The sequence below is a fragment of the Manihot esculenta genome, chromosome 4 (assembly GCF_001659605.2).
Source record: "Manihot esculenta cultivar AM560-2 chromosome 4, M.esculenta_v8, whole genome shotgun sequence".
Taxonomy (NCBI): domain Eukaryota; kingdom Viridiplantae; phylum Streptophyta; class Magnoliopsida; order Malpighiales; family Euphorbiaceae; genus Manihot; species Manihot esculenta.
Window position 1 is genome coordinate 5,548,456 of NC_035164.2, and position 72,046 is coordinate 5,620,501.

Sequence of the window (72,046 nt, forward strand, 5' to 3'; positions counted from 1 at the left end):
TTTCTTTCTTCCAAGGCTTAACCTGTGCATGCACTCTCTCTGTGCTCTACCAATCCCTACTAGAGCTCCTCATGGCTCTAGGCGGATCAATCTCATAATGTTAAGCCTGGTTTTGCTCATAAACATACAACAATAAAGAAACATACATAAACTGATCATGTGACTCCACAAAGGGATTACAACTCTTATAGTCAAGCACCATTCTATACACTATACATATACACAATCTCTATACATTTACATGTCCACACTAGCTATGACAAAACTCTGTACTCTTCCTGTACCCTGCTGAGTTCTCTCTGATCTCTGAACCTGCACAACTGAAGTTAGGGGAGAGGGATGAGCTACGATAGCCCAGTGAGTAGAATAGGCAAATACAGGTGATAAAACATGCTCTCATGGAATGCAACACATAATCACATAACCTCGGCCGGACGGATCAAAACTCCCTCTATCTCATCTGGGGTACCTAAGTACCATGTGCCTGGTCCCCGTAGGGCTGTTCCAGGTCTTTATGCCTGGTCCTCGTAAGGCTGTTCCAGGTCTTTCCTCTGAGGGCTAATGAATCCTCACGAAGTCCGTGCCGTCTCACAGAAGCAATGTACAAGGAGCAGTGCCAAGTACAAGGATAAATGCAATGCATCATCTTTGTGTACACTAATGCACTCACCCTATAGCATATTCATGATGCATGAAGCATGATAAAATATTCAGTTCTCATATTAAAACATTAAGTTAAATTCCACTCACCTGGTTATCTCTGAACTGACTCTGCAGGTTCTGACACTGGACTCACTGCTGACTTCCCTGATTCCTCTGGTCCGTACCTACACAGGTGGACTCAAATGAGGGACTAAACTCACTCAAGAACATCTCTACGAAACTCCCCAAAACCCCTCTAAACAAACCTCAAACCATCACACAAAACATGCAAAGGAAAACTGGACAGGGCACTTTCGGTGGCAGGTTCGGCGGCCGAAACCCCACTCCAGAGACGAAACTCATGCATGTTCGGCGGCACCTTCGGCGGCCGAAGGTCTCGTCCAGAGACGAAACTCACACACTTTCGGCGGCCGAACTCCCTCTTTCGGCGGCCGAAAGTCCCTTTCTAAACCGAAAGCCTAGCTTTCGGGGGCAACCTTTGGCAGCCGAACTGCCTCCACAAGGGGTTCGGCGGCCGAACCTTCCTTCGGCGGCCGAACCTGGTTTTGCCCGAAGGGCAGAACCCTGCTCTGTTTCATGCAAACTTTGCCCAAAAACCTACAAACATGCATATCAACTACTCCCAACTAGCATATACACATATATATGCACAAAGGGATCTAAAACTACCCTAAAACCCCAAACAAACATAGCACATAACACTTAAACATGCTGGAACACCACAAAGCACCAAAAACCTCACCTAAACCTAAACATGCAAACTACCCATACAAACTTCATAAAACCTTTCAAAATCATCAAAGAAGCTCAGGATCTTCACTTACCTCTTACACAACTTGAGGATGAAGGATCCTAACGTGGAGATATGAAGAAAAGCTCTTCCAAAGCTCCAAGCTTCAAAACTTGCTTCTTTGCTCAAAACCTTCATAAGTCACCAAAACTCTTAAAACTCTTGAAAGATTTGATGAAAATCATGGAAAACATGAAAGTCAACGTAGGAGAGGCTGAAACTCACCTCTGGCTGCAAGTGGAGGAGAACTAACCTCCTTCCACCGACCCTTGGCCCTTTTATAGGTGGTTGGCCAGACCACCTTCGGCAGCCGAACGTGAAGCCGCAACCATGCAATGTTCGGCGGCCGAAAGTGACCTTCGGCGGCCGAACCTTTGCATTTCTCCCTTGTTGCTTTTCTTTCAAAACTCAAGTCTTTTAACACTTCAAAACATGAAAACAAGTGAAAATACCTTGAAAAACATATGTATTACCCTTCTCGAGGGTTCCGACACCCGAGATTCCACCGGACTACAGGAATTCCGATGCCGGACTCGAGCCGGGTATTACAGGGTTAAAGTAATCACAGATGAGATTGGGGCTGATGACAGTAGAGCCATTCAGATGGCCGGGTTCACGCTTAAGTGCAAGAAGGCACGGGAGTGGTTCAAGAATTATGTGAACCCGAGAGTGGACAGCATGTCTTGGGGGGAGTTTGCAAACGAGTTTGCAGGATGGGCTTTTCCCGATAGTTCAAGGGAGCTGAAGATGATAGAGTTCGAACAGTTGAGGCAGACGGACGAAATGAGTGTAGAGGAGTACACCGACAGATTTTTGGAGCTGTTGCCTTTTGCTGGGCAGAGTCTGGATACAGATTCGAAGAGGTCAAGGAGGTATGTCATGAAACTCCATTCCAGGTATTCCTCCTTGATCCAGTCAGTGGACAGGGAGAGCTTCCATGCCATAGTAGATATGGCCAGGAAAATGGAGGCCAGTGCCATCGTTCAGGGGACAGTTAAGCAGTCAGTGGCACAGTCTTCCGGTTCTAAAACTCCGGGTGGGGGAAGGTTAGATCCCTCTACCCTTAGTGCAGCAGCTTCAGGCAGCAAGAGATGGGGTAAGCCCAAGGGTAAGAAGAACAAGTTCTGGAATAAAGTCAAGTCCAGTCTGGGATTTGGAAGTGGCTCAAGCTCTGGTGCGGATAATGCGGTTTGTGCGAGGTGTGGTAGGCCACACAAGGGAGTATGTCGTTTTGGGACGAACGCCTGTTTCAGATGTGGTCAGGAGGGGCATATGGCTCGAGATTGTCCAAGAGCAGTCCCGATGGCTCAGTCCCAGCAGACAGCTTCAGGCAGTGTAGCGCAGCCAGCAGCTCCAGCCATGACTCAGGCCAGTGGCAGAGGCAGAGGGAGAGGGGCAGCCTCTTCTTCAGCGGGTTTCAGAGGTGAAGGTCCATCAGCTCCGGCGCGGATCTTCACAATGACACAGCAGGAGGCAGATGCATCTAACACCGTGGTGACAGGTAACTTAATCATTGGTTGTTCAGATGTGTATGCCTTGATGGACCCTGGTGCATCTCATTCTTTTATTGCTCCGAGAGCCGTGGGGAGGTTGGGTCTGATGACTTCTGGGTTAGAGTGTCCTCTCTGGGTCAGTGGACCCAAGTGTGATCCATCTGTGGCAGAGTCAGTCTGCCAGTGTAGTCCTGTGTTTGTTGAGGGAAGATGCTTGTCCGCCGACCTAGTGGTTCTAGATTTGACAGATTTTGACGTCATTCTAGGGATGGACTGGTTATCTACCCATGGTGCTACCTTGGACTACAGGGACAAGGTAGTCAGGTTCAGAGGTCAGGATGGGTCTGAGGTTGTCTTCAGAGGAGACAGGAGGGGTACACTTAGAGGTCTGATATCAGCTCTTCAGGCTCGTAGGTTGCTCAGGAGGGGATGTCAGGGGTATTTGGCTCATGTGAGAGAGCTTAGCAGTCAGGTTAGAGAGCCCGCCTCGGTGCCAGTGGTTAGAGAGTTCTTAGATGTGTTCCCAGACGAGTTGCCAGGTTTACCACCTGCTAGGGAGATAGAGTTCGAGATAGAACTGATGCCTGGAACCCGACCGATCTCTATCCCTCCCTACAGGATGGCGCCAGCAGAATTGAAAGAGTTGAAGGAGCAGTTACAGGAGCTGGTAGACAAGGGCTTCATCCGACCGAGTAACTCACCCTGGGGTGCTCCAGTTTTGTTTGTGAGAAAGAAGGATGGATCCCTTAGACTTTGTATCGACTACAGGCAGTTGAACAAAGTCACTACCAAGAACAAGTACCCTTTGCCAAGGATCGACGATCTATTCGACCAGCTAGCAGGAGCGGGTTGTTTCTCCAAAATAGATCTGAGGTCCGGGTATCATCAGTTGAGGATCAGGGAAGAGGACGTGCCAAAGACAGCTTTCAGGACCAGATATGGGCATTTTGAGTTCCTTGTGATGCCGTTCGGGTTAACTAACGCCCCTGCAGCATTCATGGACCTCATGAACAGAGTGTTTAGCCAGTACCTGGATCACTTTGTTATTGTCTTCATAGATGATATCTTAGTGTATTCCAGGAATGCAGAGGAGCATGCCCATCATCTACGGTTGGTTTTGCAGACCTTGAGGGAGCATGGCTTGTATGCCAAGTTCTCCAAGTGTGAGTTCTGGCTGAGGAGCATTTCCTTCTTGGGGCATGTGGTGTCAGAAAATGGTATAGAGGTAGACCCCAAGAAGGTAGAAGCTGTGGCTAACTGGCCTAGACCCACTTCAGTGACAGAGATTAGAAGTTTCTTGGGTTTGGCAGGTTACTACAGGAGGTTCGTTCAGGACTTCTCGAAAATAGCAGCTCCTCTGACCAGACTAACCAGGAAGAATCAGAAGTTCATGTGGACTGACCAGTGCGAAGAGAGTTTTGAAGAGCTTAAGAAGAGGTTGACTTCAGCACCAGTGTTAGCTCTGCCAGCTAGTGATGCAGACTTTACAGTCTTTTGTGATGCGTCCCGTGTGGGACTGGGTTGTGTGCTTATGCAGAATGAGAGGGTGATTGCTTATGCTTCTAGGCAGCTAAAGAAGCATGAGTTGAATTACCCCACACATGACCTTGAGATGGCAGCAGTAATCTTTGCACTCAAGATGTGGAGGCACTACCTCTATGGGGTAAAATGTGAGATCTTCACCGATCATAAAAGCCTGCAGTACATCCTGAGTCAAAGAGATTTGAACTTGAGACAGAGGAGATGGGTAGAGCTGCTGAGTGACTATGATTGCAAGATTCAGTATCATCCGGGTAAGGCGAATGTCGTGGCAGACGCCCTAAGTCGGAAGTCACTAGGCAGTCTATCCCACATCACGGCAGAGAGGAGACCAGTGGTGAAGGAGTTTTATAAGCTCATTGATGAAGGTCTACAGTTGGAGTTATCTGGTACAGGTGCCTTGGTTGCTCAGATGAAAGTGACACCCGTGTTTCTGGAGCAGGTGGCTCAGAAACAGCATGAGGACCCAGAGTTAGTGAAGATTGCCAGGACTGTTCAGTCAGGCAAGGACAGTGAGTTCAGATTTGACAATAGGGGGATCCTCCGCTATGGGAGTCGATTGTGTGTACCAGATGACATAGGGCTAAAAGGAGACATCATGAGAGAGGCTCATAATGCAAGATACAGCATTCACCCCGGAGCCACCAAGATGTATCAAGATCTGAAGAAAGTTTATTGGTGGCCAGCTATGAAGAGAGAAGTGGCACAGTTTGTGTCAGCCTGCGAAGTATGTCAGAGGGTGAAGCTGGAACATCAGAAGCCGGTTGGAATGCTTAACCCGCTACCTATTCCAGAGTGGAAATGGGAGAATATAGCTATGGACTTCGTAGTGGGGTTACCGGCGACGTCCAACAGATTGGACTCCATATGGGTGATTGTGGACAGACTCACCAAATCTGCTCACTTCATCCCTGTCAGGAGTGGCTATTCTGTGGACAAGTTGGCGCAGGTGTACGTTGATGAGATAGTCAGACTGCATGGGGTTCCTGTTTCTATAGTGTCAGATAGAGGGCCCCAGTTCAACTCCAGGTTTTGGCGGAGTCTGCAGGATGCCATGGGTACCAGGTTGGATTTCAGTACTGCCTTCCATCCACAGACAGACGGACAGTCAGAGAGGACCATCCAGACCATAGAAGATATGCTAAGAATGTGTGTGCTGGACTTTGGCGGTTCTTGGAGGCAGCATCTACCTTTGGTGGAGTTTGCCTACAATAACAGCCATCATGCTAGCATCGGGATGGCTCCATATGAAGCTTTATATGGAAGGAAGTGCAGGTCACCTGTTTGCTGGGAGGAAGTTGGAGAAAAGGCCTTGGCAGGGCCTGAGCTAGTAGAGATCACCAGCAGGGTGGTACCCTTAATCAGAGAGAGAATCAAGACGGCTGCAAGCAGATAGAAGAGTTATGCAGACATTCGCAGAAGGCAAGTAGAGTTTCAGGAGGGGGATCTGGTATTGCTCAAGGTGTCTCCAATGAAAGGAGTGGTTCGGTTTGGGAAGAAAGGTAAGCTAGCTCCGCGGTACATCGGACCCTTTGAAGTCTTGCAAAAGATTGGGAATGTATCGTACAAGCTGGATTTACCTGCTTCAATGGAGAGAATCCATCCGGGCAAGGTTCTTAGTGAGCCTGATGTGGAGATCCAAGAGGATCTCACCTATGTTGAGCAGCCGGTACGGATTCTGGACACTCAAATCATGAAGCTGAGAAACAAGGAAATCCCGATGGTGAAAGTCCTGTGGAACCACCACAATATGGAAGAATGCACTTGGGAGACACGGGAGTCTATGCTCCGGCAATATCCTCATCTCTTTTAAGGTTAGTCTCTATGTGTTTTATGTGTATGATATGTTGTATACCTTGCATGTGCTAGTTGAGGAACATTCGGGGATGAATGTTCTTAAGGGTGGGAGAATGTAATACCCGACTAGACTCCGGTATCGGAATTCCTACCGTCCGGTGGAATCTCGGATGTCGGAAGCCTCTAGTAGGGTAAAATCATGTTTTTATGAAAGGTTTTAATGTGTTTTATATTTTAAGCATGAAAGAAAATGAGTTTTTGGCATGAAAATAGCATTTGAGGAAAACTCAGTGTAACGACCCGAAAATCGAACCGCTACCGGCGCTAGGATCCGGGTCGACTTAAGGCCGCCGGGACCCGTAGCAAGCCTGACATGTAACCTGTAAACCTGTTTAATCCCATACATGATCAACAATCATACATAAAATTTTAAACTTTTCCTCATACGTACTATCATCAACTAACTCAACCTGTGTATACCCTGAACATATACATAACATAGTCCCTCTGTGGGATCTCATCATGCCTTAAAGGCAAAACAGCCTGTGTTGAGTTAGTTTACATAAACATCATAACATAAGATCATGTATAGACAAAAGGGATTAACAATACATTATGGTCAAGCACAACTCTATCCTCAATAACCTCATTACATAACATTCTGAATATTTTTACATTTCATCAATTGTCATGTCCACATACTAACTATTACATACATAAGACATACTTCAAACTCTGGCTAACCTTCTGATCTACCCTGTACCTGCACATCTGGGGTTAGGGGAGAGGAGTGAGCTACAAGGCCCAGTGAGCAGAATAGTATAAAACATTATATTAAAATTTTATGCTTTCATGGAATGCAACACATCACAACAAATCACATCTCGGATGGTATTGTCACCTATAGTCCTCTACATAGGTCCAACTGTGCCGGGACGTAGAATGGGTCAACCGGTCTTTCCCTTATCATAACATATCATATGGACCAACTGTGCCAGGGACGTAGAATGGGTACAACCTGGTCTTTCTCTTACATCGTGCCAGGGACGTAGAATGGGTACAACCTGGACTTCCATACCATAACATGCCATAACATCAATCATATCATATGAGGACTAAAGGATCATCCAATAACCAATCCACATCAACATTAACATCATAAATGCAATGCAACATATTCGTGAATACTAATGCAAGCAACCTATTATATCTCATGGCATTCATGATGCATGGATCATGCTCAAAATTCATATTTCATTTATTTAAAACTTAAGGTTTATTCCACTCACCTCTGGCTAGCTCTGACAAACTCTGTAGCAGCTGGCTCACTGCTGGGGTCCTCGGTTCCTCGGGTCCGAACCTACACAGGTGGACTCCAATGAGGGACCAAACATACATAAACATAACTCTAATATACTCCCCAAAAACCCCCTAAACCATCATGAAACAATCACATAACAACATGCAAGAAATGGCTGGACAGGGCACTTTCGGCGGCAGGTTCGGCGGCCGAAAGTCCCTCCAGAGCCGAAAGTCAGGCAGGTTCGGCGGCACCTTCGGCGGCCGAAACTCCCAGACAGAGACGAAACTCATGCATGTTCGGCGGCACCTTCGGCGGCCGAAAGTCCCAGACAGAGACGAAAGTCTCCCTTCGGGGGCAACTTCGGCAGCCGAAAGGCCTGCCTCACCAGCCATGTTCGGCGGCCGAAAGTGCCTTCGGCTGCCGAACCTAGTTTCTGCCGAAGGGTAGAAACTTGGCTCCCAAATGCATTTTCGCCTCCAAACTCACCAATCATGCATATACCTCAGTTAAAACATGCATACAAGTTCCTAGGGGCCTCAAAACATCAAATACCCCAACTACAACACTTCAAACACACAAAAACAACATACATTGTCCAAGACATCAAGGTTAACCCATAACTCCACATATAACCTAACATGCATTTCTACCCATCGATCTAGCATAAAACTTATTGAAAACACATAAGGAGCTTAAGATCGGCTCTTACCTCTTGAAGATCGAGAGGGAGACGACCTAAACTTGGAGATCCAAGAAGATGAGCTCCTGAGTTCCCAAAGCTCCAAAACTTGTTTCAAAAGTTCAAAACCTTCAATGCAAACTTAAAACTCAAGAAAAATGGTGGGGATTTGGAGGAAGAACACTAGGTTTGCAAAGGGAAAGTCGGAAACTTGCTGTGGCCGAAAATGGAAGAAAGCTCGCCCATTTCGGCTAAGTGCCCCTTATATAGTGGCTGGCCAGGCCACGTTCGGGGGCCGAATGTGCCTCCGCATCCATGCAAATGTTCGGCGGCCGAACTTGACTTTCGGCGGCCGAACCTGAACTTCCCTAACTCATGCTTTCGGGGGCCTAACGTGCCTCCAAAACGCATGCATGTTCGGCGGCCGAACTTGACTTTCGGCGGCCGAACCTGGGTTTTCCTCCAATGCTATTTTCATGCAAAAACTCATTTAGTTTCATACTTTAAAACATTAAAATTCATGAAAACATTTTATAAAACATGCCTTTACCCTTCTAGAAGTTCCCGACATCCGAAATTCCACCGGACGGTAGGAATTTCGATACCGGAGTCTAGCTGGGTGTTACACTCAGGTTCGGCCGTCGAACATGCATGCGTTTCGGGTGTGCTTTAGGCCCCCGACAGCATAAGTGAGGGAAGTCCAGATTCGGCCGCCGAACCTCAAGTTCGGCCACCGAACATGGCATGCATGCGGAGGCACATTCGGCCCCCGAACGTGGTCTGGCCAGCCACTATAAAAGGGTCCCTTAGCCGAAAACGGGCGAGCTTTCCCCATTTTCGGCCAAGGTGAGCTCTCCGCTGTCCCTCACCCATTTTTGATGTTCTTCCTCTAAATCTTTCAAGATTTTCACTTGTTTTAACTTGGTTTTGAAGATTTAAGCTTTTGAGCAAAGTTTTGGAGCTTGGAGGTTCAAGAACCAAATCTCTCCCAACTCCGAGTTTTTGGTCGTCTCTCTCGATCTTCAAGAGGTAAGAGCCGATCTTAAGCTCGTTTTATGTTTTAAATAAGTTTTATGCAAGATCTATGGGTTAGAATGCATGTTTAGGTTATGGTTATGTTTATGGGTATAAATGTGTGTTCTTGAACAATGTGGTTGCTTGATGTGTTGTAGATGGGGTTTATGATGGTTTGAGGCCCCTAGGAACATGTATGCTTGTGTTTGTGTGTTGTAGAATAGGTTTGATGCATGTTTGGAAGGTTTGGAGGCGAGATGTGCAAATGGAGCCAAGTTTCTGCCCTTTGGCAGAAACCAGGTTCAGCAGCCGAAGGACTTTCGGCCGCCGAACATGGCTGGGGAGGCAGCCTTTCGGCTGTCGAAGCTTGCCCCCGAAAGGAGACTTTCGTCTCTGTCTGGCAGTTTCGGCCGCCGAAAGTGCCGCCGAACATGCATGAGTTTCGTCTCTGTCTGGGAGTTTCGGCCGCCGAAGGTGCCGCCGAACCTGCCTGACTTTCGGCTCTGGAGGGACTTTCGGCCGCCGAACCTGCCGCCGAAAGTGCCCTGTCCAGGCCTTCTTTGCATATTTTTCCATAGTTGTTTCATAATGTTTTAGAGGGTTTTTGGGGAGTAGTTTATAGTTATGTTCAGGTATGTTTGGTCCCTCATTTGAGTCCACCTGTGTAGGTTCAGGCCCGAGGAACCGAGGACCCCAGCAGTGAGTTCAGCTGCTTCGGTGTTGTCAGAGTCAGCCAGAGGTGAGTGGAACTAAACTTAATCTTTTAAATTGAGAAATTAAATGTTTTATCATGTTTCATGCATTATGATTATGCAATAGGATGATTGCATTAGTATTCACGAATATGCCGCATTGCATCGATTGTTGTTGATGTGGGTGAATGTTGGATGACCCAATTAGTCCATGACAGGAAGACCAGGACCCCATTCTACGGCCTGGTACGGTTATGGGACACGAAGACCAGGAGCCCAGAGGAGGCCCTGGGACAATGGTAAGTAATGTATGTTATGACAGGAAGACCAGGACCCCATGCTACGGCCTGGCACAGAGTTAGCTTGGACTAATTGGTGACAAGTTCACCCAACCCTTATGTGAATTGTCTGTGTTATGATGCATTTCATAGGAGCATGTTTGATAATATGTTTTATGGTTCTACTCACTGGGCTTTTAGCTCACCCCTCTCCCTTTACCCCCAGGCTTGCAGGTACAGGATAGAGCAGGAGTCCGGTTAGAGTAAGGGAGTTCTGTTTATGTAATAGCTAGCAATGGACATGATCAAATTGTAAATGTAAAGTCTTAATCAATATAGTCATGTAATGAGATGATGTATATGGATGTTAGAAGTGTGCTTGACCATAGATTGTGCTATCCCTTTAATACATGATCTTAGAGATTTTTACGATGTTTATGTAAACCAACTCAACGTATGTTATGTCACCCCTTGGGGGCATTGATGAGATCCCACAGAGGGATCAATGTTATGACAATGTTTATGCTCAAGTTGAGTTTGGTTGATGTTTATGGAAAGAAAAGTTTTAATTTTTATGCATGTTGTTGATCATGTATGGGATTATACAGGTTTACAGGTTTTATGTCAGGCTTGCTACGGGTCTCGGCGGCCTTAAGCCGATCTGGATCCTAGCGTCGGTAGCGGTCCGATTTTCAGGTCGTTACAAATCAACCGGGTATTAATTTCGCTTTACGAGAAGTCTTTAAGGCATTTGATGCCCAGGCCATAAGGGGCCACGCGACCATGACCATTGGTCCCATTTCGTGAAAAGAGAATCACAAGTATGTGTCACTACTCTTACAATCACTCCCAAAAATCTAAAACTTTTTGTGAAGGAGGAAGGTCCATTGCAGGCAGATGAGACTTTTTTATGATCGACGAAGGGAAGATGGGCTGCCAAGTGAGCAAATGAAGTTTGTAAGAAGTTCGTTAGGGCTAGAAAATGCTCGGAAGCTTCTCAGGACTGGAAAATGTACGAAAGCTTGATAAGCCTGGAAAATGCCAAGGAGTTCATAAAGGCTAGAAAAATGTCCGGAAACTTGTCAGGGCTAGAGAATGTCTAAAACCTCGTCAGGGCTAGAGAAAGCCTGGAAGCACGCTAGGGCTAGGAAATGCCTGTAAGCTCGATAAGCCTAGAGAAAGCTCGGAATCATGTCAAGGCTAGGAAATGCCCGTAAGCTCGTCAAGACATTACTACATCACTCGAATCAATTTTTATCAGACAAGATTTTAGACCTGATTGGCCGACAGGGTAAGTAAGAAGAAAGTAAGGACATCATGCACTCAGCCCGAACAAACAAGCCACATGCCCAAGAACATGAAGACAATTGTTACTTTCAAATCTAAAGAATTGAAGATCAGCGGGGGATCTCTAATGTTACATAACAATCGCCCAAAATAGGCAGTAAACTGTCACCATAAAATAAAGTCACGTTGCAAGAATCTGGTAAACTAATATGCGGTCCTACCCGGAGAAAAGAAGACCCAGGTGCTTCAGGTCGGCCTTAGGACAAATCAGCCTCAGGTTGGACAAACTCGCCCTCTCAGCTTCTGAGCGAGGCTCCATAAGGAAGTTATCGTTAACAGCTACAATTCAGCAGATTCTCTTTTACGCCTGCGATCACAAAATTTTCAACCAATTAGTCGGTGAAGATCCCTTACCAACGAGCTGACCACATTATTGTTGGATTATTAGGAAAGGCTATATTTATCCCTATTTTCTTACAATATAAAGAAAGAACAATCACGGAGGCAAAAATATACAATTCTCTTATACAAATACACTCAAATTCTTCGTTCACTCTATTTTTTAGTTTACTAGTTTGAACATCGAAATGACTGTCGTGGGCACCCACCACCTCACTTTCTCTGTTTTGTAAGATTAGCCAATTGCAGTACTACTCTATTCCGAATAATAATAATAATAATAATAATAATAATAATAATAATAATAATAATAATAAAAATCTTCGATAGTCATAAAATTATATTTAAATTTTAAAAATATTTTTTTTGAAATGGGGATCGGGAATTAGGGAGTAGAACCTGAAACCTTTCAGATTTACTCAGATGCACTTACCACCAGGTTAAGCTTATGAGTATAAATTTTAAAAATATTTAAAAAATAAAATATAGTATTTACATGTAACTAAAAATCTTTTGAAATATACACTCATTTTTATAATATTATTAACTATAATTATAGTTTTAGATGATTTATACTTATGATACATGAACTTCAAATCTGTTATAATATATTATATAAATTTAAATTGTAACATAAAATCTCAAAAACTTTAGTTTAGATAATATAAAAATGTACGTGACTTGTAGTCATCAATTTACAAGTTCGTTACTAATATAGCTTCAAATTAAATAAATAATAATAATAAAAGAGCCTAAATACCCTCACCCTCAATCTCCCTTTACCTCACCACAAACCTTTCTCTCTATTTTAGTTGTCAATCTATTTTTTTTATGAACACAATAAAAAAAAAAATATAACAGAAAATGAGCCAATTTTATGAAAGTTAAAGAATCAGAAGAAGAAAAAAAAAAAAAAGGTGAAATCATAACTAAATTTATGATAAATCAATATCATTTTTAATTTAAGTTTTCACATTATTATAAATAAACGTTTAAGATAAAAAAAAAAAAAAAAAAAAAAAAAAAAAAAGGGGAAGATAGGGGAGGGAAGAGTGAAAAAATACTAGGATTGGAATACGTAAAAAGGAATGTTTTGAAATTTAAGAAAAAAGAACTTGGTTGAAATGTATGAGAAAAATAAGAAAAAGAATAAAATGGTTGGAGATTTTGGGAAGAAAATTTTATGTTGAGATGGGTAGAAAAAGAGAGAAAAAATATATATATATTTAGATTTTATGGTATTTAAGATAATTTATTTTTTTTATTATTTTAAATAGAAATTAGGGAATTCACAGGTATAGTCTCGTGGTAAGTGCATGTGAGTAAATCTGAGAGATTTCAGGTTCTACTCTCCCAGTCTTTAATTCCTATTTCAAAAAAAAAAAAATTAGGGATTAGAATTATGGGAATTGGACTTGTATTTCAATGATAGTAATATACTTTCACTCACTTAATCAAATCAGACATTTAATATGTGATATTTATGTTATAATTGGAAAAACAGTGATTATAGATTATAGAATTTTTATGTTATTTAAATTAAAATCAAAAAGATTTTATATAACAATTTAAAATGTATATGTTGGTTATTTACTATATGAAATATAGTAAAATTTATTAGTTGGACTATCAATTTTAAAAGATATTAGAATATTTCTGAGGCGGTAAAAGATTTACCAATTAGTCTTTTTTTAATTAATTTTAGCCGTTAAGTTTTACTATTTAATCTCTATATTATAGAAAAAATTTTTAATTGGTATTCTAATTTTGTAAAAATATTTACTAATTAGTCTTTCTATACTAAGAGTATTTTAAAATTATTTTTCAATATTTATCACCTAAAATTGATGGAGTGATTAATTAGTACAGTTTTTAAAACTTTAGAAATGTTTAATATATTTTTCAAAATTAAAAGATTAACTAATGAATTTTCATATATCACATACTAAATTTTTCTATATTATATTAATACATATATTTAAGTTAATACACTGCTATCATAATTTATCCATTATAGTTTCATAGATTTCGATTTTTTACCTAGAAAAGTAAAAAAATAAAAATCTTAACCACTGGTTTCAAAATTTTCTTTTTCGGACTAGGGTAGAAGTGAGCATTCGATTAGTTCGGTTCAAAATCAAACCGAACCGAATAAATTGAAAATTAAAATTTTAGCATTTATGAAAACCGAACCGAATTGATTTTGATCAGAAACTGAATCGAACTGAATCGATCTAATTCGGTTCGATTCGATTTGATTTGATCGATTTCAATTTTTAATAAATTTTTTATTTTTTTACACTTTATTTTTAGTATTTTAAAATTTAATTAAAATATTTTAATTTTAATATGGTTTAATTTCTTTATATTATTGAAAAATACATATTATTATCACTATCAGTTCGGTTCGATTTTTTTTATTTTTTTTATCAAAATCGAACCGAACTGAAATAATCGAAATTTCTAAAATTAAAAACTGAACTGAACCGAACCGAAATTAATAATAAATCAATCTAAATTTTTAAATTAATTCAATTCGATTAATTTTTTCGATTTGAATCAAAAACCGATGACTCTGATTTACCATGCAACTATCCCTATAGGACATGGTAAGATTTAATACGTTTCATAAACATGATTAGACTTACCGCATCCCATAAACATTATTGACTTAGAATTAAAAGAAAAATGCTTAATTAACCTTATCAAGTTCATTGAACTTGATAAGAGATGGAAAAATCTCTCCTCTACCACAATGGAACAACTTTAATGAGTTGTATCATCACGGAATATTGCAGGAGGCATACGTTGATATTTCCTACAAGTTTGATTGCACCTTAAAAGTGTGGTAAAAAAAATTATTTTCAATCGTAACGCCGTAATAAACTAAAAAAAATAATTAAAATTGTGTCGCAAAAACCGTTATTAAATGCTACTATATCATTGTGATACGATTTTATATGTGGTTTCTATATAAACCAACCCGGCACCCTCCCACACAAACACAATATTTCTCATCTCTACCTCTAACGCAATTTCCTCTAAATTAGTTAACTTCAACTAGGGCTGTGCAATTGGTCGGTTTGGTTTCAAACCGAACCGAACCGAAAAAATCGAAAATCAAAGTATAAAAATATTAAAAACCGAAAAAATTGATTATAAAAATATAATTGAACCAAATCGAACTGATAAAAATCAGTTCGGTTTGGTTCGGTTCGATTCAAACCAAAATCTGTAATTTTTTTTAATTTTCTGCTTTTAATTTCAGTAGAATAATTTAATAAATATTTCACATAAATTTATCAATAAATATTATTTGAATACATAATAATAATACTTAAAAAATCTATAAAAATCCATATAAAATTTAAAAATATATATAAAATCAGTATTTCTATGTATAAAATCGATTTTTCGGTTATTTAACACGTCTAAACTGAACCAAACCGAAAATCGAATAAATTAAAAAATACTAATCGAACCGAACCAAATCTTCCGATTAACCGAACCATTAAACCGAAATTGATCGGTTCAATTTAGTTTTTCGGTTCAGACCGATTTATGCTCTCCCCTAACTTCAACTTCACTTTTATTTATTAACTTAAATTAAAATACATAAATAGTTGTTATTGATATAAAATTAGTATATAATATGTGTTTATTTTATAAATTTTAATATAATATTTATTAGTAATATAATATAAATTTTATATGATATATTTATATAAATTGTTGAGTTTTGATTTTTCATAAAATATTCTATATATATAATTAGATTGTACGTTAGAAGATAATATAAATATGTTTAATAAGTTAAGTAACTTTTTTAAAAAAATAAGTTAAGTAAATTAAAGTTAAACATTTAAATTAATTTTAAAAAATTAAATCACCCATAATTTAGCAATTTATTGTCAATAATTCATAATTGATATAGTAACTAGAAATAATAATAAAAATAAATCGTAATTGTCATAGAAAAGTAGAAAATTTTGAGGAACATATTGTTAATATATATCATAAGTATTATTAATATAAAAGTAAAAAAATTATAAAATGTGTTTTAATTTTTTTTGGATTGGACATAAATTATGAAATTATGTAAATAATTTAATTTAAAAATTCAATAAATTTTGCTAATATATTTTAGGGAAAAATATAAATAAGTACCATATAGGTTTATCCATTTTTTATTTCAAGGTCTAGAGTTTTGTATTAAAATAGTACCCGTGGTTTCGCGTTATTAGCAAATAGTGATAATTTTTAGATGGCATATGATGTTTTGAGATTCAGAGAATAGGATTTTTAGTACGTGTGTGTAAAGATTGTCCCCAGGAGGGTATCCTTCCTCCTTTTATTCCTATTCTTCCTTACGAGAGACGCCTCCCGATTTTTTCTCTACAGTGACCCATGTCTTTGTCAGGCAAGTCCGTACATACTGTATTGTTAGTTCCCTCACCTATATCAGGCGGACATTTAATTTTATCTAGTGGGCATGCGAATAGGCTGCGAAAAGACTGGACCTGCCGTTCTTTTTCAGGTCCCATCATTGGGTTGGTTCTTCTCCTTACTAGGCTTAGGCTTACGGGCGGCCCAGTTTGCTACACGCTCCTGAGCCCAAACCCGAGCTGTAGAGTAGGCTAGCCAAGGGGTACGCCGGACCCTAGGCCTATTCTATTTTCACGGACCAGATCTTTGCCCTAGGGGGGAGATGAAGCCCAATAGTTATTAATTGTCCCTTTACCTCCTCAGCAGTTATTGCATGAGTGATGAGGGGGTAAATATCGAGAATCCATTATGACTGCATGACTCGAGAATAGTTCCCATCAAAACATCTCTTCTTCAATTTACTGTTTTCAAAATTCAAATTCTCCCAATCTTCACAGAACCCTTACTTTCCTTCTGCTTTCTGCGTTCTCCGCTCGTCTTGTTCTTCTGCCCCAATCGCTTCTAAGGTACATTTTTCCTACTGCCATGGATAACTCAAAGCTTCCTGATGTCATGAATCTAGAATATAATATTACTCCCTCCACCTTGAAAATTTTCTTTTCTCAAGAATACCTGGATACACCTCTCTTTCGCATTTGGACTCCCTTTCGTAATGAGAGGATTGTTCTTCTCGATCCTCCTCCCTCTGGTCTAATCGACCCTTAAAAAGACTGTAGTTTAGTTTTCTTTGTCAAACAGCGCGAGTATGGCTTAACTTTCCCCTTCTCACCCTTCTTTGTTGAGGTCTTCTAGTATTTCGGAATAACCCCTCGGATGCTGGCTCCTAATTCGGTTCTTTTTTTGTGTTCCTTTGAGTCCATTAGTCTGAGCTGGGGTATCACGCCCACAGCTCGTTTGTTTGTTACCTTTTTCTAGCTGGTTCGGGTGGTTCAAAGTTTTTACTATTTTGCCCCCCGAGGAGGGCTGTCCATTTTCTCGGATCATAAAGACTCAATCAAGGGCTGGGAAGAGGGGTTTGCTGTGGTGGAGTTGAAAGGGGGCCCTGAAGTGTCTTGGCAGGTGGACCTCCCTTGGAGGGATGTTCCTCTGGGCTGCAATGATCTCCCCCAGCTGAGCCTCTCTAAATAGATCGGCTTTCTCCGGCTGACTTCCGTTGAGCAGAAGTATGATGTCGAGAAATGCATGTTTGTGTCTAGTCTTCAATACTGTAAAGATGCGGGTATTTTACTCTGTTTAGCCATCTTGTTTTTGGTTTTCTTTTTCAATTTTTGTTGAATGCCTTTCTTACTATTTTTGTTGTTTGTAGCTTTCGAGGTTCCCATGGATAAGATCAAGCCCCCAAAGAACTTTGCTATGTCTCAGGAGAGCATGAGGGCTGCTCTAGATGCCTTTTGGGCCGGGCAATTGGTGGCTGATGCAACTCGGGAGGTCGCCCAGATCATTTCTTCCAGGTCGTTGGATCGTACCATTCCTCCTGCCCCAATTTCCTCTCATGCTCCTAAACCGAGCTCCAAGGATTCTAGGGCCTCCAGGGATTCCTGCCGCAGCAGGTCCCGCTCCTCTCCCCAATCTCCCAAGGTCTCTAGGTCCGAACAGGCCCCCATCCTAACTTCCCAGGGGCTCATGGTGATTGAGTAGTCAACTGAGGTCGTGCCGCTTGTGAGAATTAAGGCTGCTCCTACTCCCAGGGGCGCTCCCGAAGAGAGAATTGAGGTCGCTCCAATCGAAGGGGGGATTCCTGAGGGTGGATGTGAGGTTGCCCTAGTAAGCGGAGACGCCTCAGAAATTGGAGCTGAGATCGCGCCTGTTGGCAAGGGCACCTCTAAGGAGGGGGCTAAGTCCAAGTCTGTTGTCGCTGCTCCTCGCCAGAAGAAGACCTCGGACGGTAGTGATATCATTGTAAAAGGGGGCCACTGGCAAGCGAGCTCCCCCCTCAGAAGCTCCTACGGCGGCTCCAGCTCCAAAAAGGGTCTGTGCTTCCAAGCAACCGGGTCCAGCTCTGCCTCCCTTTGAGAAAGTGAAAACTTCTGTGGAGCCGTTGTTTTCTGCCCCCGACAATGAGGTTCTGAACGCAGAAGACATTACCCACCAATCTCCTGCGAGCATTGTTGCAGAGTTATTGCAGGAGAGGATGTTCGGCAGGATCACTGAGGCTTCGGACCCGCGCCTGCTTGCTCTTACTGGCCTTTTAGCCAGCTATACCTGAGAATAGATGGCGTTCCATTCCTGTACTCGAGGGGAGCTTGGGGACACAGTCAGGGAGATGCTCCTCATGGTGAGTTATTTTCTTCAGTTTTGGGATTGTACCTTGTTCCTATTGTTTTCTATTTTAACAGTTTTTCCTTCTTTGTTAGGTGATGGGTCTCTTTATGGAGATTGATGCCCGCGACCAGTCTCTTTGGAGCTCGGTAAACCGTCATATTAAGGAGGACCAGTCTCTTCGGAGCTCGGTAGACCGTCAGATTAAGGAGGCCCATCATGAGGAGAACCTTACAGCGACGAGTGACGCCCGGGGTCATCTCGCTGCAGCTTAGGAGCACCTGAAATTCCTCCAAGAGGAGCTAGCCTGGACTCGGGAGGCTGTCAAGAGGGCTAATGAGAGGGCAGCTACCGCAGAGACTCGTCGTGATGAAGTTTTGGAGCAGCTGTCCTCCTTGGAGAATTCCCATCGCGAGAGAGATGAGGCCCTGGCCCAGCGCAAGGAGGCCTGGCGTCAATATGAGACAGCCAAGGTGGACCATGATAACATCCAAATCCGTTGTGAAACGGTCATGGCCCAAAGGGACGAGGCCCTGCCTTAGATTATTGTCCTCGAGCAGGAGCTTGGCAAGCGCACTGAGAGTCTGAAAGACCTGACCTTGGCAGCAGAGGAGTCAAAGCTTCAATAACAACAGCTCTGCCAAGAAGTTAAAGCCTTGGAAAGAAGATGTTCCGCCTGCTTGAGGACGCCAAACTTGCTGAGGACAGGGTCCGATTAATGTGTGAGGAGCGCCTGCGGGAGTACAAAGAGTCCGCTGAGATGAAAGCAGAGATCGATCAGCCCTGCTAGAAGTGCTTACTGGAATATAAGGGCTCTTCGGAGCTGAAGACTGAAATCGAGCAGGCTTGTAAAGATCGTCTCCAACGCTACAAGGACTCCCCTAAGCTGAAGGCCAAGATTATAGAGGCCTGTGAGGCACGACTTGCGGATTTCAAGGCTAATCCTTTGAAGGCCAATCTACTAATCCTGTATCACTGCCACATGATGTTCCGATGCTACTTCCAAGGCAACCATTAGCCATTCTAGGCAGTTGCGTGAAAGCAGGTCATTTAGAAGTCCTTGTTCATCGTCAACACTCTTCACCAGCCGATGCTTTAGGAAAATGCCTCTTAGTTACAACAATAATTCTTTAATCTTGTGCTTGAGGACAAGCACGTGGAGCAGGGAGAAGTAAAGTTAGCAGGCCCTTGATTATATACAAACGGTTCACTCATGGGAAGAAAAAAGGAAAGCAAGACAGCTGGGTCAGTAAGATCAACGACAGTTGAGATGTTACTAGTACAAACTTAGTGCCGAAACAATAATGTTACTGCCATGTTTTCCATGATTTTTAATTGTTAGTCATGATGTAAATAGTGGTATTAATGATGTCTTTCGATTATTTAAATTCGTCGATTGTAGGATGGTGATCCTCCATGTTTTCCCCTTTTATTGAAGATGGTTATTCTCCCTTGTGTATTTAAGTTTAGCAAATCAATAAAGGAGACATGAACAAAATTTTCCAAAAAAGTATATGGATACTCAACTCATGAGATTCTTAAGTTCTCTCGAACGAGCTTATCTTTCTTTCAACATAGAAAGAAAAAAAACTCTTAGTCCACCTTCCTCCATTGATTCCATACCTCCATCCCAAAGATCCATAACTCGATCCATTGCATAGGACCTCCATAACTCGATCCATTGCATGGGACCCTATTATAATACACGCATTCTTTTTTTTTTTTTTTAAATAAATAATACACGTATTCTTATTCTTTATCTTTATTTTATAATTTTTTTGTAATAATAAATATAACATATTTATTTCATTACGCTATATATTTTGAGATTTTTGAGTGTAATTTTTATATTTTTTCTTTGTAAGTCTTATAAGAAAAAGGAAATCACATTTATAGATAAAACATGAGAAATAGATAAAAAAATATTATCTTTTAGTAGTGAAAAAAAAGTTAATATTGAATGGGAATAGAAACAATGAGAATTATAATGTTTTAGTTAATATTATTTTTTATTTTAAAAACTAATAATTTAAAAGAAAAATCAAAATATTCTTATTATAAAGTAAAGCACATGTTGTATTAAATATTTTTTAATACTATAAATTATTATTTATCTCTAAAAAAATTATAAACTAAAAGGCAAAATTAATACACATATGAAATAGAACATTTTAAATAATATACCTATAAAGTTTTAACAATTAAGTATTTTGTTATTTAATATTTATAATATAAAAAAAATTTATTAGTTGATTTTATAATTTTATAAAAATATTTATTAATTTTTATTCATATTAAAAATATTTTAAACTTACAATAATTAATAATTAAAATTAATAAAAAAATTAATTAATAATTTTTTAATTTTTATTTTTAAAATTAATAAACTAATTAATGATTTTTCTATATAATAGAAACTAAATAATAACATTTTCATTTTTTAATATTTAACAATTAAATTAATAAAAATAATAATTAATATATTTTTAAAATCTAAAAAATATTTTAATATATTTTTAAAATAAAAAATTAATTAATAAATTTTCTATTGAAAAAATTAATAAATTTTAATACCATATTAATCAAATAATAATTTTTTTCTTATTATAGTATGAAATATTTATAAAATATTTATATTCTTATTTTATTATTAATATCATTATTTTAAAAAGTATTTTATTATTTATTTTTATATAAAAATTTATAAAATTATATTTATTCAAATAAAATTCTGAAAACAATTATTAACAAGTAAAAAACTAATTTTAATTTTTTAAAAAATAAAAAAAATAGAAATCATGCTACCAAATAAAAAGGTACATAATAAACCTAATCAAACACTATATCCGTTATTAAAAAGACCCTTAAATCGCCATCCCTAAAACACCTCTCAACTCTCAAGTTTCAGCACTGCTGCCCTCCCCCTTACCACCTTCGGCCTCTCCGCCTCTTCTCTGGTACAGCCGTGTGCCTCCCGCCGATCGTCCCTCCGCTCTTCACGCTGTCAACGTCGTTGCGGCGTCCGCTGGTCCTGGTTGCTTCTTCGCTCTCCTCCTCCGCTTCCTCTGGTCCTCGTCGCTGCATCCGCTGGTCCAGTCCTGCCGCCCGGTTCTGCTCCTTGCTGAAGGCAGATTCTGGCGAGGTTCATTCTGCCACGGCTTGAGTGATAGGTTCATTTTTGCCTGTTTACATGGACGGTAAATTTGGGTTCTATCGAGCGGATTGCGAATCGATTCTCTCACATCTTAAGCACCGGGAGAAACAACTCAAACTCAAGAGAAGGTCGCTTATTTCTTCCCTTTTTTATTTTTCCTGCAGTTCTTAGTTTTTTTGTTTAATTGATTTACAGACTTAGCTTCCAATTTAACGAAGCAATTCGAGTTTATTTGAGTATGATTGCAAGGCATCAAGCACTGCTTTGCATTTTTTTCCCCCTACTTTGGCCTATGTGGTGTCTGTGGTTTATATATGTATTTTTTTTCCTTGGAATTGGTTTGTTTATATAAGATTTTTCTGCCATTTTTTCTTTATTCACTTATATACATTCTTTTGTTCTGTAGAGTTTAATTATTTTTTTCTATGAATAAATGTTGTCTTTTGTGCAGGTGGTTGATGGGACTGCCAATGTCTAAATCTGAAAAGCAGCAGATTTTACAGTATAGGTTAGTTGTTGCTTCTTGCTTCCATATCGTGGAATCCTGTTCACTTGATAAGTATAGTAATTGCTGTTGATGTCATTTCTCCAGGTCATTGCCTGAATCTTTGCTTAGGGATGATGATGTAAGTTAGTTTCTCTCATGAATTCCTGCTGAAGTTCAATTGAGTGGGTATTTTTATTGATAATTGTACCTTTGGAAGGAAGGTGTAAATGGCAACAACCATGTATGAGCACTTAACAATGTAAATGTAGTTTAAGCTAAAAAATTAATCCATGTGAAAAATGCTGTAGTTGTTTAACAATGTAAATTATTTGGTGTTAATCCATGTTATCATGGTGTAACTGTAATTTTGGTCATGTGATCTTACTGTGAAAATGCTGTAAAGGCTAACAGAAGGAATTGAGAGAAAAACTGTGAAAATATTTTTTTTTTTTAAGTTTAGAGGTTTAAAACTAATGTTTTTTTTAAAGTTTGTGTTTATTAGATTATGATTAAAGTTGAGGTGTCTTATAGGTAAAATGCTAAAGGACAATGTGCAAGTATGTATTTAGTCCAATAGGATTTAACTATCTCTACAAATGCTCCTTTATTCTTGCTGTTACTGCTGTGTGACAACTACCATAAATCTTTTGGCGGCCATTCGTGCAAAAAAAAGGGGTTGAACTTGAAGAACAAATTTTCCCTCAAATGGATATTTCCTTGAAGAGGCTATTTATTAAAATTTTCTTTAGTAAATATGTGAAAAGTACAATGCCACCTATGCCTTTGTTCTCTAATGATTGAACCATAGGAAATCTAACTACAGTTTGGATGCACATATATTCATATTTATACCCCAAAAAGATCTTTTGAATCATGAATATTATTGTTGCAACTCACTTTTTGTTAAATCTCAAAATAGCAAGGACATCTTCTTAGTGGGACCTAATAAAAGCAGGGATAGATATACAAGATAATAGTACATTGAAATGGCAATTCTCATAAAATTGGGAATAAGGATAAGAAACAGTGAGTATGTCAGATAGCTAGTTGTCTTTGTATTCTTTTGTGAATGCAAGTATTTGTCGTGCAGAACTTCTTTGTTTGAAATGCATTTAGTAAAACTAAGAAGCATTAAAGAAATAAAATGTAGTACATGATTGTCTGACAAAGATTTAAGGTGAGAAATTCTTACTCTTATTTGCTTGTTGCTTGTTGCTTGTATGTTATATTAGCCTCATAGAACAGCTTGTGTTCTTTTTCCCTAATTGTGTCAAGGTTCTAAAGGAGCCACTACCTTTCTATATGATTAGAAGAAGGGGTGGTTTTTATTTTTTATTTTTCGATGTATATTATGATATTGCATTGTAAGAAGTTCTGAATTAAAAGGCGATTAATTAAGTTAGTTGTGATGTAGTATGTATTTTTTGTTGACTCCTTGACATGGCTTGTGTTTGCCTCTTAATTGTGCTGGCCTTAGAGCATGGCTTGCTGTTAGTTTCCGTATTTGCATCAAGGTGTTAATGTAGTCGCTCTCTCCATATAATTAGAAAGTGTTGCTTGAAGCAAGGGTGATCCTCATCTTTTTATGGGGATAAGAATTTAGCATTATAAGCAGTTCTATGGCAGCTAATTAACTAAGTTTCTGTAGTATGTATTTTTGTCGACTCTTTGAGCTTTTGTTTGCTTACTTTCTAGCAATAGGTCCAGCCTGTTTAAATTCACACTCATTTAGCTTTTATTTCTCAGGTATTCTATGAGATTGTGAAAAGGCGTGTTGAAGAAGCTTTTGGATTACATAATGACAAAAGGGAAGATAATACTGTCCAAGAATGTAAACCAGTCTCTGGCATGTCCAACATGAAAAGACTCCTTCTGTCATGCCTTGATGCTTTGACAAATAAAGGGCTTTTCCTTCTCGCGATGATACTGACAAGAGGCTCAGTCAACTTTATAAAAACCCGTCCAAAGATGAAAAAGGTGATCAAAGAATCAATTCCAAGGGTTCTACGGAATCAAAACAATAATGTACAAAAAGATCTTTTTACACAGCTATCTCAACTTCTCAGGGACCCACAAAATGTCCAAGACCATTGTTTGACACTTTTGTTTCCCACGTGTCATTCTCATCATGCCTCTGCTATTAAGATACTGGAAAGGCTTGAGGATTTGCCTTCTGAAACCCTGCTTGCTATGCACAGGAAACTTAGAGGTGTCCCAGCCGTTGCTCCTCGTTTACAACGAAAGAGACATGGATTGAGCCGACGAGAATTGATTTATAAAGTGAGGAGGAATATTGAGAAAATGCTTTCAGAACTTGGTGAAGGGAAAGACATGCAAGCTCCACTAGCCAAGGCACTTGCTGTAGCAGGTTTATCACTAAAATTAACACCAGGATATTCAAATTCCTTTGTGCAAGACTTTAACTTGTTCTCACCAGAAGTAAAGAACTTGCAGAATGATATAGTAAAAGCCATTTGGTTGCTCAAAACAAAGGTTAGAGCACCTGAGCTAAAAACCTTGCAGCTTCTGTTAGACCCTGATGCCAAAGTCCCAAATGGGTGTCTAAGAACAGCAATGAAGAAAATGTTAACTGAATATCTGTTTGAATGCAGTGATTTGGATACTATTCCCAAATCATTATTGGAAGCTCTCGCCATTATCAACAGGAGTTCTAGAAGTACACCAAGTGGATGCTTGCTAAAGGATGAAATTGAAGAAGAGGTTGAATGCATATTAAGTGTAAGTGCTCAAATGAAGCAGATAGTCATGGATTTGCTCCCTGCCCATGAATTTGATGAGGATTTTTCTGATGCATACATGGAAGAATTAGAAGAAAGTGATGATAGTGGGGGTGATGATGATGTTTATCATGATGAAAATGATGATGATGGCCAGTATGATAAAGATGATGTTGTTTCTGGTGGTGGTCATCAACTTCAACCTAGAAACATTGTGAGTAGTAGGACTTATTCTATTGATTTGGACAATTTAGAAGAGAGTTGTTCGGAGTTTGCACCAATGGATTCCAAGCCATCAATTTCTAGTCCTAATGGGAGTTGTGGTTCCACTTTGTGCCTAGAGAAAAACAATGTTGATGGCATGCTTAATGAGGAAATAGGTTGGTTTGAAGTAGGAAATATGGGCAAATTTGAGACATCAAGAGGAAATGGTTTTCCCCCACACATTCCTCCTATTGGAAGGTTAAATAATGTATTTATCAAAGGAAACAAGCCTGAGCAGTGTACTACAGTAGATTCTGGAAATTCACATTTACCCTCTTCTAACTTTTGCTCTAGAAAGGTAGAATTTACATCCAGCGGGAAAGATTCACATACCAATATGTATCTAGGCATCCAAGAAGTCTGTGATGAGATGAGCATGGTTTCTTACAATGTCATTAGTTGTATGATGGAGAAGTTTGCACAGGAAGAAGGCTTATATTTAGATTGGAGTGAGAGTTTGTATCCTAGAGGGGATTACCGAAGTCAAGAATATCAAGGTATTGAATGTTTTTCAGTATTTTGTTTGAAACTGAGCTATACATACTACAAAATTTTGTGGAGCATGATTGTATTGCAGCAGTACTTGTTCTAATTATATTTGTGTTTGACATTTCCATGTGCCATTTAATTTCTTTTTCTGCCTTGTGTTATTGAAAGAACAAATTTCATCTTTTGGAATGTCATGAATATCTAATCATTCTGTCTCTTTGCACAATTATAGTTTCTCATGAGGACAAAATGCTGCAATATTGTTGCTTCTGGTAATGCCATTTGTATGGTACTTACTGATGAATCTTAATAACTGTTTCTTGTTTGCATAATATTCTATTCTATCTGCATGTGAGGTGCAAATCCAAGATCACTTTCAGGATGTTAATTGCTTACCTTGCAGCATCCTTTCATGTTAAATGTAAGGTTGGAATGATCATACATAAATAATCACCAAGGTTAAACCATCACAAATTCCACCTCTTGGAAGAATGGGCTGCCTTCTACCTAATAATTTAGTGCTTGTATTGTGTTTGCTATGCAATCAATAAGTCTCTCATTTTCATGTATGGTTGCAGAAAAGCAGAATTCTCCCAAGAAAAATGTAGATGGTTCAGTTATTGTTCAAGTTGTGGAAGAGCTAGTACCTTCCTTTCCAAAGAGGTATAGTTACTTGTCTTAATGTACCAAGCATGTGATTGACTGGTTATATCCCAGTGTTTATGGTTTTCTCATGCTTGGTTTCAGGTTTTGATGCCACTTATTTGTTACTGTCTTGTTGAATTGCTAAAATGCTTAGGATCATTCTACTTAATCTGATCTCATTAAGGAGTTAAATTGGGCATTCTTTACTGTACTAATTTAGACATAGATCATCTTTGATGAAACCTGAATATATTTTTTTACTTCAAAATAATTAATCATTGCTGTTGTTTCTTATGTGCAGTAAAATGGAAAAACTGAAGGAGTTGATAGGCATTCTTTGACCCTTTGGTCACTACAATATTATGAATGGAAAAACTAGCAAGAGATATGACTAGAGTGTGAGTGAACAATTGCAGTTATCAGTTTTTTATTTTCAGAGGGCTGAATCCAATTCCTGTGGAAGTAATGTTGGAAATTGTTTGCAGGAACCATTTCTTCATTTTGGTAGAAGGAGAAGCTACTGGCAGGCTTCTCAGATATGATCCTCCAACCAAAACTATTCATGTAGTGTTGGATGGATTGGCATTTCCAAATGGAATTCAGCTTTTTGAGGACCAAAGTTTCCTTCTATTAACTGAGACTACCAATTATAGGTAAAGAAGAGTGTGCACCCATTTTTCTATTACTCTTACTACAGTGTAGGAACTTTTGACAGCTATTTTATACATGCTGCTAAAAGAAGAAAAAATTTATATAAAACCCTTTTAACCAAGTCTTTTTTTTAAAAAATACAATAAAAATTTCAACATCTTTGAGCTCGAGGGGAAATTTACTATGCAGCTGTTTTATGTACAACCATTTTATTGTGGCCATTGTTTATGGCGGGTCCCATGTAGATCTCACCATGTTCAATGGTCAATATTTGTACATGACGGTTGTATGGAATAATCTTATATGTTGATGCATGTAGCTTTATCTCTTTTGACTTTTCTATTGCTGAAACTCATGACTTCTAGTTTAGAAATTGAATAAAATTACTATCAAAGTCACATTCTAACAACCAACAAGCGGGGTCAGCGGCTTGGAGTTGATCACTGGACTTTACCTGCAAAGTCAAGGGTTCATTGTCATTGTTGAGAGGGCTCTATCTGAATACCACTGCCGACCTGAGTGTAAATTAGTCACATCTGTACCGTGTAATTAATTGGAAAAAAAAAATCACCTGACCTTAACAAAAAAAAAAAAAGAATTATAACTAGTGACAATATGAGTGTCAGACTAGCAATTTATAATTTTGTGAACCTATGAGACATGCAGATTAATGAAATTGTGGCTAGAGGGTCCAAAAACTGGGACAGTGGAACTTGTAGCTGACCTGCCAGGCTTTACCGACAATGTAAGAATAAATGATAAAGGGCAATTCTGGGTAGCAATAGACTGTTGCAGGACTCCAGCACAATATGTTCTCACACACAATCCATGGATGAGGATCATCTATTTCCAGGTACCGATGCGAATGAACATATTACTTCAAGAGTAATGGGGAAGAGGATGTACACTGTTGTATCACTGTTCAGTGAGAATGGATAAATCCTGGAAGTTCTTTTAGGATTCACAAGGTGTAGCGATGAAGATAGTGAGTGAAGTTAGAAAGGTAAAAGGGAAGCAGTGGATTGGAACTATGGCTCATAACCATATTGCAACACTCCCATATCCTTACGAACTTTGCATTAATTAAACTTTGTTCTGGAAGCCTAGCATGGTTGGATCTGGTGCTTAAAGGTGTATGACTCGCTAAATCCATATTTAAGTTCTTCCTTCTCTAATTTTCTACTAAAATAAAAATTGAAAGATAAACTTTGTGTTTAACATTTTTTTTTAAATTTTATGAGATCAGCTTACTAGGTAATAATAATAATAATCAGCTCACTTGAGTCTTTATTTATGTAGTAATTAGCTTTAAAAAGTCACTTTCTATTAAACTATTTTTTACTCATTGATAAAAATTAACAAAAAGAAAAAGATTGGGGAGAATTAATAATTTATGTAAGTATTTGATTAAAATGTATAATTTAGCTATTATAACACGTGATCCACATTGAAATAAAATTTCATGAGTTTAAGCCAATTTAATCTCAATTTGACAAACTTGATTAAAAGGCTCTTCAATCCATTATTACATATTCTTTTATATTTTAATTAATTTAATAATATATTAAAAATTAATTGATTTAATTTTATATTTAATTTTTAATATATAATATTATAATTTTAAAACTTTATTGTAAAATTAAATTATAAAATATATATTACTGTCATTATAATAAAAGATATTGAAGTATATTTTATAATATATATTTGAAATTAATGTAAATATAATGAGTGAAAAAATTCATGTAAATATAAATTTCACATAAATATTTAATTAAATAAATTATATATACTTTGTTACAATTTTATTTTGCAACTTATTTATATATTTTACAATAATAAAATTTTAACAATTTATTAAATAATAAAAGTAAATACAAAGGTTGAAGGAGAAATTATATGAGTGCAAACAAATATAGAAATATCTATTATTATGAAAAATAAATGACTAATTTTAATTAATTTTATTTGTTAATAAAAATTAAATAATAAACATGTTTTAGAAATTTTAAGTTATAAAATCCTAATAATATGAGATATAATATATATATATATATAATAATTTAATGTCATGCTAAAAAAAGAATTATTTTTATTTTAATCTGCTAAAAAAAAGTAAAATTTAACTAATATTTTAAGTCTCTTATATTGTTATATAAGGACAATATTAATAGATTGTACTAAAATTATAATTTTAATGAAATGAAATAAAATGATATAAAATATTAATTTGATTGATTAAATTTTAAAAATTAGTTTCTACTAAAATTAATATAATTTAATTAATTTAATTAGTTAAATAATAACTTTATTCGATTAAAACATATGTATATAAAAAAGTTCATATGGTTAGTTAAAAAATAATAATTTTAATTAAATAAAATATAAAAATTTAATATAATCGATTTTAATTAAGAGTGAATTATGTTTATAATTTTATTATGATAATTAATATTTAAATTTGATTAATTTTAAAAAATAATAATAATAATAATAATAAATAAAAAATCATGATAATGCAATTAGTTAAATATTACTATAAAAAAAATGAGAGATTTATAATTTAGTCTCTAAGTATTGCCATTATTGATAAGTCAGTCTCTACATTTTTAAAAACCTATTAAAGCGTCATTATTTTTTTTTTGTCAATAAAATAGTCATTCCGTCTACGAAATAGTCATTCTATATATTTCTGCCGTTAAAAATATAACAAAAATCCAAATTACCCTCCATATTCTCCTCCTTCATTCTCCTTTGATTCTTCCTCCTTTTCTTTTTCTTCTTATTTGATTCTTCTTCGATTTTTCTTTTTCTTTTTCTTCTTTTAAGAGGAGAAGGAAACAATTCTTCTTCTTCTTCTTCATTATCATCATTTCTTCTCCTTCTTCTTCTTTCTCTTCTTTTTTTTTTTTTCTTCTTTATCATTATCTTTTTTTTTCTTCTTTTTTTTTTCTTTATCATCATTTTTTTTTGTTTTTTGAAGAGGAGGAGGGACTAGTTCGTTGATAGGGAGAAACGATAAGGACGTTTTAATAGATCTGAGAAAATATAATGACTTTTTAATAAATCTAAAAAAAGATAAGGACGTTTTAATAAATTTTTAAAAATGTAGGGAATGATTCATTAGTAATAGCAATATTCAAAGACTAAATAAAAGATTTTATTTGAGGGTAAAATTGAATTTTAAAAATGAAGGACTATTTTATTGACGGAGAGAAAAGATAATGACGTTTTAATAAATTTTTGAAAATATAGAGACTGACTTGTTAATAATAGTAATATTTAAGGACTAAATATAAATCTCTAAAAAAAATAGCATATATAAAATAGAGAGGGAAATAATGAGATGGACAAAACTATCCTAATGCCTTTTAATAATTATAATAAAAATTAAAGTTTAATTAGTTATTAAAATTAATCTAATTAATATTTTATATTAAATTAATTAGTTTATATTAATTTAAAATTTTTAATCCTATTTTTACTTAAACTCTCCTTTTTATTATAATTCTAAATAAAATTTCACGGGAAATAATTAAAATATTACTTTAAAAAATAATAGTTAACGCAATGCAATTAAAATTTGATAAAAAAATATAAGTATATACAAATTACTACTCAACTCAAAATAAAACTTTTTTTGTATGCATCCAATATTTTATTATTTTAATAAAACTTGGAATTGATATTTTTATTATTTTAATTTATAAAAATAGAATCACTTTCTTAAAATAAAATTAAAAGTAATACTAAAATTTTAATGATGCGTATGTATATGTGTATTATTTAATAATTTATCTATAATTTATAGTATACATTATTATATAACAAACATGAGATAATAATAAGATGGTAAAAAAATACTTTTAAGAATTTTCTATTATGATAATAAAAAAAAATTTTCAATTAACATTTTAATTTGAAAAGATATAAATATATTTACACTTATAATATAAATAAGTTAAAAAATAATTTATATATAAAAATTTAAAATAACTTGTATAAATAACGTGGAGGCCTTAAATAAAATTAATATTAATGAATTAATATATGTCTTTATTGATCACAAATTAAATAAAATTAAAATATATAAGTTAAAATCAGTAATCACTCTCTACTAATACTACTGTACAGTAATAGCTAAATCAATTAGGATATAAGTGTTCATAGTTGTGTTGATGAAGGGGAAAAAATAAAACGCAAAGAAGGCGAGAGAGAAAAAAGAGAAGAAAGGGTATTTTTCTAATACAAATTTGTTAATGGCTGCGGAGGAAGAGCTCCTCCTTCTCCCATCTTCTCCCTCACCCTTTTTCAGAGATATCATTATCTTCATTTGTTCATCTTCATGTAGTCTCTTTGTGTGTTCGTGTGTGTGATACTTGCTTATATATTTCTTTAGATAAATCATCTGATTACCGTCTGATTATCAACACCTATTTATATCTATTTTATACTCTCAATGGATGTGCTATTTTTTTCATTTCAAGTGAGTTTTGTATTTTTGAAATGAGTTGGTTTATGTAAATAATTTTTTTTTGTTTGTTTGATGTGTTCATGTTCATCAGAAATTTATTTATTAGGGTTTAATTATTTGCAATCTATGCAAAATGGTTGAAGGTGAATCAGTTAGTGCTCATGTTTTGAAGATGAAATGCCACATTGATCACCTTGCTAGGCTCGGCTATCCTCTGAGTTTAGAACTCTCTACGGATTTGATCCTACTTTCTTTACCTGGCAGTTTCTCTCAGTTTTTCATGAATTATAACATGAACAATATGAAGAAATCCATTCCTGAGCTACATGGGATGCTAAAAATAGCTGAGATAAATATCAAGAAAAGGCCTACCCAAATTTTGAATGTCAATAAGGGTAAGCCCATGAAAAATAAGGGGAAGCCCAAGTCTAAAGGTGGTAATGGGCCTAAGGGACAAAGCAAGCCTAAATGGCAATCCAAGGCAAAAGTTCCTAAGGAAATAGTTCCTAAGTAAGGAATCTGCTTCCATTGCAAGGAACCAGAGCATTGGAAGAGAAATTGCAAACTCTATTTGGATGAGTGCAAGAAGAAGAAGAAGAGTAGTGAGACTACGACTTCGGGTATTTATGTTATAGATATTAATTTATCTATTTCTACTTCATGGGTATTGGATACCGGATGTGGTTCTCACATTTGTACAAATGTGTAGGGTCTCAAAAGGAGTAGAAAACTGAAAAAGGGCGATGTGGACCTACGTGTAGGCAATGGAGCAAGAGTTGCTGCCTTAGCTGTAGGGACTTATGAACTTGTTTTGCCCAATTGGCTTTTGTTAATTTTGAACAATTGGTTTTATGTTCCTACTTTGAGTAGGAATATTATTTTAGTTTCTGTTTTGGACGAAAAAGGTTTTTTATTTCTTATTAAGAATAAGAAATGGTCCATTAATAAAGATGATTTGCTTTATTGTATTTATTGTATTGCAAATTCATATGATAGCCTTTATGTCCTTAATCTAGATGATTCTAGAGACAACAATATATATAACATAACTTCTAAGAAAACTAAGCCAAATGAGTTAAACCCAACATATTTATGGCACTGTCGTCTTAGCCATATAAATGAGAATCGCATATCTAAACTTCATAAAAATGGTTTATTAGATTTATTTGATTTTGAATCATTTGAAAATTGTGAATCTTGTTTGTTTGGTAAAATGACAAAGGACCCTTTTATTGGACAAGGTTAAAGGGCTTCAGACTTATTAGGCTTAATACATACAGATGTATGTGGCCCACTAAGCATTAGTGCCAAGGGAGGTTATCAGTACTTCATTGCATTCACTGATGATTTCAGTAGGTATGGCTATGTCTACCTAATGAAACATAAGCATGAATCTTTTGAAATGTTTAGAACTTTTCAAAATGAAGTACAAAATTAACTTGGTAGAACTATTAAAATGTTTCGATCTGATCGAAGTGGTGAATATTTGAGCCAAGAGTTTGATGAATATCTTAGAAATTGTGGAATTGTTTCACAATTAACTCCACTAGGAACTCCACAATGGAATGGTGTTTCTGAAAGGAGAAATCAAACTTTATTAGATATGGTTTGATCTATGATGAGTCAAACAAATCTCCCTTTATTATTTTGGGGTTATGCCTTGGAAATAGCTGCATTCATTTTAAATCGAGTACCATCGAAAGCGGTTGAAAAGACACCATATGAGTTATGGACTGACAAAATGCCTAGTTTGTCTTTTCTTAAGATTTGGGGTTGTGAGGCTTATGTGAAACGCCCAATTTCAGATAATCTAGCTCCAAAATCTATCAAGTGCAATTTTGTGGGATATCCTAAGGAAACCAAAGGATACTATTTCTATATTCCCTCAGAGAACAAAGTGTTTGTTGCTCGAAATAGTACCTTTTTAGAAAAAGAATTTATCTCTCAGAGATTCAGTGGGAGTACAGTGCGACTTGAGAAAACTCAAGCACCACAAGAGATCATTGAACCGCCGGTAGAACCACTTCCAGAACCACAAACAGTTGTGGAAGCTGAAAGGTTGACACAAATCCCACGCAGATTTGATAAGACACGTCATCAGCCTGAGAGATATGGATTTCTCATGACTGATAGTCGTGAACTTTTGCTCATTGATCAAGACGAGCCTACTACCTATCAAGAGGCTGTGTCAGGTCCAGACTCTGAGAAATGGCTTTCTGCCATGAAATCTGAAATGCAATCCATGTATGACAATCGAGTTTGGTCATTAATTGATCCCCCTGAGGGTGTTAAGACCATTGGTTGCAAATGGGTTTTCAAGAAGAAAACTAACATGGATGGAAATATGCATACCTACAAAGCAAGGCTTGTTGCAAAAGGTTTCAAACAAACTCATGGTATAGACTATGATGAGACCTTTTCGCCAGTTGCAATGCTTAAGTCAGTTAGAATTCTCATTGCCATTGTTGCGTACTATGATTACGAGATATGACAAATGGATGTCAAAACAGCTTTCCTTAATGGAAACTTGCTCGAGGATATGTACATGACACAACCTGAGGGTTTTGTAATCCTTGAGAATTCTAGAAAGATTTGCAAGCTTCAAAGATCCATTTATGGATTGAAGCAAGCCTCTCGGAGCTGGAATCTTCGTTTTGATGAGACAGTCAGGGACTTTGGATTCATCAAGAATGAAGATGAATCTTGTGTTTACAAGATGGTTAGTGGGAGTGCAGTTGTGTTTTTAGTCCTATATGTGGATGACATATTACTCATTGAAAATGATATCCCTACCTTGCAAAAGGTTAAGACTTGGTTAGGGAACTCTTTTTCAATGAAGGACTTAGGTGATGCTGCATATATCCTTGGTGTTAAGATCTATAGGGATAGATCCAAGAGGATAATCGGTCTGAGTCAAAGTACTTATATTGACAAGGTTCTGAAAAGGTTCAGCATGCAAGATTCCAAAAGAGGATTCTTGCCCATGTCTCATGGTATTCATCTCAGTAAGAATCAATGTCCTATGACATCTGATGAGCGAGAACGAATGAATAAGATTCCTTATGCTTCTGCTATTGGATCTATCATGTATGCCATGTTATGTACTAGACAAGATGTCTCATATGCATTAAGCACAACAAGCAGATATCAGGAAGATCCCGGTGAAAGTCACTGGACAGCTGTTAAGAATATCCTAAAGTACCTTAGAAGGACTAAGGATGCATTCCTAGTTTATGGAGGTTTGGAAGACGAGCTTGTTGTAAATGGTTACACAGATGCTAGTTTCCAAACCGACATAGATGACTTCAGATCGCAGTCAGGATTTGTATTCACTTTAAATGGTGGAGCTGTTAGCTGAAAAAGTTCCAAGCAGAGCACTGTAGCAGATTCTACAACAGAAACTGAGTATATAGCAGCATCAGATGCAGTTAAAGAGGCAGTCTGGTTGAATAAATTCATCACAGAGTTGGGAGTGGTTCCCAACATTGCAAATCCTATGGACCTTTATTGTGATAACAATGGTGCCATAGCACAGGCAAAGGAGCCCAGATCTCATTAGATATCTAAATACATACTAAGGCGATATCACCTTATTCGAGAGATTATTGATAGAGGAGATATTAAAATATGCAAAGTAGACACGAATGACAACATTGCAGATCCACTGACCAAGCCTCTTTCACAGGTCAAGCATGATCAGCACACTAGGTCTAGCATGATCAGCACACTAGGTCTATGGGTATTAGATACTTGTATGATTATGCCTAGGCAAGTGGGAGATTGTTAGTGTATTTGCCCTAGGCCATTATCTTGGACCTTTTTGTATGTCGTTTTGATTATTAATAAAAGAGGGTTTTATTATCATTATTATTTGTTTGCATGTTGCATAATAATGATTATCACCTCTGGTTACTTATTATTATGTTGATAATAATAAAATATAGCTAGTATGATTATTGATTGATAATCATGAGATGATTATGTATATGTTGATATAATTCAATAATCATAGATACTTGTTAGAGAACAAAGTATTGGATGGATCCGCATTGAGATCACTACATGGGTTATTGTCATAAGTGAATATCAAAATAGTTATGTCTTAATCCTTTGACTTGAGATTGTCATAGTTTCCAACATAAGGACTGTTATATTTTGACATAACCAAACATTGTTTTTAATCGGACAATCATAAAGGTTATGATTGAGCATAATAGAAATTATATAGAGGATATTGAACAATCAAGATAGGATTTGTCCCTCTCTATAAGAGAAATATCTTCTGGGCCCCTCGATAAATGAGACTAAGAAATGCATGGTCGTGCTCAAATGAATTGATAGTGTGATCAATATCATTTGAATTTATCAGTCTACTTAGAGATCGAAAAATCATAAGTTTGAACATTATAAATTTGACATTGACCATGACTTATGTTCAAACTAGATATCGTGTGACAAAGGGATTAATACATTTTCTATTTATTAGGCTTTATTGGACTATTGATCCTCATATTAGTTGGGCAGTTATAATGTCTTGCTAGAGACCACTTATGACTTATGAGACTAGGCCTATTACCAATTAATATAAGCCTATTGAGTCACACATAAAAGAACGTTGTTGATATGCTTTAACCTCTTATAAATTATCTTCCCCATATTTGATTTATGAATATGAATCTAAGTATTCGATTTTTGTGTTGGAGGAATCAAAGTCCCCTCCTACTCTTTAACGTAATCCATAGTTCACAAGGGATGACTAAAGATAGAGCCCTAGAGAGGTGATTCTACTATTGCCGACAGGCTAGGGGCAAAAGGGCTGGATTGAGGCTGGAGGAGGAGGCGAGGAGCCGAGGAGGTTGTTATGGGGCAATTTAGAAGTAGGGAGTAAAGAAGTAACAATATACTACATACCTAAAATATTATGTCACAGTTATAAATTATGGATATATTTAAATATATTGTATTTTTATATTAATAATATTAAACTAATTAATAAAATTTACTAATTAATAAATTTTCTATTAAAAAATTAATAAATTTTAATATCATATTAATCAAATAATAATTTTTTTCTTATTATAATATGAAATATTTATAAAATATTTGTATTCTTATTTATTATTAATATCATATTTTAAAAAATATTTTATTATTTATTTTTATATAAAATTATATTTATTCAAATAAAATTCTGAAAACAATTATTAACAAGTAAAAAATAGAAATCATGCTACCAAATAAAAAGGTACATAATAAACCTAACCAAACACTTATATCCGTTATTAAAAAGACCCTTAAATCACCATCCCTAAACCACCTCTCAACTCTCAAGTTTCAGCACTGCTGCCCTCCCCCTTCCCACCTTCGGCCTCTCCTCTTCTCTGGTACATCCGTGTGCCTCCCCCCGATCGTCCCTCCGCTCTTCACGCTGTCAACGTCGTTGCGGCGTCCGCTGGTCCTGGTTGCTTCTTCGCTCTCCTCCGCCGCTTCCTCTGGTCCTCGTGGCTACATCCGCTGGTCCAGTCCTGCCGCCCAGTTCTGCTCCTTGCTGAAGGCAGATTCTGGCGAGGTTCATTCTGCCACGGCTTGAGTGATAGGTTCATTTTTGCCTGTTTACATGGACGGTAAATTGGGGTTCTGTCGAGCGGGATTGCGAATCGATTCTATCACATCTTAATCACCGGGAGAAACAACTCAAACTCAAGAGAAGGTCGCTTGTTTCTTCCCTTTTTTATTTTTCCTGCAGTTCTTTATTTTTTTTGTTTAATTGATTTACAGACTTAGCATCCAATTTAACGAAGCAATTTGAGTTTATTTGAGTATGATTGCAAGGAATCAAGCACTGCTTTGCATTTCCCCACCTACTTTGGCCAATGTAGTGTCTGTGCTTTATATATGTATTTTTTTTCCTGGGAATTGGTTTGTTCAATAAAAGATTTTTCTGCCATTTTTTCTTTATTCACTTATATACATCCTTTGTTCTGTAGAGTTTAATTTTTTTTTTTCTATGAATCAAATGTTGTCTTTTGTGCAGGTGGTTGATGGGACTGCCAATGTCTAAATCTGAAAAGCAGCAGATTTTACAGTATAGGTTAGTTGCCGCTTCTTGCTTCCATATCGTAGAATCCTGTTCACTTGATAAGTATAGTAATTGCTGTTGATGTCATTTCTCCAGGTCATTGCCTGAATCTTTGCTTAGGGATGATAATGTAAGTTAGTTTCTCTCATGAATTCCTGCTGAAGTTCAATTGAGTGGGTATTTTAATTGATAATTGTTAAATATATTAGATCAATGGGAAATTTAATTGGTGATTGCGTTTTTGCATAACTGTTCTTTGTCTCATTTTTGTGAATTTGAGTTGCTGCCTTTGGAAGGAAGGTGTAAATGGCAACAACCATGTATGAGCACTTAACAATGTAAATGTAGTTTAAGCTAAAAAATTAATCCATGTGAAAAACGCTGTAGTTGTTTAACAATGTAAATTTATTTGGTGTTAATCCATGTTATCATGGTGTAACTGTAATTTTGGTCATGTGATCTTACTGTGAAAATGCTGTAAAGGCTAACAGAAGGAATTGAGAGAAAAACTGTGAAAAGTTATTTTTTTTTTTTTAAAGTTTAGAGGTTTAAAACTAATGTTTTTTTAAAGTTTGTGTTTATTAGATCATGATTAAAGTTGAGGTGTCTGATAGGGAAAGTGCTAAAGAACAATGTGCAAGTATGCATTTAGTCCAATAGAATTTAACTATCTCTACAAATATATTTATACTTATAATATATTTATACTTATAATTTGAAAGGATATAAATATATTTATACTTATAATATAAATAAGTTAAAAAATAATTTATATATAAAAATTTAAAATAACGAGTATAAATAACGTGGAGGCCTTAAATAAAATTAATATAATAAATTAATATACGTCTTTATTGATCACAAATTAAATAAAATTAAAATATATAAGTTAAAATCGCTAATCACTCTCTACTAATACTACTGTACAGTAACACCGCTAATGAAGGGGGAAAAAAGAAAAAAAGCACGGAAGGCGAGAGAGAAAAAGAGAAGAAAGGGCCTTTTTCTAATACAAATTTGTTAATGGCTGCAAAGGAGGAGCTCCTCCTTCTCCCATCTTCTCCCTCGCCCTTTATCAGAGATATCATTATCTTCATTCTTCTTCTTCAGGTAGTCTCTCTGTGTGTGCGTGTTTGTGATACTTGCTTATATCTTTCTTTAGATCAATCATCTGACCAGCGTCTGATTATCAACACATATTTATATCTATTTTATACTCCCAATGGATGTGCTATTTTTTTCATTTCAAGTGAGTTTTGTATTTTTGAAATGAGTTGGTTTATGTAAATAATTTCTTTTTGTTTGTTTGTTGTGTTCATGTTTATCGGAAATTTATTTATTAGGGTTTAATTATTTGCAATCTATGCTTTACATCATTTTGCTCTGTTTTTTAGAATAGATTATTTAAAATGATGTGTATTGTTGCTTATTTGTTAATGTTTTTGCAATAAAATGTTAGTTTTTAGTGACATTTATTTTGTTTAGCTTATGTGATTGTTTTGTTTTTATGTGTAGTTGATTAATTTTTGAAATTGAATTTGTCTGGTGATGATAAGGAAAGGTTGAATTAGTGAAGTGTGTGTAAGAGAGGGTGAGGGGTTTGTATGAACTGTAAATATCTTATGAAGAAGACGAAAGCCAATGGAGTTGTGGAAAAGTTGGAGCAGTGAATTTTCAGAGAGTTGGTTCGCTGGTGCACGATATTGGGGAGCCTTGTCTTCCTCAATTGCCCATAAAGGTTGTTACTAGCTGTAAGACTCTTAGTATTATCAACAATTTAATTTAGTGATTATTTTTCTTCTTTTCTTTGTGTACCTTGCTATGACTGTTGATCTGAAGTAATTTATTTATTTGAATGATACCAGACTTTGACTGTTGAGTTCTGCTAGGAGCCAATGTATTGTCTCTATGTGCACAAGGTTACTTATCATGGATAGTTTATGCCTTCATGTAAAGCATTGCCACTCATGCAGTTAACAAAAATGATTTGAAAGAAATAAGGGTAATTTCTTATCAACTGCAATAACATGCCCAAGTGTCACCCTCTCTTTGCTTCCCCCCTTTCCCCTAACCTTCCAAAAGAAATACTCAAATTTATGCCGTTGTTCAGAAGGTTGAGAGTTTAGGTCCTTTATTCTTTTAAAAGGGGTAGATTGTAGAATCACAGGAGAAAAATAATGATTTGAAAATGTTTAGAAATTAAGTAAGAAACTGACAGCAATAGCTTGCCTTAGATAGAGGTAGGGCAAATTTATGAGATCATTAATTGTGGTCATGTGTATCCTATCCCAGCCCTTTGGACTCAAATGATTTTAGGGCATGTCTCGACCAAAGAGGGCGATAGATGAAGTCATTTTATTATATATCTTGGAAGTTCTAATGTATGTTTCTAGAGCTTGAATAAACACGTTTTTTATAGTATAATTGTTCAATTTGGATGGAATTGCTTCCTTTTTTCATTATTTTGTTAATTTCTTTTTTATATGTAATTGTAACGATGATTGGTTTTCTCCTTATTTAATTTAAAAATACTCATATGAGACTATTATAATGCAGGTAAGCAGAATGCTTAAACCAGACAAGTAGCCAGAAACTTGAACTGAATAGAGTTGGATTTGATGCCTCTTCCTTCTCAAAATCGCTCCTTCTACAATTCGCTTATTCAGTTTTCCCAGCAGAAAAGTCTTCAGAAAGGCCAAGCTCTCCACGCTCAGATTATAAAAGACACTTCTTCCTCTTCTTGCATTTACCTTGCAAATGGTCTCGTCAATTTCTACGCCAAATGCGGGCATTTACCCAAAGCCAAGCTCATATTCCAACAAATTCGTGACAAAGACGTTATCTCGTGGAATTGTCTTATCAATGGCTACTCACAGCGTGGCCACTCAGGCTCCTCAATTGTCATGGATTTGTTTCAGCGCATGAGAGCAGAGAATACGTTCCCAAATGCCCACACTTTTGCGGGTGTTTTCAACGCCGCATCAAACTTGTCGTGCACTTTGGGCGGCCAACAGGCCCATGCTCTTGCCATCAAAATGGCCAGTTTTTATGATGTTTATGTAGGGAGTTCTCTCCTTAATATGTACTGCAAGGCAGGTCTACATTTGGAGGCTCGCAAGGTGTTTGATATAATGCCTGAGAGGAATGCTGTTACATGGGCTACTATGATTTCTGGGTATGCGATTCAACGGCTGGCTAGAGAGGCTTTGAGGCTTTTTGAATGGATGCTTAAGGAAGATGAAGATTTGAATGAATTCGTGTTCACTAGTGTGCTTAGTGCTTTGGCCATCCCTGAATTCATTGATAGTGGCAAACAGATACATTGCCTAGCTGTTAAAAGTGGCCTGTTAGCATTTGTTTCTACTTTGAATGCTCTTGTTACCATGTATGCTAAATGTGGGAGCTTAGATGATTCACTTCAAGTGTTTGAAACGTCAGGTTCTAAGGATTCTATCACATGGTCAGCTATGATTACTGGTTATGCTCAAAGTGGGGATTCACAAAAGGCTCTGAAGCTCTTCTCTAAGATGCATTTTTGTGGGATAAAGCCCAGTGAGTTTACCCTTGTTGGCGTTCTTAATGCTTGTAGTGATATTGGTGCTGATGAAGAAGGAAAGCAAGTGCACAGCTATTTATTGAAGTTGGGATTTGAGTTCCAAATGTATATAATGACAGCTTTGGTTGACATGTATGCAAAATGTGGTTGTACAGCAGATGCTCGGAAAGGTTTTGATTATTTACAAGAACCTGATGTAGTTCTTTGGACATCCATGATCGCAGGGTATGTACAAAATGGAGAGAATGAAGATGCTCTAAGCTTGTATGGTCGAATGCAGATGGAAGGGATTTTGCCCAACGAACTAACAATGGCCAGTGTCTTAAAAGCATGTTCAAGCCTTGCTGCTTTGGATCAAGGAAGGCAGATTCATGCCCGCACTATTAAGTATGGACTCAGTCTGGAAGTTCCTGTTGGAAGTGCACTTTCAACCATGTACGCAAAATGTGGGAGTTTAGACGAGGGAAACATTGTATTTAAAAGAATGCCAGAGAGAGATACAGTCTCATGCAATGCGATGATATCTGGACTTTCTCAAAATGGGTATGGTAAGGAAGCTCTAGATCTCTTTGAGGAAATGCTACTAGAGGGGACAAAGCCAGATGATGTCACATTTGTGAATGTTCTCTCTGCTTGTAGCCACATGGGATTGGTGGAGGAAGGGTGGGCGTATTTCAAAATGATGTTCCACGGATTTGGTATCGTTCCAAGAGTAGAGCATTATGCATGTATGGTTGATGTTTTGAGTCGTGCTGGGAAACTTAAGGAAGCAAAAGAATTTATTGAGTCAGCAACCATAGACCACGGCATGTGTTTATGGCGCATTTTATTAAGTGCCTGTAGGAATTACCGAAACTATGAATTGGGAGCCTATGCAGGTGAGAAACTAATGGCGTTGGGCTCACAAGAATCATCTGCTTATGTGTTGTTGTCGAGTATCTACACTGCCTTGGGCAGGCCTGAGGATGTGGAACGAGTCAGGAGCACGATGAGAGTTCGAGGAGTGAGTAAGGAGCCTGGGTGTAGCTGGATTGAACTCAAGAGTCGTGTCCATGTATTTGTGGTTGGGGACCAAATACATTCACATATTGGAGAAATACGATTAGAGTTACGAAGGTTGAGAAAACACATGAAGGATGAAGGTTACCAACCAGCTTCTACGAATTTTGACCTTAATTAAATGTTGATCTACTTTATTGGCCAACTTTACTTTTTATTATTGATAACCGCCGGGCTTCCCTAGCCCAAGAACAAGGCCGGGCCCAAAAGAAGGGCGCAGGCCCAAAGCCCGCCTGACCATACACTTGAAGGTCAGCCTGACTTCACGAGCCCGGGCCTGGGCCCAGCAACTCGGGATCAGATATGAGCACAGGCCCAATGGGGGATGACCTCGCCATATGATGTGACGTGGGGCAGACTTACCAGCCCAGTCATTTCACAGCTTGCGGGCCAAATGGCCGCCTGCAAGGAGAGAGGGCCCTACACATCTGTACGTACGGATCTAATTGATAAAAACAGGTGGTATTGTAGCAGAAAAGCGGTCAGACGTCATTGGCAGATAAAAGGGAAAGAGGAAAAGGGGAAAGGGGCTTCGGCTCCAACTAAGCTTACACTCATACTGTAAATCCAATTTTCTGGACCTCAGAACATTAGGAGTCTTTTAAGAATCATCTCAATTCATTTTCATTTTAAAACAATTCTAGTCTATTTTGACTTTTAGCATCTTTTAATTTTGAACATGGATGATTTCTGTTTATTGGACTTGTTGCTTCATATATTGACCATACTAGAAAAAAGCCAAGGTTTGGAGCATTTATTGTTGTATATTATTTTATTTTGATAAGAAATAATGAGGTCAGTAGACAACTACAACAAGAACATTGAAAGAAAAGCTAAAAACAAAAATATCTTGTCAAGTTAGATAACACACAAAGAAATCCCCCTAAAATCTGCAGAGTCCATTTTAGGGATTGGCGACTTACCCATTCAGTGACTTTGGCACTGGATGTTACCAAAATAAAATGGGTACTCTCGGGTCAGGAAGTGTAAGCTTTTATTTTTTGAGGAAATGGAAGTATAAGCTTATTTCGAAGCCAAAACATCATCCTTTCTTACTACAATTTAAAGGACAACACATATAAGTAAAATGTTTTTACTAATGATATTTGTATATGCATATAAAACATAATATATATATATATAGATATATATATACTAACCTTGTATTTTATATATGTTATTTTTTAGAATAAAAAGAATTATTGATGCTGCTGGTTATCCATGTACGTACCACATGGACAATACTCAGCTCATTTTTTTTATATATATCAACACGAAAAAACTATAATTTAACGATGTTTGCTAAAAGTTATATTGGAAATGAAACATTCTCTATTAGTAAATTGAACAAACAGAACCAGAGTCACCAAAGTGAAGTAGCACCAGACCACACGATGTGTTTTTTATTTTTTCCTATTATACTAAAATGTTGATGATCTTTGTTATAACTCTCAATAATTTGATATTGTTCTCTAAAATAATCTTTTATAATTAATTCTCTTCTTAGTTTATTTATTTGTGTATTGTTTGAATTTGTTTCTCATTTTGTTGAGGAGCTAGGAACCTTTTGATTAAACTACTTATTAGGCATTTTTGTTGGAGGCCAAACATGTTTGACTGTTGCTCATAGAAATTTGCATTTATTTTGTTCACCTTTAGAATGACACTCAACCTCAACTTGGCATACCTGTTATATGTGCTTATGATCATAGGAGATTTCTTGCATCTCAAGTTGTACAGCTTTATCTGCTGTTGCAACTTCCAAATTTTATTTATTGTTATAGCTATTTTTTGCACTATTCTTTTGAATGTTTGTTCAGTCTACTTCCTTCTCTTGTTGCCCTTTTTTAGATAAGTTTTATGTTGGATAATACAATTAAGTTTAATGATTTCAGTGTCTCAATTATCATCTTTCCCTGCTACCTTAAAAGTTGTTCATATTATTTCCTTTAACTTCTATATAGATGTAATAGCCTTATTTGTTGCATGTGATAGAGTGTGGATCCAACAATACGACCAGAAGTTTGGGAATCTCTACTCGGTTGTTATGCATTGGTCAGCACTGCCAAGTACCGGAGGCAACTGAGGACAGCATGAAGGTACAAGGCTTTCTATTTTTCATTTTCCCCTAACAAAATTTCCTTTAGATGCATTTTCTTTAGCTGCAGTGTGTTCTTTTAACTAATTGAATCATCTTGGTAAATCAAATTACTCCTGTTGTAAACCTATTCCACTTCCTAAAAGGTGGACCTGTTGTTGTGTCTCAGTATTTTCTGCATTTTTTTATTATTGAGTTAATTCTCCTTTGCTCCTTTTATATTGATGTGTGAATGCTTAGGGTTGTAGTTGTTTGGAGGACATCAATTTGGTTTTATTTTGAATTTTGAAATCTCTATTTACTGTTTATTGTGAAGAAAGATCTTGAAAGTAATGCTGCTGTGAATTATCATTCTTATGATTTCTTTTTGATGTAAAGTTCAAAAAGAAAAAGAAAAAAACAAAAAATGTGGTTTCACTTTGACACTTCACTTGAAAGACAATTTTTTTTCTTTTTAATCAAATTGGTACCATGTGATTAACACTATTAGTCCATTAATACCATTAATGATAGGCTGATGTGGCAGCCATGTGATTAAAAAATTATTAATTAATTAATTTATTAATTAATCATTTTTAAAAATTATCATGTGTAAAAGAAAAAAATTTAATCACATGTGGCTTCCACATTAACTTATCAGTAATGGTGTTAATGTATTCAGTAATAGTGCAAACAGCATGATACCATTTCGGGTAAAAATAACTTGTCATTCAAAGTGTGAAACCATAGGTTGTACTGGAACTTGACATGGATACAAGTGAAACAAAGGCCCATGCCATTGTTCAGTATCAATTTCTTCATTTTCTGACCCTTGATGATAGATCCTATTCATTCTAGAAGAAAGGCAGTTGAATTGGTGATCCCTGTCAACTATGCTTGCTTATGCCTTTATAGTACCTAAAGAAAAGTAAAAAAAAAAAAGTGGCCCTTTGGTAAAAGATACAAGTGAAATATTCAAGGGAGAATTGTTGAAATTTGCCCTTTTCTTTTCTATTTCTGCTTTTCTAGGAAAAATAATGATCACGTGTTTCTTGATTAATAAGATAATAACGTAAGATGTAACTTTACCTAATTTACCCAAATAGAGGCTTTTAAATTAATTACGAGGTTGTGCTATTAAGTTCATTTATTTTTTCTCCTTTCTTTTTTCATCTTCATCTTTCTTTTCTTCTCTTCTTTCTGTGCCTTGCTTTGCCCCTCAGATATTTTCATTTAACCACCTCCTCTCTGAGTTAAGTTAGTTACTTGAACGGTTTGGGGCAAATAACCTGTTTTAATTTCTTTTCTTTTTTTTTTTTTTTTTTTGTAAATTTCCCTGGATATGCTATAATGAAACAGCTTTATGTTACCTTTCATTGCAGGGAGCGCTACAAGGACCTCACCAAGCAATGTCAAACGATGCATTCAAGTGTAGGAACTAGTGCACTAGCATATGTTGTGGAGTCCAAAGTTATGGATATGAGAATGTTCTCCAAGGATGAAGGGAAAGAGGAAGCTAAAGTCAAAAGTAGGCAAGCTTCTATTGATACAACTAACATATTAGAGAATCATAGTGATAGAAATACTAATTGTACAGAAAAACCATGTGCATGTGAAAGGGGCAAGTTTTAGTGTTTCTGGTGAGTTTGTCGGTGTGAGGGGAATCACAAACAGCACAACAAATGACTCATCTTGTTTCTTACCTGCTTCTGGCCCATGTGATAATGGTTCACATAAAGGAGGGGGTGAATCTCATGAATCACAATTTGTAGCAAAGAGTTATTTTGTTTTTCCTCCTTTACCTGTCAGGGATATATTTGATCAGGGAGGAGAAGATGCAAAAGAATGTAGTATGCATGATTTTGAACCTTCTACACTACAAAAAATAAGATTTCAAGATAACAGAATGCACAATTTTCAAATTGATGACAATATAGATTTAATTATGGAATCTGACGGTTCACCATCTAACAATGTCTCACATCACAACTCTGAAATTGAAATAGTTCATGATGGTGATCATGAACCAGTATTAGGGTCTAATAATCAGGATTATGAAAAGTAAATAGTGAATGGATTGAGAATATCAGACGCCCCACAAAGACCATTGTTAAATACAACTTCTCAAGGAGGGGCTACTAGTGAAGACAGAGTGTCTGAATGACTTTGGACTCTGCCTCGAATAGGTAACTTGTGCATTTGTTTTTCATGCATCTGTAGGGAAGTGGATCTGTGTTATGGATTTATATTATCACTATTTTTCTCATCAACCAGCATCTCCTTTTTCAGTTGTTGATGTGGTACGAACAGATAGTCATCTTAAATTCTATGAGGATAAGAAAAATTTAGCTAGAATGTCTGATATCCTTGCTGACATTAGGGGTGAGCATTCGGTCGGTTCGGTTCAAAATCGAACCGAACCGAATAAACCGAAAATCGAAATTTGAGTATTTATGAAAATCGAACCGAATCGATTTTGGTCAGAAACCGAATCGAACCGAACCGGTCTGATTCGGTTCGGTTCGGTTTGGTTTGATCGGTTTCGATTTTTAATAATTTTTTTATTTTTTACACTTTATTTTTAATATTTTAAAATTTAATTAAAATATTTTAATTTTAATATGATTTAATTTCTATATATTATTGAAAAAACATATTATTATTACTAATCGGTTCGGTTCGGTTTTTTCGGTTTTTTTCTGATCAAAACCGAACCGAACCGAAATAACCAAAAATTTTGAAATTGAAAACCGAACCGAACCGAACCGAAATATATAAAAAACCGAACCAAATTTTCAAATCGGTTCGGTTCGGTCGATCTTTTCGGTTTAAACCGAATACTGCTCACCCCTACTTGCTGTCTATGCACGCGTTGATCCGGCTATTGACTTATGTCTCTGAAAATTTAAACATAAAAGCACACTCATTTTCTTTTGGTTTATGATTTTAGGTATGAGTGATTTGTTGTCTCCTTTTGTTGTCCTCTTTGAGGATAATTTTGATACATTTTGGTGTTTTGAGATGCTTCTAAGGAGAATGGTATTACTAACCAATGCAGTCTTTTTTAACTAGATATCTTAATGTCCTGTAGGACACTAAAATAAATGCTTTTATATCTCCCCAAGTCCAGTGTGAAAATTTTCAAATGGAAGGACCAATTGGAGTGATGAAGAAGTTGCAAGCATTGTGGCACATCTTGGAACTCACAGACAGGGAAATATTTGCACACTTGTCACGTATAGGTGCTGAAAGCCTCCACTTTGCATTCCGAATGCTGATGGTTCTTTTCCGTCAAGAATTATCTTTTCATGAGGCTCTTCAGTTGTGGGAGGTTTGTAGTGTTAGCCATTCTCTTCTGTCATAAATTATAGCAAATTTGTAGTGTTGTGTTGGGTACCTCATTGTTTACCTATTATTGGAGTATTTGTTTTGGACCATGAAAATATGCAGCAATATGGATGCATATAATGGTTCTTTTTGTATTTTTAATTTGCTAATTGCATATCCTTTGGTACTTGGTAGTCATATGAGATTGTTGGACAAATCTTGTCAAAGCAGTTTATCTTTTCCAAGTTCTAAGAATGTATATATTGAAATTGTATGCCTTTTATTTTGGTAGATTTGCTTATTTGCCTCATATTATTTTATTTCATAATTTTCTCTAAAAATTTTTGGTAGTTTGATACTATTTTGTTTATATAAGGACTCAACCTGGAGTATACCCTTATGGGGTCTAAACTGACGGGTTGCAGCTGCCAAGCTAGCAGGGGTGGGCATTCGGTCGGTTCGGTTAATCGAACCGAACCGAAAACCGAAATTTTAGTATTTATAAAACTGAATCGAACTTATTTTGGTCAGAAATCGAATCGAACTGAACCGTTCTGATTCGGTTCGGTTTGATCGGTTTCGATTTTTAATAATTTTTTTATTTTTTACACTTTATTTTTAGTATTTTAAAATTTAATTAAAATATTTTAATCTTAATATGATTTAATTTCTTTATATTATTGAAATCGGTTCGGTTTTTTTGATTTTTTCTGATCAAAACCAAACCGAACCGAAATAACTGAAATTCTGAAATTAAAAATCAAACCGAATCGAAATGAATAAAAAATCGAACCGAATTTTCAAATTAATTCGGTTCGGTGAATTTTTTCGGTTTGAACCGAATATTGCTTACCTCTAACTAGCATAAATCTAGCAGCGTTTACCCCCAAAATTAGTAATGCTTGGAACATGTACCCAATATTTTGACCCCTTGTGGATGACATGGAAAGAGATCTGAACATCAATTTGCAAATTTTTCTGGGGTCAGATGTTTCTGGTAAGATATTATATGCTTTGACCATGGATATATTACTGTGAGTGGGTTTCAGCTTGGGAAAGAGTTATAAACTATTAAACTTAACCGATAAGTGTTTCTTGACCCTTCCTAATGCAGTATGGAAGATAAGGATCCTAATACAATTTCGGAATTTTCTTTAATATAGAATTAGGGGTTAGTTGTTTAGGAAGTTTATTATTTTTAGTTTTTATTATTATTTTTAGTCTTTATTATTATTATTATTATTATTATTATTATTATTATTATTATTATTATTTCCTAGTTTTAATTATTTAATATTCCTAATTAGATTTGAGTTATAATTTCTGTTCCTAATTTAGTTAGGATTATAAGCTTTATAAATAGAATTAGTTTTCTATCATTTTGTAACTTTTGACTATGATAATCATATGAAATGATACAATTGAATCTGAGGTTGTGTTCTTGTTTTTCCTAAAGATTTGTTCATTACTTTCCTTGTTCTGCATCACTTTTTTTGTTGCAGAATTTTCTTTTATGATTTTTAAATGTATTCATTAGATGAGTAGCACCATGCGGGCGAATTTGCATTAAGCCAGCTCTGATTTTTAGAGTCGTCTATAAGAGATCTGAGTTTTACGAGATCATGGTTCATGCAGATGATGTGGGCTGCTGATTTTGATGAATCATTTACCTGTGATTTTGAGGAGAACTACCTGGAGGCACTAGTGCTACATCTTCCAAGGGATTCTGGAGGGGAAATGAAAGAAATCGCAGAAATTATAATGATGGTTCAAATGATGTTTCACAGATTAAGCATGGAAGAGCACTCTCTGTCTGAAAACACTGCAATGAAGTCAGCATCAGCTTATCCCTTTTGTGGTTTGACTAGGAATTTTTGGTTGAGAAGTGATCGCATGCAGATTAGCATTGCAGTCTCATCAACTAAAAACGGGGACGATGACTCGATGAGCTACCCGTCCTCTGTGTTGCAGCCATTCTCATCATGAACTGACAGAAAATCATCAGAGAGACTCGCTCATTTGATGATATGATAAAGGCAGGTCCATTATTGTCAATTACTTTTACATTTCATCTAGTACTCTCAGCAGCATGTGACCCTCTTTTGGGATGGTAGAGATCTATGTAATCATTAATCCTAATTTTGTTTTTTCTTTCGGCTACTGGTACCATGTACTTTTCCTTGCTTATTTTCTACTACTTTGCTTGTTGATTTCTCTCTCTCGCTCTCTCGCTCTCTCGCTCTCTCGCTCGCTATCTGATTAAGTGATGTATGACTAGTTGGAATAGGATGTCTTGCTTGTTAAAGTGTGTATAACTGCTAAAATGCTTGTATGTGATGCCTTGAAAAGGAAATACTGAAAGGAAAAGTTTAAAAATGGGGTACTTTTTCTCTTCTTGAGTTCTTGGCATGGCAAAAAGCTTTGTAATTTTTTTTTCCTGATTATGGGATCTTGTATAGTGCCAACTATCTTTCATAGCAAATTATTGACTTCAATATATTAGGCTTTATAGCATTTTGCGATATGTATGGTCTCTTGTCAAAAGTCAAATAGATGTGTGCCACTTCTACCTATCTATTATCTACTGTGCTCAAACAAGTTCAGTTACCTAACCCTCTCTTTTTTTTATGTTTTTTTTTTTTTTTTGTTGCAGCATAAAGTTTAAAAAAACACAAGAAATTCACACACACAATTAACCAAGTTGAAATTGGAAATTAGGGCAAGTCCTAATTAAAATATAAAAGCAAAAGAAAACTAACTCCGCAGTAGTATCTTGTCCAACAGGAAGTAAAAATGAATGGGACTGCATTTGATTACTAGTTGCTTAATTGAGCTACTGAGAAGTTGAACTGTCAGTTGGAGAGTTGCTGAGCTGTTAGTTAGTTAGCTCAAAAACAATTTGTACTTGGCATGTATATGAATCTCTGATTTTAAAAGAATAAGGATGTGAAATATAATATGTGTTTTGAGTTCTTCCTCTCTATCTTTTTGTTTTCTTCTCTTTCCTATTGTACAGTTCAATCTTTCTGTAAGTCGGCTCTCGGCCATGGCAAGATAAACTTGCTTCCCTCTTTCTGTAACCCTTCTTTCTCATTCTATTTGGAGTTTCTTGAACCACTTCATCCTACAACTTCCTCTTCTTGAATTTCTATACTTCCATTTTCTTTCATCTCTATCTCTGTTATCCCATTTTTCATCTGTAACCAGAACCATGGACCAATTTCCGTTTGAAATTATAAAATTCATTGAACGATAGAAGATGTATCGTTCAATGTAGGGGGTTTGTGTTTATGGTCTGAAGAAATTTATTCAATGAGCTACAATTGTGACAAGGCACCATTATTTGTGACCATTTTGATGATGGAAAAAAAAGATCGGTATCCAGAAATTGCAGAAAAAATAGATGTTGTGCCAGTTATATCCGAGTTTGAATAACAATTTGTAGCTGTTAAAACTCATGAATTTGTTCTTCCTGATGTTATGACACTTGTTTTGGTTGACAGTATTTGCAGTTAGAAGTGGGATTTGCTAAACATTCAGAGTCAAAGGAGACCAAGAAAGTTGAAAATGTAAGGGATTTGTAAAAAATTATAGAATGGAGATGAGGAGGCAAAGGTGGGTTTGATTGAATCAGTTCTTCTTTCAAGAGGGAGAATAAATGGGATATGGAGCTTGTGCAAGAGAAGGATAATGGATTGCCTTCAGTGTGTATAGGCGGTGGTGAAGCATTTGCCAAAGAGTTGGATGGTGGCTTCCATAAAGCCAGCTACCCTTGGAAATCTCTTCGTTGTGTTTATTATGATATTTTGGATCTTGCAATTTCAGCCACTTTTTACTTTTGCTGCATCTACAGTTGAGCAGATATTGGTTTTCTGGTGTTCAATGGTTGGTTTAGTTTTACATCTGGAAGTTAGATGGCATAATTGTGGTGAAATTAGAAGCCAAAAAAAAAAAAACAGATGCAAGATGAAAAAGTGTCCTGAAGTTTGAGTTCTTCCTCTCTAGATCTCCCGGTTTTCTTCTCTTTCCTGTTCTATAGTTCAATCTTTCTCTAGTCCATCTCAGCTTTAAAGGCGTGTTTGGAATGAAAATGGGGAGCACAGCTGTCCTGAGGGAAACACACCCTGGGCATGTGATGATCCATTGAGCATACCTAGGGCATGTGATGTGTTAGGTAGAAATCCTAATTGAGAAGAACAGAGTAACAGTAGATAGGAATTGAGAGAAAGAAAGCATTAGGAGAAGGGAATAGAAGAATAGGAGAAGACAACAGAATAGAGAGAGAAGACACAATAGGTAGCAGAAGAGATAGAGATAGGAGGAAGAGAGAAAGTATATTGATCTTTACTCTTTAGAATCCGGAATTAATCTGCACAGAGTTCTAGTTCTCTTTACATAAGAATTTCCTCTAAAATAGTTGTTTTCTTATTCCCTAACAGCTGTAACAACTTTAACTGCTCATGATCACTTTTTTCTCCAATACTCTATATACTTATACTACTATATTCCTGAACTTCTTTCTCTTATATGTAATAATACCCTTCCCATCAGAGCATTCTTGGCTCTAAGGATGAAATTTAGAAATCTGAGACAAAAATGCTTTGTCCTCCTAAGTAGTCTCTTTTTCTGACAAATTGGTCCATTGCACTAGACTTTATATGACAGACTGATCATTCCTCTGAATAGTTCTGGTCTTAAGTACTGAAGCAGGAGCTGCCAATATTTCTTCCTCCACTAGTGTTGGCAGCTATGTTTATGGCACTATATTTTCTCTCTGCTTCTTCTTGGGAGAGGCACATGCTTTTTGAGCAAGATGAGACCATTTGAAACTATCCTTTTTAAGCACATCTGTTAGAGGCTTGCATATCACCCCATAACTCTTTATGAACTTCTTGTAGTAATCAGTAAGCCCCAAAAAACTTCTGAGTTCTTTAACTTAAGTGGAAACTTGCCATGCATAGCCTCGATTTTTGATGGGTCCGTAGCTACTCTTTCTCCAAGTATGACATATCCCAAATACTCCACTTTTTCTTGTCCAAAAGAACACTTGTACATTTTGGCAAGTAAATATTGTTCCTGTAGAACTTTGAAAATAGCTTCTAAGTGTTGAATGTGAGACTTCATATCAGGGCTATAAATTAGTATGTCATAAAAAAAACACCAGTATAAACTTCCTTAAAAAATCCCTGGAATGTGTGATTCATTAGCCCTTGAAAAGTAGCAGGGCTTTTGTAAGTTCAAATGGTATCACTGTAAATTCATAGTGGCCATGGTGGGTCTTAAAAATAGTCTTATAGATGTCTTCCTCTACCATCATTATTTGATGATACCTTGCCCTTAGATCAATTTTGGAGAACACCCTATCCCCATGTAACTCATCTAACAAATCTTCAATCATGGGAATAGGAACTTATATTCTTGACGGTGCCATTGCATCTTCTATGATCAATGCAAAATCTTTAAGGCCCATCCTTTTTCTTAACTAACAGCACAAGTAAGGAGAAAGAGCTAGAGCTAGGCTGAATTATTTTAGATCTTAGCATCTCATCCACCAATTTTTCTATTTCAGCTTTCTAGTAATGGGGTACCTATAAGGTCTCACATTAATAGGCTTTGTTTTAGGCAGGAAGAGAATTGAGTGGTAGTGTGATCTAAATGGACCTAAGGATTGAGGCTCCTCAAACACATCAATATACTCGTTAAGTTGTTGCTGCAAAGATTGCTGAACATTACCTTGTTGCCCGCCAGTTTGTAATCTGCTGAGAATTTGCAATCTCTATGTTTACTAGAAACAGTGGAGATTGAAAATCTAGCATTTGCTTTTGCATAAGCTTTCGAGCATAGGGAAAAATATGGTGCAACTGTGAAGTTATATTAAAGTTGGGTTGGATAGGGTGGAGGTTGTGTTTGAGGTAGGTTTATAGAGGATGAAAGTAGGTTTGTTTGAAATAGGAGCTTCCTATTGTTTTACGGTAATTGGTCTTATAGCCTTGTTATCTCAAAGGCATCAGTTAGAGTAGTAGGTCTCATCATCCCTACCATTAACTTAATTTCATCCATAAGACCTCCAATAAAACCAAATAGGAAGTAATTCTCCCCCAATTCAGGCATGAACCTTTCCATTCTCACTCTTATGTCTCCAAACTTATCTTGGTAATCTCCCACAGTACCTTCTTGCTCATTTTCATAAATTCTTCCACAATATCTTCCAATCCTTGCCCCCCAAATCTCCTGCACAAATATGTTTCAAAATCTTACCTTCTTCTTGTCCAGTTATGGAACCAAGAGTCAACTTTATTCATCAAATACAAACTTGCTAATCCAACCCCTTTCCTTTAGGAACATCATATACCTCAAAGAATTTGCTACACTTTCTAAGCCACGTTCTAGGTCTCCCCTTTCAAATGTCACTAATTCTACTTTGGGTAACATTTTCTGAATCTTTTTTGAATCCAGAACAGGGGTGGAGCTATTGGATCCCCCATTTTGCCCCTCCTTTGGAATTGGCAGAATGGCTTTCCCAAGAATATTTTTTCCCACATAATCTCTTCCAGCGGAGTTGATCTCCTTACCTTTTTTTCCCATTAGTTTGCACGTGACTGTAGTCAATTCCTCCACATTTCTATTGAGTTCTTCTTCAAGCCCTTTCAATTCCATTCGTAATCTTTCCACATCCTTTCTAGTCTCCCAAGAATCTCTTTGGAGGCTTCTTACTTTTCATCAAGTTCCACCAATTTGACAGCTTCTGGACCTACTACTATTGATCAAGGCATTCTTGCGATTCCCTAGAGTCAGTTCACTAGTGCGTGTTATGGTCTCGGGTTATGGATCGCGTCACTAGATGTTTGATAGGAAAGAAGTTCATTAGAGGGAGTACTTAATGTATCAGACTCGTGACTCGTTAATGAGAGAGTCTTAAATCTCACAATTTTAGAAATAAATTCTGGTTGCTTTATTGAATAAAATTAAACCTCTTATACACCGGAGGTTCATACACAATCATAATGCTTCTAATTAGAGTAGAAGTCTAATATAAGCAACTATCAGATAAAAAACTCCTAAGATAAGATAACATAAATCTAATAACAAAGGCATAAGATATGATAAGATATTAAAAATAATAGATAAATATAATCTGTTTGCTATGGATGTTATAGATAGGAATTGAGAGAAAGAAAGAATGAGGAGAAGAGAATAGAGTGAGAGGACAGACGAGAGGTAGCAGAAGGGATAGAGGGAGATGGGAGGAAAGAGAGAGTATTTTTTATCTTTAGAATCTAGAATAAATCTGTACAGGGTTCCAGTTCTCTCTTTATACAAGAATTCCCTACAAAATAACATTTTTCTTATTCCCTAACAGCTATAACAAATTTAACTGCTCATAATCACTTTTCCCTCCTATACTCTACATACTTGCACTATATTCCTGAACTTCTTTCTCTTATACGTGACATGATGCTCTGACGTGGACAAATCTTCTCCCACTAACACATTCAGCCTCGCATGTTCTGCTATTTTGAAGGCAAAAGCTCTATGCCATTTGCTTTTCATCAACTCTTTTGTCCTAAAGAAAGTACATGGAAGAAAGGCTCTTTATAGCGAACCTCAACTAGGTTGGAATTGGGGTTGACTCGAGTTTTATTAACCCTTATATGTCCAAATCTTTGCAGATTTTCAATGATAAACTGCCAAAGGTCCATGTGAAAAGATGCATACGCACGGTAATCAAACTTCGCAAGAAGTACTTTTACTAGGTTTGGTTCTCTTTTCCTCTTCTTTTCCCCTTTTCTTTTTCTTTTTTTTTTTTCTGTAGAAAGATAATATTTTTTGTATTTTACAATAGAGATTACAACCTATTTATACATGAGAAACTGTATCTAAACAAGAAGGAAAATCAAATCTATGATCATACAATCCCTAAGATTAAGTAACTGATACATCTATCAATATTTACTTCCTATATTAACATATTTACTTCCTATAACCTATAACACTCCCCCTCAAGTTGGAGCATAGATGTTAATCATGCCCAACTTGTTACATATATAATCAACTTGAGTCCCATTTAGAGCTTTAGTGAAGATATCTCCTAGTTGTTCTCCAGTTCGGATATCTCCTGTTGATATTATCTTTTGTTGGACCTTTTCACGAACGAAATGACAATCGATCTTGATTTGTTTAGCCCTCTCATGAAATACTGGATTGGAGGCAATGTGGATAGTCGCTTGATTATCACACCACAACTTAGCAGGCACCGAATTTATGAACCTAACTTCTTCCAATAGTTGACATACCCATAAGACTTCACAAACTGCTTGTGTTTCGGCACTAGAACGAGAGATCACATTTTGCTTCTTACTTTTCCATGAGATCAGGTTACCTCCCATAAAAACACAATATCCAGTAGTTGACCTTCTATCAACCTTCGAGCCTGCCCAATCAGCATCAGAAAAATATTCAATATTTGAGTGCTCATAGTTACTATAGAATGAGCCTCGCTCTGGGACTCCTTTAAGATAATAAAGAATCTGTCCCAGAGCATCCCACTGGGCAACAGTAGGGGAGGACATAAACTGACTTACCACACTCACTGAATATGCAATATCAGGACGAGTCACCGTCAAATAATTCAGCTTGCCAACTAATCTTCTATACCTTTCAGGATCTGCAAATGGCTCACTGTCTTCTGTGGTAAGTTGAAGGTTAGGGGTCATTGGGGCACTACAAGGCTTAGCACTGAATTTTTCTGTTTCTGCTAATAAATCAAGAATATATTTTCTTTGAGATAAGAAGATGCTTTTCTTACACCGCATAACTTCGATTCCCAAGAAATATTTCAAGGAGCCCAAATACTTTGTATGAAATTGTGTTTTAAGAAATTCTTTTAGGGATGTGATGCTAGCAACGTTACTTCCTATGATAACGATATCATCCACATATACTACAAGCAGAATTATTCCACTATCAAAATTTCTATAAAACACTGAGTGATCACACTTACACATCTTCATTCCAAACTGTTGGACCTCCAAACCTGCCAAACTATGCCCGAGGACTCTGTTTTAAGTCATAAAGGGATTTTCGAAGTCTACAAACCTTGTCTGTCTCCCCCTAGCAACAAAACCATATGGTTGCTCAATATAAACCTCTTCATGAAGGTCACCATGAAGAAAAACATTTTTAATATCCAGTTGATGCAAAGGCCAATTATGTGTAGCTGCCAAGGAAATAAATAATCGCACAGATACGAACTTGGCAACTGGAGAGAATGTATCAGAATAGTCAACTCCATAAGTTTGAGCTTAACCTTTGGCCACTAAATGGGCCTTGAGGCGAGCCACAGATCCATTAGGGTTTACTTTCATTGCAAACATCCATTTGCATCCAATAGCTCGCTTTCCTGGGGGCAAGGACATCAACTCCCAAGTACCATTAGTATCAAGAGCCATTATTTCCTCTTCCATTGCAGCACGCCAACCAGGATGGGACAAAGTCTCAATAACAGTTTTGGGGATTGAAATAGAGTCTAAAGCAGTGGCAAACCAACAACAAAAAGAGAATAATTGATCATAAGAGACACAAGACGAAATAGGATAAGTGCAAGTACGTTTACTTTTGTGAAGAGCAATGGGCAAATCCAAATCAGACAGTGAAGGATCAGTGGGAGCAGAATCTGTTGTCGAAGAAGCGGGTAGCGGAGCGGAGTTAGAGTCCTTTAAGCGTCTAGAATACACATGAAAGATGGGAGGGCGACCTGGCACATGAGCGGAAGGGGTAGTAGTCTGAGGAGACAGAGAGTAACAGTGTATAACAAGAGGTCATCGTCCTCCCCCTGGGTGTTATAAACAGATGATGGTGGAAAAAACAGGGTGGACTCAAAGAATGTTACATCAGCAGACACAAGATACCGATTCAAATCAGGAGAAAAACAATGATACCTTTTTCTGACGTCGAGATTAGCCAATGAAGACACATTTGAGTGATTTGGGATCAAATTTAGTAATCTGTGAACGAACATCACGAACAAAACAAGCACAAATACGTGGCTCAATAGGAAATGAAATCTTTGATGAAAAGAAAAATAGTGCAGAAGATTTAAGAGAAAATACTTTATTATTCCCCTCAAGCCAATTGGGGTATATATACTACTTACAAGAATAAATTAATTCCCTAATTATAGTCTAATCATATTCAAATCATATCACACAATTATATCCGTAATTATTACTACAAATCTAGGCTATTTACAGAAATAATCTCAACACTCCCCCTCAAGCTGGAGTGTACATATCATATGCTCCAAGCTTGTTACAAATATACTCGATTCGTGGTCCTTGAAGTGATTTTGTGAAAACATTAGCTAGCTGATCATTTGAGTTGACAAAACTAGTAGAAATGCATCCAGACTCAATCTTGTGCCTAATAAAATGGCAATCCACCTCTATATGCTTCGTCCTCTCATGAAAACTGAATTCGATGCAATATGGAGGGCAACTTGATTATCACATATCAACTTCGTTTGGCCAGTATCGCTATATTTCAATTCCTGAAGGAGTTGCTTCAACCAGATGAGTTCGCATGCTGCTAAAGCCATAGCTCGATATTCTACTTCTGCACTTGATCTTGCAACCACACTCTATTTTTTACTTTTTCAGGATACAAGGTTCCCTCCAATCATAATATAATATCCTCAAGTAGATCGTCTATCTGAAGGGGAACCTGCCCAATCTGCATTAGAATAGCCAACAATTTGTGAGTGACTCTTGTCCTCATAGAGTAGACCCTGTCTTGGAGCTCCTTTGATATATCTAAGAATGCGAATGACTGCATCTCGGTGACTACTGTATGGAGTTTGAAGAAATTGACTAACCACATTTACAGTTAAGGAAATATCTAGTCGTGTGATAGTGAGATAATTGAGCTTGCCGACTAACTTTCTGTATTCAGCAGGATCTTTAAGTGGCCCCCCTGTTCACGAACAAGCTTAACATTTGGATCCATGGGAATGTCCACATGTCTACAGTCTAATATGTCTGTCTCTTCCAATATATCCAAAGTATATTTCCATTGAGAAATTACAATACCTGTTTTAGACTGTGCCACTTCAATTCTCAAGAAATATTTCAGTTTCTCCAGATCTTTAGTTTGGAAATGACTGAACAAATGTTGCTTAAGCTGAGAGATTCCATTATGATCATTTCCTGTAATGACAATATCATCAAACATAGACCACTAAGTAGATGAATCTATCACCATTATAACGAAAAAATACGGAATGATCAGAATTACTTCGAGACATTTCAAACTGTTGAACTACAGTGCTAAATCGTCCAAACCATGCTTTTAGAGACTGTTTTAGCCCATACAAAGAGCTCCCAAAACGACATACTAAGCCTGACTCCCCTTGAGCAACAAACCCTAGAGGTTGCTCCATATAAACTTCTTCAGCGAGCTCTCCATGAAGAAAGGCATTTTTAAAGTCCAGTTGATGCAGGGTCCAATGATTAATTGCAGCCAATGAGGTAAGGAGGCGAATAGAAGCTATTTTGGCTACTAGAGAGAAAGTATCACTGTAATCAAGTCTAAAAATCTCTGTAACCTTTAGCTACAAGGCAAGCTTTAAGGTGATCAATTTTGCCATCAGGTCCCACCTTAACTGTGTAAACCCATCGACAACCAACAGTAGACTTACCAGGCGATAAGGATACCAGTTCCCAAGTTCCATTGTTATGCAGAGCAGTCATTTCCTCAACCATGGCATTACACCAACCAGGATGATCCAATGTTTCTCTAACTGTCTTGGGTATGGAGACAGCAGACATAGCAGAGACAAAAGTATAATAGGAAGGAGATAAACGATGGTAACTCACAAAATTATAAATGGGATGAGGATTTTGGAAAGAGCGAATACCTTTTCGAAGAGCAAGAGGAGTAGTTGCTGTTGTTGAAGGTATGACCGAAGCAGGTGATGACGGAACGAGAGGTGAGTCATTAGAAGTACCTATATTAGGGAAAGAAATGTCATTGTTACTAGCAGATGGGTGAGACCGACGTGTATAGACCTGAAGAGGTGGCATAGGAGTGGGAGATGGACACACTTGCGGCAAAGAAGAAATAAGAGTCGGAGGTACAGGCAAAACTCTAGAGACAAAAGTTTTGTGTGTTGGATTAGAAGAAAAGTAAGGAGAGGTTTCAAAAAAGGTGACATCTGCAGACAAAATATATGTTAGTAGTAGGATCATAGCATTTGTAACCTTTTTGAAGCCGTGAATAGCCGAGAAAGACACATTTAACTGATTTGGGCTGGAGTTTGTCTTTGCCAGGAGTATGATCATGAACAAAGCATATACATCCAAAAACACGCAGAGACAACTGGGTGGAATTCTGGTTAGAAAATAGGACAGAATGAGGACTTTGATGCTGCAAAACAAAGGAAGGCATTCGGTTAATCAAGTAACAGGCAGTGAGGACAGCTTCCCCTCAAAATCACAACGAAACATTGTGATATAGGAGTAAAGTGTGGGCTGTTTCAATTAAATGACGATTTTTTCACTTGGCAACTCCATTTTGTTGTGGGTTGTTTCAATTTGGTGTTTGATTATGGATTTCAGTATAAAACTTTTGAAAAATAGGGAACAAATCAGAACGATTCTTTATCAGAAAAAACCAAGTGCAATAAGAATAGTCATCAATAAAGGTAATAAAATATTGAAATTCCAGAGTTGTACTAACTCAACTTGGCCCTCAATATCTGAATGAACAATGTCAAATATAGAAGTGACTTTATTATTGATTCACTTGGGAAAAGAAGCTCGAGTTTGCTTCCTGAGTTGACAAGACTCACATTCTAAAGAAGGCAAGGAAGAGAGGTTAGGAACCAGTTTTTGTAACTTGTTCAGACTTGGATGTCCCCGACGACTATGAATGAGTTCAGCGGAGGTGGAAGACACAAAAGCAATTGGAGAGTTAGAAGTGGAAAAATAATACAATTCTTGTGACTCATATCCTGCTCCAATCATCTTTCTAGCACTCCAGTCTTGCACAACCACAGATTCAGTAGTAAAGATGATTGAACAGTGAAGATCTTTAGTCAATTTGCTAACAGAGATTAGGTTGTATGGACATTTAGGGGTAAATAAAACATTAGTCAATGAGATAGAAGGAAGGAGATATACGCTACCGATCCCTTTAACTTGAGTTTGTGAACCATTAGCTAATGCGACTTTGGATAATGTAGAAGGTGAAACAAGAGTAGTAGAACGAGAGAGATTACTAGAGATATGATCAGAAGCACTAGAATTGAGGATTCATGAACAAATTGATAAAGACTTGGTTAGATAAGCAAAAGAATTACCAGAATGGGCAATATTTGATTGGGTCATGGAGATTGAATCTGAGTCTACTAAGGAAAAAAGGGACCTGCGCCTGTGAACAGTAAATTTGACGTTACTTTTCACAAGGGGCATGTGAAGGCGGGTTGGGCAGGCGATTGGACCTGTTGGGTTGGAGTCACCGGCGCTGGGCGATGCTGGAGGAAGAGTAGTCGGCGTGAAACGATCGCCAGAAGATGGTGCACGCGCTGATGCGTGGCCGGAGACAGGCTGCTTGAGGAGGCGCGTGGGGCCGGATCTGAAGGTGGTGCTTCACTGGAAAGCAGATCGGAAGCTGGCGTGGAGAATGGGCCGGGTGGTGCCGGAGACAGGCTGCTTGGGGTGGCGCGTGGAGGCGCGTGTGTCCGGATCTGGAGGTGGTGCTTTACCGGAAAGCAGATCGGAAGCCGGCGTGGAGAATGGACTGGGTGGTGAGACTAACTGATTTCCAGAAAGTCACCAAAGTAAGGTAGTAGATCTGCCACACAATGGTGAACCAAGTTTCTTGGCTCTAATACCATGAAATCTTTGATGAAAAGAAAAATAGAGTAGAAGATTTGAGAGAAAATACTTGATTATTCCCCTCAAGCCAATTGGAGTGTATATACTACTTACAAGAATATATTAATTCCCTAATTATAGTCTAATCATATTCAAATCATATCACACAATCATATCCCTAATTATTACTACAACTCTAGCCTATTTACATAAATAATCTTAACAGGAAATAAAGATTTAGTGGGAAACAAAATGTTATAAGGGATATCACCATAAAGGGTGGAGGAAGGTATGCGATTGATAAAAAACTAAGCAGTGGATACAGCATCAGCCCAAAAATATTTAGGTACTTTCATTTGGAATAAGAGGGCTCTGGCTACTTCAAGATGTCGATTTTTTCTTTCGCTAACTCCATTTTGTGAAGGAGTGTCAACACAAGAGGACTGATAAAGAATCCATTTTTGTAACAAATAAGATTGAAATTCTCCAGAGAGATACTATTTAGCATTATCACTTTGCAATATACGAATGAAAATATTGAATTGGGTTTGGATTTCAGCATAAAACGCACAAAAGATAGAAAATAATTCTGAACGACTCTTCATTAAAAATAACCAAGTAGTACGAGAGAACTTATCAACAAAAGTAACAAAGTACTTAAAGCCAGACTTAGACACAACAGGATAAGGACCCTAAACATCTGAATGTACTAACTCAAAAGGGGACGAAGCCCATTTATTGACTCGAGATACTGTAGGTAAACAATGATGTTTGGCAAATTGACAGGACTAACAATCTAAAATAGACAGAATGAAACTGTGGATATAACTTCTTCAAAGCCGAGAGAGAAGGATGGCCCAAACGACAATGAACATCAAAAGGTGTTAAACGCGTGGAACACGCAAGAGATCGAGGTAGTTGCTGATCCAAGATGTAAAGACCCTCTGACTCACGCCCTCTACCAATAATTTGCTTTGTCGAAAGATCCTGAAAAACACAGTGATCAGGAAAGAATGAGTCACAACAATTCAATGCACGAGTGAGTTTATTAACGGAAAGCAAATTAAACGCGAACTTAGGGAGACATAACACAGAGGATACAGATAGAGAAGGGGTTAAGTTGACATAACCAGAATCCATGACAGAAGATTTAGTGCCATTAGTAAGAGTAACATAAGAAGACGATGCATGAGACTCAAGATTGGTTAAAATTGTAGAATTACCTGATATATGATCGGTAGCACCAGAATCAATAACCCATTTGGAGGATGAAGACACAAGACATGCAGTAGAATTGCCTGACTCGGCAATTGCAGTGATAGAGGAGGAATTAGAGGATTTCAGGGATGCCTGGTATTGAGTAAATTGTGCATACTCATCTGCAGATATCAAAATTCCCTGATTTGAAGAGGCCTCAACTGCCATATGCGCCATTTGTGTGTGCTGATTCTTATTTTGTAGTTTCTGACATGTCTTCTTAGTATGTCCAGGTTCGCGGCAGTAATAACAAATGATTCCTCCTGAGTCAGAAGTAGGACCTATTTCCCCAGAACGTTGAGATCCTTTACCACCATTAGAACCTCCCTTTTACCCACCTCTGTTTTTCTGTCTGCCACTGTCACTGCGGCTAACAAGGGCACTAGTGGGGTGTGAAGGAATTGGAGATTCTGTACGCAACACTCTAGTGGATACATCATGCAACGATAATATTTCAGAGTCAGAAAGAACTTGAGATTTAGCTATCTCAAACTCTAGAGGGAGACCTGCAAGAAAGCTCATAACAACCATTTGCTCTCATTGAGATTGTTGAGTTTTCACATCTATACTAAAGGCATCAATACATTAAGTTTTTCGTAAACTCTTTTAAAATCCATAAAATAGAATGTCAAAGTTCTATCATTTTTCTCAGCTTGGTAAAACGTCTTACATAAATTATAAATGCGATAAATATTTCCTTTGTCAGAATATAGAAATTCCAAATACTCTGTTAATTCTTTAACAAATTCACAGTGATTAATAAGACTAATCATCTCACTATGAATAGAATTTCGAATCTGCAGAAACAAACGAGCATCATCCCTCATCCAATCTCTACGAGTTTCATCAGTTGGAGGATCCTTGGTAAGATTATCATCCATTTCAATACTTCGTAAATAAATACGGATAGTCTTACTCCAAACAAAAAAATTAGATCCATTTAATTTGTGTTCTGTGATTTTAGTCATCACAGGAATCACATCAATTACGGTGGTTTTAACTTCAGTCATAAGGACAACCAACCTAAAACAATCAAAATAAACACAGAATCAGAAGTAAACAGTACTCTTGAATAGTACCTGGTGAACAGTGCCTGAATATTAACAGTACCAAAAACACCTCCACCCAATTCCCAAATGGCAAACGAACCTCAGATCTGACAAGGGGACAGTGTGGCGACTCCAGCGATGGTGATTGGAGCAGCGTCGGAGCTAGGACGTGTCTTCACGCGACGGCGCGTGGAACTGCGGTCGGTCATTGTGGCGGCGCATGAGGCCCACTCGTCGGCCGAACGCTCGTTGGACTCTTCAGGAAAGCTTCGCTGACGCTCCGTCGTCCTTCCCATGGGGGCGGTGAGATCTAAATGTTACTCTTTATGGGTAATTCAAATGAACAGAGTCTTAAGTCTCCAAAAAAAATTTTAAATCTCTATAAGTGAGACTCTGATACCATGTAGAAAGATAATATTTTTTGTATATTACAATAGAGATTACAATCTATTTATACATGAAAAACTATCTAAACAGGAAGAAAAATCAAGTTTATGGTCATACAATCCCTCAGATTAAGTAACTGAGACATCTATCAATATTTACTTCCTATATTAACATATTTACTTCCTATAACTTATAACATTTTCCTTCTTTTTTTTTCCTTGCAACTTTGTATGATAAAAGGAGCGCTTAAAAAGAAAAAGGCAATCCTTTAGTTTTTGCTCATTTATTTGGTTTACATGTCCTTCTGCTGCCCTTTTGTGAAAAGGAACTGCTATCTTTTATTTATGCTCAACTCTGTACATTTCTTCTTCCTGCTTTCATTGCTGCATTTTGTGAAACTAATTTTTGATTTGAACAGCTGATAAAAAACAAGAACCTTGCAGCTCAGAATGGTAACTAGGTTGTGCTATTTCTTCTGTACTGCTATTAACAGAAGCAGTAAAACCATGTGAAGTTTGAGTATTACTGACAAAGTTGTTTGGGCTTTCACAATGGAGTTTTGTACTGCTGCCATTCAAAGGTGTAGTTCATTTCTTTGCACTTTCATTATCTCCTTCATAACTCTTGTGAGGTAACTACTTTGTTTTTGTGATTCTGCTTTCCTTTTTTACTGAAATAATATACCTCATACCAGAAAATGGCGGAGTCACGTGTGTGTTAGTGTTGTTCGGCTTGTGAGTTTGTTTATGCTCTTGCATCTTTCTGCAAGTAAATGTAGATTACTTTTTATATTCAGATGGTCTCTCGTCGTCCCTTAACAAGTTACTTGGAAATGGTGTAGGGCTTATCTTTAGTGAAAGTGCATGGTTATGGGCCAGGTTTCCGCTCTTTGTATCACTAATTGTGGCATCAAAAATTTGTTTCGGTTTAATACGTATGAAAAAGTGACAAATAAATGTGTAATTAGTTCAAGTATTGAGAGAAAATCAAAGAATATTTGGGAGTTGGGAGAACATACATTATATAGAATGGTTGAATGAAAAATACATTTTTTTCATTTTTTAATTTTCTCTTTAAGTCTTCTATCCTCAGTCCTAATAAAATGATGACTGATGAAAATGTCAAATATAAGATATGTTGTTGTTTTAACTCATAATTGGCATGAAGGCTCTGTTCTAACCTATTATCTACATCCTGAAAAATGCTGCCCAAATAGACATTTCGCATGATTTGGGCTGCAATGCATCTGCCTCTTTTTATGGCAATTTCTCAAATGAAACTATGTTATGGTTATGGGATAGCCGTACACCCTCCTACTCAAAATTTCTGGTCCAAATTTTAGGGGTTGGGACATATTTTTGTGCCGTGTGAATTTCTCTGCCTTTTTAAATGTAACTCGGCTCAATTTCACCATCTGCTGTCTTTATATATGCTTAACCATCATTTGAACAGCTGAGGTGTTTGTCCGGAGGGAAACTGGCAGCACAGGCAACAACAACTAAGCCTTGATCCCAAACTAGTTGGGGTCAGCAGTCTGACATACTACGTAAATGAATTCGTTTCTTGCAACTTTTGTATTTGCACTCTTTTCTGCTTAATGCAATTTAATTGAAGCTGGACCATACTATTACAATTGTATTTATAGCAAATTCAAGGATTTCATAAAATGGTATATTTTTAATTGAGCTTCATTTTTTATTTTTATTTTACAGTGTGTTCCGTTTTTTTTTTTTTTTTTGCCCTGCCCCCCTAGAGCCAGTTGAAGGGCCAAAAGCCACAAGAAGTTATTATTGTTATATTATTTTGGTTGCATCTGGTTCCTGATAAAATTGTCCACTCTGCACACTTCAGAGAGGTTAGGCAAATATATTATTGTATTTTTCATTCACAAAGTTTCTTACAGACACGTTAGGAGGGCAACTCATGTATTAACAATTTTGATCCCTGCCCTTTTATTTATATATGAGATTAAAGAGGAACTCTTAAATATTTTGGAGACAACATGGTCAATTGATTGTAGGACAAAACAAAACCCTGTTGTAGAAAGACTGAGTGAATTTGTAGTGAAAGCTAGAATCAAGGTTTGGAAACAGCGGCTCTGTGTGGACATAGCTTTCTAATTTCAGCTGCAAATGCTGGATCTATGTTTTGAACTGGCAGTGGATTTGTACAGCGAGTCCTCAACAAAGAAAGTTAGCTTTGCCCAGTAAGTATGACCCTGTTGTGCACAAGCACATGCTGATTTGACAGGAAAATGAGCACTTTCTTATTAGCGCAACAAGGAGATCATGGAAAATTACTGAACTAGCATCATGATTTTGTAGATTAGATTTTACAACTAGTTTTTATCGATTAGGGTGTCAGAGGGTAGTGAAATCCGCATCTAAGCCTTTAGATTTGAAGTGAGCCAATGCAATTGTCAATGAGATAGATGGTGATGTGAGGTGGTTTTGTTGTCCTGTCCTGTCCTGTGTAGGTTCATTGGATCATTAAGCATGCATCATGGAAACTTTTAGTGCACGCATGATAATCATCAATTGCATTGATTATTCCTTAAGCATTATCCTATACTTTTTTGTTCCTTGATAGAATTCTTTCAATAGAATGAATGTACTGCAAAACAACAGTATTTGAAATGGAACTGATTGATGGGTTGCATTGGGAATATTTCCTCAGTATCCTTTGTTTCAGTAAAGGTAGGAAAGTGTAGGATTTCTAAATGACCGTTATATGGTAGTTGATTGTAATGAATACGTGGGATCCATAATAACCAATTGTTTTATAGTAAAATTGTCACTGGAGATCGACTCCTGCTTACCTTACCTTTGTTGAAAATTTCTTTGATTTTGTCAATGAATGCAAATCCACTAAGCCTCCAATTTTGTGGTACAGCTTTTCTTTTGAATTTGTTTCCTCCAGAAGAATTGACTCACTGCAGCCCTGAATTTAGTTCAAACCACTATACCTTTAGTAAGAAAGAAACAAGGATAACTGAAAGTTAGCATTACGGGTGGGTATATATAATAGTGACGGCTAGGGGTGAGCATTCGATCGGTTCGGTTCAAAATCAAACCTAACCGAATAAACTGAAAATCGAAATTTTAATATTTATAAAAATCAAACCGAATCGATTTTGGTCAGAAACCGAATCGAACTGAATCGGTCTGATTCGATTCGGTTCGGTTTGATTGGTTTCGATTTTTAATAATTTTTTTATTTTTTACACTTTATTTTTAATATTTTAAAATTTAATTAAAATATTTTAATCTTAATATGATTTAATTTCTCTATATTATTGAAAAAATATATTATTATTACTAATCGGTTCGATTTGGTTTTTTCAGTTTTTTTTATCAAAACCTAATCGAATCGAAATTATCGAAATTTCTGAAATTAAAAATCAAACCGAATCGAAATATATAAAAAATCAAATTAAATTTTTAAATCGATTCGATTCGATTAATTTTTTCGATTTGAACCGAATATTACTCATCCTAGTGACGGCATATGTTATTGGCTAAATTTATACCGGGAGAATTATATTTAAAGTGGAAAATTAGATTTATATTTTAAATAGTTTGAACTAAAATTATAATCTATTAAATTATATTACTGATGATTTATCAAAAAAAATTGATCATGTAAAATATTTTTTTAATTTTTTAAGGGTAAATTGCCACTTAGTTTTATAGAGAAATAAAATAAAATTTTTTATCTTTTAATTTTAAAAAATTTACTAGATAATTTTTTCGTTAAATATTATAAAAAAAAATACTCCAAATATAAATGATTAATTAGTAAATTTTTTAAAAATTTTAGAAATTAAATTTATATATATATATAATTATCTCATTTCTCTTATAAATTTAAAATTTATATTTTATTAATGTTCAATTTTCATGTCATTTTAATTTTAATTTATTATTAATTTTTTTCAAATCTTACATATTATTATTCTATATATTTAGATTTTATATTATTATTTTTTTCTTTTTAACTCTGAATTTTATGCAATAATTTAATATAATACCTTGATATTGACTAGTTTTTATTTTTTAAAATAATAAATTAATATTATAAAATTAAATAATAATCATAATTATAATTATGTCATACTTATTATATTCTAAATTTTTATAATAATGTCTAATTGATAAAAAAAACCATATAATTTGATATTTTCGGTTTACTATATATATAGTTACCAAATCGAGAAAATTCTATTATTTTAGTAAGACTACTTCCGATTCAATTGTTCTTTTGAGTAATTTTAAAATTTTTTTAATTTTTTATTCTTCTATTATCGGTTTTATTAATTTTAATTTAATAATTAATTATAACTTTTGATGATCTGAGATCCAATAGAATAGAGTTTTACCAGGGTTTTTCTATTATAGAATAAGGCTTAAACTTTCTGAGGAGGAGACTCCTCTTTTATACATTGTCTTGCTTGCTGGTGACGTGTAAAGATCTCTCCAGGATTGGACCACGCGTCTCTGCCATGCGGATTCGGAAGTACTGGGGTATCAGCCGCCTGCTCCATGCATAACGGCCTCTGATTCTCCCCGTGCGTACGCCCGAGCGGATCTGCCAGGTTGTCTGGTGAATATTTTTCTGGATCCTGGGCTGGACCGAGAGTTGGGCCGGATGCTAAGCCTGAGTGGAGAGGGCCTGCTCCATGCGGACCGGGCCGGCTTGAGTGAGGAAGATGGGTCGAGCCCGGCCTTGAAGGTTGGATGAGCCATGCTTGTTATGTATATTAGGTGTGTGGGCCTCTACGTCATGGGTCTTGGCCTGTGGTCAAACCTCTGATCCGGGGTAAAGGAATCCAGCAGTCATCAACTTTATTGATAATATACTATTTATACTTATTATTTTATAAATTTATTGATAATATTTTATTATTATTATTATTATTATTATTATTATTATATTTAGACCGTGAACTGAACCAATCAACTTTCAGACTGAGACCAGTGAAATGGTTTCAATTCATGATTCAAAACTTTTTTATTATTATTATTTATACTGATTTTTTTAATCCTTTTACTATAAAAACTAAATAAATAATATTATTATAATAATATAAAAATTTAATATTATTAATCTTATAAATTTTAAATTGAGATCAAATCGAAGTTGAATCAAACCAAAACTGCATCATACCGTAACTTTTTGAATCAAACCATGAAGCGTAACAAACAAACAATTACTGTCTGAAACTGGCTGATGGTATATGGTTGACGTCAACAAATTTGTGTTATCAAACAAACATCATGGATTATGTTTATTGTTAAATTTTTTAATTCAATTTAATTTTTAATAAAAATTTGATTAATTTTTAAAATTAAAAATAAATAATCCAACCATTAAATTTTATTTATAGTATTATTAATAAATATTTTATAACAAATATGTTATATATTAGCACCATACAAATAATTAAAAATAATATATTTACTATAAAATCTTCATAATTATTATTATGTAATACAAAATCTATTTATTATAAAAATTAATAGTTATATTACTGTAGTATTTAAAATGTATTATTTATAAAACTGTTCGTGACCTGTCCGAGTTTCGACTCAATAAAACGGGTTCGGCTCATTTTTTAAAGGAGCCGAACTCGAACTCACTTTTTAGAACTCGTTTAATAAACGAGTCGAGTTTAAGTTTAGCAGTATTCGACTCATTTTCAAGTTTATGAATAAGCTCTTGAGTTAACTCGTGAACAAGCTCGCGAATAAATTTCTGAGTATATTCGTTCGCCAACATCAATCCCACATCGAAAATTGAAGGGATATGGAGAATTGTGACTTCTCTAACACCGTCTTTCTATATTATTTTTCATTAATTTTGGGTTTTAGAAATATCAATTAAATAAAAATTTTAATTTAAAATTTTTTTAATAACTTTATAATTTAAATTTTATTTTTAATTTAAATGAATTTGAATTATTTTTAATTTAAATTTAAATTTTTTGAGTGGAGTTTGAGTTGGCTGGTTAATGCAATATATAAATTTATTACGAATCAACTTCGAACTGAACGCGAGTTTAATATTTATTTTGTGAAATCGAGTTCGAGCTTATAAATAAAAGTCGAATCGAATTCGAACTCGAACTCGAGTTTTTAAATTTATTTTCTAATCGAGTTTGAATTTATCAAAACTTGACTCGACTCGATTCAATTACGGGTCTAATAATTTAAATATAATTAAATATGAATTAATATTATTTTTATATGTGAAATTAATTTATATTTAAAATAATAATAAAATATTATATTTTATATTCTAAATTTTTTTATTTTCATTTTTTAAAATTTGATTAAAATTATATTAATATTTTATATTTTAAATTTTATATTTCTATTTTTAAAAATTAACTAATATTGCGTTCACATATTTAGTTTGATAGTAATTACATTTAGTAAATCTCAATTCTACTCCCATTTATTTTCAATTCAAAAAAAAAAAAAGCTAATATTACATTAAAAATAAAATTACATTAAAAACAAAACATTAGAGCAGTTTACCTAAAATTTAAACATTTAAATGATGTAAACGTCGGACTTTCCTTTGGCCTAAAATTTAAAATTTCATCTCCCTCGAGTACATGCTTTTACAAGTAGATTTTTTTTAAATAAAGTTAATTAACCTAATTCAATTAAGATCTAGAATCAAATTAATTAAAAAATTCAGTTTAATTTTTTTACTCTTTCCATTCAATTTAATTTTTATTTTTAAAAATTTTAATTATTTCGGTTCAATTCTGTTTTAATCATAAAAATTTATAGAATCAAACCAAATTAATTAATAATAGTTATGTTATTTTTTATAATATAAAAAAATTAGACTATAATTAATATTGAAATATTTTAATTAAATTTTAAAAAATTAAAAATAAGATACATAAAAATAAAAAGTTCATTAAAAAGCTAATTAATTAAACCGAATCGAATTAAATTTAAATCAGATCGATTTAATTTAAATTAATTTCTGCTCAAAATCAGTTTAATTTTTATAAATATTAAAATTTTAATTTTTAATTTTTTTAAATCGATTCGATTTTAAAAAAAATCATCCAATATTCTCCTAAATTCAACTATACTATTATTTCTTTTAAAAAAAAATTATCATTCTACTTTATTTAGATCCAAAATTTAAAATAAATTAAAAAAAGTTATTCACAAAAAAATCTACATTTTTAAAATTTTTACAATTATACCCTATACTAATTTAATTATCAATTAAATCCTAAACCTTATAGGTTGTCTCAAATATACTCCACTATTACTTCGAAATTGATACAAAATTGATACATCATCTATCATATCATATCATGTCGCCATATTAATAAATTTTAAAATATAATTAATAAAAAATTTTAAATTTTAAAAATTTTATAATTAAACTCTAACTTTTTAAATTTTTATTTTTATTAATTATATTCTGAAATTTACTAGGTGGCAGCTAATTTAACAGATGATTTAGCAAATTGATTAGATATTAAGAGGAAAAAAAACAATATATGAATATATTATTTAATAATATTTTAATTACTTTGCAGTTATATAATATTTAATTATAAAAAATATATATAATAAATGATTAAATATATTAAAATATTGTAATACATTTATAATTAAAAATGATTTAGTATTTTTATAACTAAAATTATTTTTAAAAAATAAAAAAAAATAATGACATGCAACTTATCTATAATTATAATGTATAATATAATAATTTAGTGTATATATATTAATAAAATATATAATTTACCTTAAAAAATAGAAAATACATATGAGAAAATTAGAGCACAAATAATTTTTTGAATATT

General features: G+C 35.7%; 2 protein-coding genes and 2 pseudogenes across 19 annotated transcripts; all 4 read left to right on the plus strand.

Moving 5' to 3' along the window:
- Positions 1-21,497: 21,497 nt before the first annotated feature.
- On the plus strand, positions 21,498-27,407 carry LOC110613729. 2 transcript variants are annotated; one of them, XM_021755003.2, is made up of 7 exons: positions 21,498-21,921; positions 22,245-22,301; positions 22,386-22,419; positions 24,027-25,779; positions 26,350-26,434; positions 26,718-26,814; positions 26,902-27,407. In XM_021755003.2, exons 1-6 carry the CDS (start codon positions 21,830-21,832, stop codon positions 26,755-26,757), a joined length of 2,061 nt encoding a protein of 686 aa, XP_021610695.1. In that variant the 5' UTR covers positions 21,498-21,829; the 3' UTR covers positions 26,758-26,814; positions 26,902-27,407. The 2 variants fall into 2 exon arrangements, with proteins under 2 accessions (XP_021610695.1, XP_043812046.1); XM_043956111.1 differs by lacking the exon at positions 22,386-22,419 and having other exon boundaries at positions 21,861-21,921.
- LOC110612543 (pentatricopeptide repeat-containing protein At2g33680-like) lies at positions 21,838-46,778 on the plus strand. 17 transcript variants are annotated; one of them, XR_006350520.1, is made up of 7 exons: positions 36,830-37,251; positions 37,576-37,632; positions 37,717-37,750; positions 38,550-38,730; positions 44,231-44,334; positions 45,695-46,498; positions 46,602-46,778. XR_006350520.1 is itself a non-coding variant. In XM_043956099.1 (6 exons), the coding sequence occupies exon 6, from the start codon at positions 40,239-40,241 to the stop codon at positions 42,354-42,356; it is 2,118 nt and encodes a 705-aa protein (XP_043812034.1). In that variant the 5' UTR covers positions 36,830-37,251; positions 37,576-37,632; positions 37,717-37,750; positions 38,550-39,358; positions 39,486-39,622; positions 40,177-40,238; the 3' UTR covers positions 42,357-42,932. The 17 variants fall into 17 exon arrangements, 16 of the variants coding, with proteins under 16 accessions (XP_043812038.1, XP_043812039.1, XP_043812043.1 ...); XM_043956099.1 differs by lacking the exons at positions 44,231-44,334; positions 45,695-46,498; positions 46,602-46,778 and adding exons at positions 39,486-39,622; positions 40,177-42,932 and having other exon boundaries at positions 38,550-39,358; XM_043956095.1 differs by lacking the exons at positions 44,231-44,334; positions 45,695-46,498; positions 46,602-46,778 and adding exons at positions 39,136-39,358; positions 40,177-42,932.
- LOC122721273 lies at positions 26,783-28,552 on the plus strand (annotated as a pseudogene).
- A 275-nt stretch (positions 46,779-47,053) lies between the features above and the next one.
- Positions 47,054-49,857, plus strand: LOC110613730 (annotated as a pseudogene).
- Positions 49,858-72,046: the final 22,189 nt, after the last annotated feature.

Excerpts from the sequence above, each read along its gene's own strand:
- LOC110612543 (XM_043956103.1), top strand. The coding sequence starts at position 40,239 with ATGCCTCTTCCTTCTCAAAATCGCTCCTTCTACAATTCGCTTATTCAG.
- LOC110613729 (XM_021755003.2), top strand. The coding sequence starts at position 21,830 with ATGGACGGTAAATTTGGGTTCTATCGAGCGGATTGCGAATCGATTCTC. Across the intron at positions 22,302-22,385 it reads CAGCAGATTTTACAGTATAG|GTCATTGCCTGAATCTTTGC; the intron begins GTTAGTTGTTGC and ends TCATTTCTCCAG. Across the intron at positions 25,780-26,349 it reads CCGAAGTCAAGAATATCAAG|AAAAGCAGAATTCTCCCAAG; the intron begins GTATTGAATGTT and ends GTATGGTTGCAG.